The 72,089-nt window shown below is 38.7% G+C and overlaps 1 protein-coding gene and 1 non-coding gene across 5 annotated transcripts; both read right to left on the bottom strand.

The window, feature by feature from the left end:
* Positions 1-13,843: 13,843 nt before the first annotated feature.
* Positions 13,844-13,953, bottom strand: LOC122682294. Its single transcript, XR_006337311.1, has one exon. It is a non-coding gene; the product is annotated as a U6 spliceosomal RNA (small nuclear RNA).
* A 5,632-nt stretch (positions 13,954-19,585) lies between these two features.
* Positions 19,586-66,311, bottom strand: KIF5B (kinesin family member 5B). 4 transcript variants are annotated; one of them, XM_043883219.1, is made up of 26 exons: positions 65,638-66,311; positions 58,351-58,438; positions 50,955-51,028; positions 49,852-49,956; positions 49,324-49,372; positions 48,746-48,801; positions 48,577-48,664; positions 48,247-48,371; positions 46,818-46,922; positions 46,429-46,574; positions 45,640-45,788; positions 45,023-45,216; positions 44,108-44,176; positions 39,961-40,167; positions 37,647-37,790; positions 31,676-31,864; positions 30,440-30,557; positions 30,073-30,134; positions 29,867-29,976; positions 28,710-28,811; positions 27,911-27,971; positions 27,702-27,773; positions 27,247-27,351; positions 25,962-26,178; positions 25,370-25,438; positions 19,586-22,040 (listed from the first exon to the last, which is right to left on the bottom strand). In XM_043883219.1, the coding sequence occupies exons 1-26, from the start codon at positions 65,761-65,763 to the stop codon at positions 22,024-22,026; spliced, it is 2,847 nt and encodes a 948-aa protein (XP_043739154.1). In that variant the 5' UTR covers positions 65,764-66,311; the 3' UTR covers positions 19,586-22,023. The 4 variants fall into 4 exon arrangements, with proteins under 4 accessions (XP_043739154.1, XP_043739150.1, XP_043739153.1 ...); XM_043883215.1 differs by having other exon boundaries at positions 25,312-25,438; positions 65,638-66,307; XM_043883218.1 differs by having other exon boundaries at positions 25,274-25,438; positions 65,638-66,306.
* Positions 66,312-72,089: the final 5,778 nt, after the last annotated feature.

The following is a 72,089-nucleotide window of genomic DNA, read 5'->3' as shown; positions in this document are numbered from 1 at the left end:
CTTCTACCCTCCAGGTCTAGTCTTTAGATGAGAACCCAAACCTAGCTGACTGCTCACCTGCAGCTTCATGTAGCTCAGCTCAACTGTGCCTAGATTCCTGCTCCACGAAAACTGAAAGAAGCAGCATTTTTATTTATATAAATCACTATGGAGGCAATCTGTTAAACAGAAATAAGTAACTAATACACTGGGGTTGGTGCAGTGAAGTAATATTTATGTTCTCATGTACAAATGCCCCCAAATAGATAAATACATACAGGATCAGGCAAATAAATACATTTTAACAGATTTATTTGTGATTTCTGCCATATGTTTGAATATCTTCTGGGTTGAATGTGAAGAAACCGAACTTTTCTCCACTAGATGAAATGACTGGGTATTATTTTTTTATCTATAAATAGACAGACTGTGTAGTAGTTGTCTTGCATCTTTTTAAATGCAAATTAAGTCAAGATCCAGCAATTACAGCATCCTGTAGGTAGGTAAAGTCTAGACTATGTTATTTGGCTATGTTCTGGACTGTTTCTCTAATTTTTCCATGGTTCAAAAAAGGTTTTCAATTGTAATTTAAGGCGAAAAAGAATCATTTTGCCAAGTTTCCTTTGACTCGTTTAAAAGATCTGACACAAGTCTCCACAAAGTGAAGGTCCCTATAAGGTCAACATGACTTCGAGATCTGTTTATGTCTTGTGTTTGCAGGTTACCTAAGTACCTCTCCCTGATGAAAAGCCTATATAATCTCCAAGGAAAAGAGAAAGAGGAGAGTCCAATATCAAAAGAATGTTTTGTTGAAGCCAATTTTCTTTAGCAGCAGTTTTACAATAAAAATAGAAGATATTTTTAAGTGTATAAATCCACACTCCTGGGTATAAACACCAGACTGATATCGCTCCATTAAAATATCAAGCTGTAGCCTCTGTAAACTGTGTAGGTAATAGAGATGTGTTGATTAACTTCAATTCAAGTACACATACCTGCTACTATTTCCAGAAGTTAATTGCTACCCTTGGGCATTTTTAACTTCTGTATAGTGTTGAGTGGGAGTTTCCTGCGATGATTGCCCTAATATTTCACTGAATTCTAATTAGCAGCTGATTACCATTCCTCCTGTCACCATATAACCCCAACTGCTGCTGTAACTTTATTTTTTCAAATACAACAGAAAGTCTGTCCCTAAGTTGTGTCCAATTCTTTTGTGACCCCATGGACTGTCGCCCACCAGGCTCCTCTGTCCATGGGATTTCCCAGGCAAGCATACTGGAGTGGGTTGCCGTTTCCTTCTCCAGGGGATCTTCCCAATCCAGGGCTCGAACCTGGGTCTCCTGCTTGGCAGGTGGATTCTTTACTATCTGAGCCACCAAGGAAGCTCCACAACAGAGGGAGGTTCCAACAAGTTCTGCAGGGGACAAATTGCATTTGCTGTGATTTCTGTAAGATGTAGCTGTATCCAGACAATTAGCATGCTCAATCAAATGCTCAATCAAAACAAAGTTGATTTGGAATTCCTTAGGGGTCCAGTGGTTAAGAACCCGCCTGCCAATGGAGAGGCTACGAGTTCAATCCCTGGTCTGGGAAGATTCCACATGTCTCATGGTTACTAAGGCCGTGTGCCACAACTACTGAGCCCACACCCTAGAGCCCGTGCTCTGCAACAAGAGAAGCCGCTGCAACGAGAAGCCCACACTCCACAACTAGAGAGGAGCCCCTGCTTGCCACAACATAGAAAGCCCACGTGAAGCAACAAAGACCTAGCCAACCAAAATAAATAATTTTAAAAACCCCAAAAAACAAAGTTGATTTGCTTGTTTATTTTGGGAGACCAGTGGCTCAAAATAAGCCTCTAATATGCCTCCCAGCTTCTTATGGGATCCAGGTTTTCTTCCAAGAAATTAGAAGCAGGACCCTTTACTTGGAATTCATAGGAATTCAGTGAATACTTAGAATTTATTACAAGTTACTGGTAAGCTAATTTTATGATGCAAATCCCTTCATCCTAAACAATTCTCATTCACATGTATAGAAAATTCCATGTTTTAACATATATTTCATTTGGGTGAGTTGTGTTTCGTGTTTTTTTTTTTCCTTTTTCTTCCTTATCTAATTTTCTACTACTGTTGAGGACTGCTTTAAAGCTATTTAATTTTTTTTAATTTTTAAAAAGTATTCATCTATTTATTTGACTCTATCAGGTCTTAGTGTCGGCTCTTGAGATCTTTGTTGCTCTGCAACACATGGAATCTCAGTTCCCCAACCAGGGATTGAGCCTGTGTCCCCTGCATTGCAAGGCAGATTCTTAACTTCCCTGGACCACCAGGGAAGTCCTGAAGCGATTTAATTTTTGTTGTTGTTTTTCAGTCCTTAGAAATTTAATGAGAAAAATTCTCTGAATATACACATTCATACAAAGATACCTCCTTATTGCCTACAATGATGCCAGGATATATTCAAGGTTATTGACCCCAAGGAACTGAAGTAGTATTGAAACGGAGCAGAACCCTGTAGTCCTTGCCCTCCATGTCTCAGGCTGCCTTTTGTCTGTGGAAAAACTTTAGCCAAAGAATAAGTTTCATCAGAGAAGTGAGAAAACACAAAAACAAAGAAAAGCAGTTGAATAGGACAAAACAATAATACTTTGGCCAGTAAGCAAAGTCAAGGACCTTTATTTCCTCCTTAAAGGCTATAGATAATATTCTGAGCCATATCCTATGAGCTGTCTGATAGACACTGAAACCTCCAGGTGGAAGAAGTTAACTATACCATGACCAGACTGTAGCCACGACATAAGCTGCCACAGTTCTGAGAATTGGCCTCAAAGAAATGGGAACAATCCGACCCAGGAACTAAAGATGAGCTGTACTTAAAATGATCAAGAGGAAACTGGTCAGACCACTGATGACCAGTTTCAAGATGATCATCACCACTGACTGTGTCGTTTCTACATGTAGCCCCCTCCCTCCATCTGTCAGGTGGGGGGAGTCAGCCTTTGGGCCTAAGTCCCCCTGGCTCACCAGGTTGCCAGCATCCAAAATAAAGCAAACTTTCCTTTCCACCAACCTTGCCTCTTTATTGGCTTTTAAGCAGTGGGCAGCCAGGCCCCACTTTTTATTACAGTCTCTGCAGGGCTAGATGCTTTGTTGTCTGTAGGATCTGGAGAAGAAACAGAGGTGATAGTTCCATCTTCCCTCCCAGAGTCAAGAACCTTGACACCCCAGTCTAGGAGTGGTTTGTTTGCCCTGGAATCATGGCCAAGCTAAGTTGGTGCCCTTGTGCCACAATTATGGAGGGATTCTATGTACCACCTTGATTTTACATTGAAAAGCTAAGTTTTCTTTTTTTAAAATCCCAACTCCAGATAATTCCACAGAGAGATGATTATGGCTTTATGACTTTTTTTTTTTTTTTACCATGCAACTTGTAAGATCTTAGTTCCCTAACCAGGGATTGAACTGAGGACCTTGGCAATAAAATTTCAGAGTCTTAACCCCTGGCCTGCCAGAGAATTCCTAAGAGAAATGGTTATTATGTATGATTATTAGCCTACTTAAAGCGGAAGAGATTTCTATATATAATTCCAAAGGAAAAAAAAGCATAACAGGGAAGTTTGCTAGATTTTGCTATAAAAAAAGGAAAAACATTTTCAAGTTTAAAAAAATACCACAAATAAAGCAAACAGGCACCTGAAAATAATGGGAGGTATCTGCAATGTATATGGCAGAGGATTAAGGCTAATGTTCTTAATACATAGAGAGTTCTTTCTAATCTCTGTAAATAAAATTTTCTATTTCTTTTCCTCTTCTGGGGATAGAGGCAGTGAAAATGGTTACATTTGGCACACCATCGTAGGCTGACTTACGACACAGCCTCTAATCAAATCAGCCTGCCCTGACCCCTGGTATTAGAATTGTTTACTTTATACCAAGAAGAGTGGGGCGACACCAAAGTCCACATGTGGGCTGTGCCCAGGTCGAGTCCTAGGGGTTCGTGCTGTGAGACGGAGCATCCCGTTTAGACGCTGAAAACAAAAATCCACGTCATCTGGGCCCTTGGTGCCTTCACGGTTAAGTGTGTCCGTGACAGGATCAAGTGTCCTCTTCTTCCTGAGGAGCAGAAAAATCATTGGAAAAGTGTTGAGGGTACAAGCACAGACTCAGGAAGCTAAATTTAAAGGTCTTATTTTTCTTCTAGATTTTATTGGCGTATAGTTGATTTACAATGTTGGGTTAATTTCTTCTGCACAGCAAAGTGACTCAGATATATGTATTAATATATATGTATACATAGATGTTCTTTTTCATATTTTTTTCCAATATGGTTTGTCACCAAAAGCTAAATTTAAGAATGGAGCTATTTTTTTTTCTGTAAAGTTGTGTAAATTATTTTTTTTAATTTATTTTAAATTGGAGGATAATTGCTTTACAATGTTGCGTTGGTTTCGCTGTAGGACAAAGTGAATCAGCTCTACCTGTACACAGGGCCCCTCTCTCTTGAGCCTCCCTCCAGCCCTGGGGTCATCACAGACCACCAGGTTGAGCTCTCTGTGCTATGTAGCAGATTCTCACTAGCTATTTTACACACGGTAGTATATACATGTCAGGGCTACTCTCTCCATTTGTTCCGTCTTCTCCTTCCCCTGTTGTGTCCACAGGTCATTCTCTGAGTCTGCATCTCTTTTCCTGTCCTGCAGGTAGGTTCAGCAGTACCGAAACATGGACTTTTTTGAATAATTGTTTAAAAAAATCAAAAGGCTCATAAAAAAATTAAGTCACGGGAAAGTGAATGGGCACATTTTTCACCAAATCGGGGGAAATTTTAGGGGCAGTGTGATTTTAATTTTTTTTTTTATTCTTTTTTATTTTTTTGGCTGTGTGGCTTGTGGAATCTTAGTTCCCCAACCAGAGATTGAATCCTAGGTCTTGGCAGTGAAAGTGAGGAATCCTAATCACTGAACTGCCAGGGAACGCCCCAATGTGACTTTAAATATAGCCTAAGTGTTATACCAGGAATCCTTCCGGGGGGACTCTGGGAAGACCAAGGGAGGTGGGAAGTCCCCCTTATGGCAGCAGAACCTGAAGTTCAGAGTGAGGCTCTTGGGGTCCCTGCAGGGCACACCCGCCTGTGAGTATTTACAGCTGATAAACAGAGAGCCTCATCAGAACTGGACGAGATGAGCCAGGTGGGGGGCTGCCCTCAGGGCCTCTCACTCCGGCTTGTTCATTTGTTCATTCAGCAAGTCTTTATTGAGTGACTGCTGTATACCAGGCACTCTGCTGGGTGCTGAGGATACAGCAGTGAACAAAATGGACACCAACGGTGAACAAAACAGATAGCCTCTCCCCACTTACGTTCTACTGACACATAGGAAGAAACCGTAAGACATAGCTGGTGTTATAACAAAATACAAAAGATGCACAATTTAAAAACCAAAATAGGAACCCTCTCTACATTGCTGGTGGGAATGTAAATGGGTGCAGCCACTATGGAAAACAGTATGGCGGTTCCTCAAAAAACTAAAAAGAGAATTGTTAATACCATATGACCCAGCAATCCCATTCCTGGGTATACATCCAGAGAAAGTGAAAACATGAATTGGAAAAGACAAATGAACCCTAATGTTCATAGCAGCACTGTTCACAATAGCCAAGATATGACAGCAACCTAAATGTCCACTGACAGAAGAATGGATAAAGATGTGATCTATATACACTATGGAATACTATTCAGTCATAAAAAGAATGAAAATCTGCCATTTGCAGCAACATGGATGGACTTGGAGGGCATTATTCTAAGTGCAATAAATAAGACAGAGGAAAACAAATACTGTGTGATATCACTTATACATGGGACCTGAAAAATACAACCATACTTCTCTGGTGGTACAGTGGATAAGAGTCTGCCTGCCAATTCAGGGGACACGGGTTCCGTCCCTGGTCTGGGAAGATTCCACATGTCACAGAGCAACTAAGTGTTCGAGCCACAGCTACTAAAGCCCACACGCCTAGAGCCTGTTCTCCACGACAAGAGACGCCACCACAGTGAGAAGCCCACGCTTCTCAAGGAGGAGTAGCCCCTGCTCACTGCAACTAGAGAAAGCCAGCAAGTAGCAATAAAGATCCCGCACAACCAAAAATAAATCAATTAATTAAAAGTACAACAAACAATTGAGAAGATGCACAGATATAGAGAACAGAGTAGTAGTTACCAGTGGGTAGAGGGGAGGGGGAAGAGGCAATATAAGGGTAGGGGATTTAACTACTATGTATAAAATAAGCTAAAGGGATATATTGTACAACACAAGGAATATAGTAAGTATTTTAGAATAACTATAAATGGAGTATAACCTTTAAAAATTGTGAATGACTACATCGTACACCTATAACATATAATGTTATACAGCAACTATATGTCAATAAAAAACACAAAAACCAAGACATCTGTTGTTTTCACCAGCTAGATTGGCCAAAGTTCTCTGATAAACATGATACTCACCAGGTTTGGGCCAACCTGGCATGGAAAAATAGGCAGTTTAATCTAGTTCCAGGAGAGGGGGAGCGGCAATATGAGTTGGTACAAACTTTCAGGACAGCAACTGACTGTATGTATCAACAATCTTTACTCCCCCAGTGCCAAATCTTCTGATTTGTTTTTATTTATTTATTTATTTATTTTGGCCACACCACATGCAATATGTGGGATCTTAGTTCCCCGACCAGGGATTTAACTCTCGCCCTCTGCAGGGGAATTGAGAAGCCCTACCCACCAGGGAAGTCCCTTTTTTTTTTTTTTTTCTGATTTATTATCCTAAGGAAATATTCACAGATTACGCAAAGATTTCTATATAAGAAGGAAGGTAGGTGGTTGAAGCCTGAGCCTGGACTCGGACAAGCCGGGGCTGCCAGGCAGGTTCTGCACCTGCCATGTGTATGACCTCCAAGCTAAGTGGTGGCTGTCAGAGGCCGCGTGAACTTAGGCAAGTGACATAGCCTCCAGGAAGCATGTTCCTCATGGTAAAATGGTGATAATAGGATTCACCGCATGGGACGCTGTGAAGAGTAAATGAGAAAATGCACAGAAGCACTCAGCACAGTGCCTGGAACATGGGGAGGCTTCAATATACATAAACCAAAGATGGAAAAAAAGGAGTATATGTTCAGTCTAGTGTCATTTTTATGCTGGTAAAAAAAAAGAGAGAGAGAGAGAGAAATTGCCTAAGGGATTTAAAAGTAATATTAGAGAAGAAAGACCAACCCAACATTGAAAATCAAGTTGCAGATGAATAGTCAGTGGCATGGAAAATGATCACAGTGCATTGTTAGGGGAAAAACAGTTGGTTATAAATAGTACATTCAACAGAATTCCAATTTTAGGAAAAAAAAATAATAGAAAGACAATACTATGCATTTTCCACAATGAACATGAATTATTTTATAACTGAAATAAACCCTGCATATTATTTATAGCAGACATATGTAAGCTTTTGGATGTCCAGCATCACCCCCAATTCCTTATAACATCCCAGTATTCTTATGGGGAATAATCTTTGTCACTGTGAGAGGAGGAGGGCAGTTTGTGGTTCCCATATCTACTTTCACATATGGAAGTCAAGAGGGCTTTGGCCTCAGAGGTGGTGCTACACGAAGGGTGGGTCTTTGGGAAGATGGTTTTAGTGAGGTGACATACTGTGGGTAGGGAAGTGGGTGGGGCTGGGATTAGCTTCATCCCTGCCCTTTCTCAAGCCCAGGTTTCCTCCTCCTACTGTGTTCAGGAGCCCCTCTTAGCCTTCCAATAAATTCTTTTCTGCCTAAGTTAGTCAGAATTTATTTCTGTTGCTTGTTGTTGTTACTAAGAACTGTTATTAGTAAGTTATTTTTAATAACTGGAAAATGAATTAGGCAAGCTGCAGTTAATATAACTACAGCTGCAGGACCATACTTCGCAGGAATAGTCTCATGCACACAGGCAGGTGAGGCTGAGAAAGTAAGAAGGAAATGCTACATGTCCTGGCTGTGCCTACTGAATGCCAAACGTCTGGAATTTTGGAGATGAAAATTCATGGAAAAATTCAGATGCTCTCAAATATCCAGTTGTTTGAGGTGGTGTGGAGGCTGATGATATTCATCAATCTTCGTAATCTGGGTTGACTTAGAATTTAGAACAGTTAACTAAACTAAAATGAATGAAGACCTGAAGCATGATACGGATTAACCACATTTACTAGTAGTTAGGAAAGCTTCCCCTGTATACTGCATTATGAAACCATAGACCTGGAGCTAACATGCTTTCAAACTTCACCCCAGGAGGAAGATCGGAATGACAGCTTTGTGGTGATGTTTTAATAATAGCAAACACCTGCATGTATTCATCTGCACTTAATTCGGTAGCATGACACCATTTGTTTTTGAAAGATTTCAAAGCCATCTGCTATTAAGATGATTAGTGCCCTGAAATACAGTGAATTTACTAGATATTAGTCATACACCCTCATTGCTCATCTCTACATTTCAGGATGCTTGGCCCCTAAAATCTGTTGACTTGCCTCAATTATTTTGCCAATTTTTTCTCTCTTATGGCAACCCACTACCTGCCAACTGTAAGTCTGACCCAAGCTTTGGACAAGTTCTCACACCTAGAGAACACAGCAGGTTTCACAGAAAACCATTATCCAGCTTTCTGGGAAGAATTACTCTAAATAGCATTTTCACTCATTATGCAATTTTTCATAATTTGCAATCAGTGCTGTTGAGGGCAGCAGAAAAATTTGTTACACAATTAAAAAAATTTTTTTAACTTTTTATGTTATATTGGAGCATGGCCAATTAACAGTGTCATGATAGTTTCAGGTGGACAGCGAAGGGACCCAGCCATCCATATGCACGTATCCATTCTCCCCGAGTCGCCCCTCCCATCCAGGCTGCCCCACTGAGAAGGGTCCCCTGGGTCATGTCACACAATTTTACATAAACCAATACTTCTCACATTGAGATGTGCATATGGATCATTGAAGGATCTTTGTAAAAAAAACACCCCATTCAGTGGGTATTCTGCTTATCTGTTGCTGGGCAGCAGATCATCTCAAACACAGAGGCCTACAATAGCCACTAGATGAATAATCATTTATTTTGCTCACAAACCTGCCCTTTGGGTGGGGATAGCTTGCTCCCACGCTTACTTATATGGGAAAGTTGGACACTGCAGTGGGAGCCGAAATCACTTGAAGACTTACACTCAGTCTGGTGGTTGATGCTGGCTGTTGCCTGATATCCTAGCTCGGGCACTTGACCAGAAACCCACACATTTCCCTTCCATTTGGAGGCTTGGCCTCCTTACAGCATGGTGGCTGGCTTTTATTAATACCAAGTGTCCCAATGACACAAGGCAGAAGTGCATGGCTTGTTTATGACCTAACCTCGTAAGTTACAGAGCGTCACTTCTGCCAGACTCTATCGGTGGGGATCATCCTAATGATTTTCCCAGGTTTAAGGGCAAGAGACATTACCCACATCACTTGATGGGAGGTTAACAGGAGGTCAACTCTCAGCTCAGTCGGTAAAGAGTCTGACTGCAATGCAGGAGACCTGGGTTTGATCCCTGGGTCGGGAAGATACTCTGGAGAAGAAAATGGCAACCCACTCCAGTATTCTTGCCTGGAGAATCCCATGGTCAGAGGAGCCTGGCGGGCTATAGTCTATGGGTTGCAAGAGTCGGACACGGCTGGGCGACTAAGCACACGTGGGGTCAGGCCCTTCCCTCCTCTCCAATCTCTCCTCTCTGGCTCCTTACCCTCCAGCACAGAGCCTTTCTGTTTTTCAAACATGCCAAGGATTCTCCTCCCTCATGCCGTGAACATCTTCCTACAAAATACATTTTTGCACATGGGTGTATTCTTGCTTGGAAGATCCCATGGACAGAGGAGCCTGGTAGGCTGCAGTCCCTGAGGTCGCTAAGAGTCAGACACGACTGAACGACTTCACTTTCACTTTTCACTTTCATGCATTGGAGAAGGAAATGGCAACCCACTCCCGTGTTCTTGCCTGGAGAATCCCAGGGACAGGGGAGCCTGGTGGGCTGCCGTCTATGGGGTCACACAGAATCGGACACGACTGAGGTGACTTAGCAGCAGCAGCAATATTTTAGTAGAATCAGTTCTTAGAACTGGAAGTACTGGAGAATAGGACATATATATTTAACATTTTAGTAGATGTTGATTTTTTACTAAGTTGTCTTTGAAAAAGCTTATGCCAATAAATACTTACAGGGCTTCCCTGGTAGTCCAGTGGTTTAAGAATCTGCCTGCCAAAACAGGGGACACAGGTTCAATCCCTGATCCGGCAAGATCCCACATGTCTGGGGGCAGCTAAGTCCATGAGCCACAACTACTAAGCCCACACTTTGCAACAAGAGAAGCCCTCACACCACAACTACAGAGTCACACCTGTTTGCTACAGCTAGAGAAAGCCCACAGGCAGGAATGAAGACCCAGCACAACCAAAAATAAATAAAGAAAAACAACTTACAGCGATATCTGTATAACAAGCACTTATATAAAGTTTCCTGCATGCTAAATAGGCAAGTGTCCTAAGGTTTTTTCAAATATTAACTCACTAATATATGCGTCTATTTCTCTATACCTTTGCTAACTTGTTTTTCACTTCTGCTCAGCTGATAAGCAGAAAACCTTACTATTGCAAGTTGCATTGCTTTGCAATTTGCAAATAGTATGGCTGAACATTTAAAAGTGTTATTTTGGAATGGTGTGTTCATGTGCTCGGTCTATTTTCTTTCTGGGTTTTCATCTTTTTTCTTCTTGTTAATTTTAAAGAGCTCTGTGTGTATTAGGGATATTAGCACTTTAATGTCATGGGTGGCAAAATTCAATAATCATTTATTTACAACTCTACTATGTAAAAAATGTTAGGGGCTTCCCTGGAGGTCCAGTGGTTAAGACTCCACAGTTCCAGTGCAGGGCACCCGGGTTCAATCCCTGGTCAGGAACTAGATCCCACATGCTGCAACTAAAATCAAACAAATAAAAATATTAAAAACGTTCTAAAAGTTTTTTTTTTTTTTGGTAAGTTTGGTGCAGCTCTCTTGATAACAGAATGTTTCTGTTTTTCAAACATGCCAAGGATTCTGCTCCCTCATGATGTGAACATCTTTTTGCAAAATACATTCTTGCACATGGGTGTATTTTAGTAGAATCAGTTCTTAGAACTGGAAGTGCTGGAGACACTCAATTGACATAAGAGTTTTTTCAGCCTTTGCATATTCCACTGAAAGTGAATACTGGTACATTTTGCTGAAGAGAAAAACCATGTTTGATCACAAGGTACCGGCACAGACCTCACTGGTGCTGTTTCTTGAATACTGCGTATTATCTTAATTCTGAAAAACTCAAAATTCCCTAAAACATTGATCCCCGACGACTTCAAGTAAGCTATTGTGGACTTTAATCACGTCTGGGGTTTTTCTAGTTCACTTTTGGACGTGTTGAATTGCAGTTGCCTATGAGGTCTTCAAGTGTAAATGGCCGGCAAGCAGTTGGATATATGAGTTAGAAATTTATGGGAGAGGTGGGGTTGAAAAAGCAGATTTGGGGTTTATCAATAGTTACATTAAAATCATGAGGGTACGTATCAGAAGGCATGTTTTGCTGGGAGAACAATGCGAACAACCAAGTTCAAGGGATGGATGCAAGAGTCCCTGAGGGGAAAGGGGCAGAGTGAAGAGTGGAGAGGAAAGCATGAACTGGACAGGGCGGAGGTGCCATCGCTCTGGGCTGGGGCCATGAAGACACGGGGCTGGGCTGCCGTCTGCAGCGTTCTCAATGGAGTGATTGTTGGATACCAGAGTGGAGTTAGAATGTGTGTGTGTTGTGGGGGGATGGAGTAGGAAGGCTCTTTGATGGTTGCCTCTGTGTCCAGGCTCAGGAATCAAGACCCCAACATTCCTAAATAACCAAGCAACTTTCCATCAGGCCTCCTAAGCAGGAGTCTCTAGCACTCCTTCCTCTCTGAAAGTTCACTTAAAGGGTCTGCAGCAGCAACACGGATGGACCTAGAGATGATCATACTAAGTGAAGTAAATCAGAAAGACAAATATCGTGTGATGTCACTTATATGTGGAATCTAAAAATGACATAAATGAACTTATTTATGAAACAGAAACAGACTCACAGACATAGAGAACAAACTTGTATTTGCCAAGGGTGAGTGGGGAGGGATTGAGTGGGAGTTTAGAACTGACGTATGCAAACTATTCAAACTATTATATACAAGATGGATAAACAAGGTCCCTCTGTGTAGAACAGGGAATTACATTCAATATACTGTGATAAACCATAATGGAAAAGAATATGAAAAGGACTATATAGTATGTATAACTGAGTCACTTTGCTGTACAACAGAAAATAACACAACATTGTAAGTCAACTGTAAATACATTTTTAAAAAAAATAAAGGATCCAGGACTTCCCTGGCAATCCAGCAGTTAAGACTGTGCTTCCAGCACAGGGGGTGCGAGTTCAAACCCTGGTCAGGGAACTAAGATTCCACATGCCTCTCAGTGAGGCCAAAAAAATTTTTTTAAATAATAAAATGAAGGATCTGCAGGGCCTTTCTTGGTGGTCTGGTGGCTAGGACTCCGAGATTCCAGTGCAGTGGGCCCAGGATCGATTCCTGGCTAGGGAACTGGATCCTACATGCCGAAACTAAAAGATGCAGTGCAGCCAGAATAAATACATAAATGTTAAAAAAAAAAATCTGTGTGGGGAGGAGCTGGCCCTCACCACCCACACGGGGCCCCGGGGCCGGAGGAACCAGAGACGGCTTGGCTTCTTCCTGTTTACTCCTGCAGGAGGGCCATGTCAGGACCTTTTAAAAAGGCATTTAGAAAGTCCTTGCCAGTGGACAATCACTTGCAAAAGGGGACTCCTGAGGCCTCAGGTCTGCCCCCAACTGGCCCACTGCAAAACATGGCTGGTATCCTAACAGAAGAAAAATCCACTTTTCATTGAATGCTCTCAGCCTTAAAATGTGCACCTTTTGTTCATTCTCATTCGCCTAATTTGCATAAAACAAAAGTTCATTTTCAGAGCAGTGTGGAGGAGGCCAGTGCACAATTCCAGTTATTGTATACAAAAGTTGGGTGCCTAACTTTTTATCCAGAGAGAAAAGAATATATCCAAGATGGTAACGTGGATGCTTCCTGGCGCTTACACTGGTGATGTCTTGTCTGTCTCTCAAGAAACAATGGACAATTATTTGGGATTTCTCAGATTTAGTTGCAGTACTTTGAGTTTTCATTTCCAATGGTTTTTGGCTGCTGAGTGGGTGAAAAAAATGAGTTAACTTCTTGACTATTTTAAATAGTTGTCATCGGTTCTGATTTTACCTCCAGTGGAAATATTTGAAAGTGTATAATGTTACTAACATCATTCTGTCAAGCTAATATGAACTGAAGAACAATAAATATTTGATGTAGATCATGACACAAATATTTCCAGGTCTGAGCTAATTTCTGGGCACACACACACACACAAATATAAAAAAACCGACTTTTCTTCTAACATTATTGAACTGTACACTTAAAAACACTTAAGATGATACATTTTATGTTTATTTTACCACAATTAAAACAAAACCTACTTCTCTTCCAAATCTTTGATATTTGGAAGCATGCATTTCATGAAGAAAGAAGTACTTTTAAGAACTGCTGATTTCAGTTTGAGAGCCTGTGGATTTCTTTTCACAAAAAGTCAGTGATTATGAAGGCTTAATTAAAAGTAAGCCCTTCAGATGTAATCTATCTCTCTATATATATTTTTTGAACTCAGAGAAACATGTTACTCAAAAACATGTAACGCTTCATGAATTGGTGCGTGACCCTTGTGCAGGAGCCATGTTAGTTAATCTTCTCGGTTTTGTTCTAATTTTTAGCATATGTCCTGCTGAAGTAAACACCAGATGTTATAACTCTAGACAAGATTACTTGGCATCACAGAAATACAGAGCAAGGGGCCTAACAATCACCTCGAGGCTTTCAAGCGTTTTTCTACAAATGAACAAGTTGAACTCTAGGTTGGGTCAAGAATCTGGGACTAGCTTCTGAAGCCATCCTCGGAGGAGAACCACCTGATGACGGAATACAAGTAGAACCCTGAAAAGTCAAACGTGCCTAAAAAACTTTATACAAAAACAGTGATTCCCCACACCCCGAAGAAAATCTAACAGGGGTCCCATGCCCCACCTCACCTCTTTCTCACTCTCCAGACACAGCCACTTTTTTCTTAATTGACAAAATTAGAATTTAATATTTTAATGAAACATAATTTTTTCTAAATTACCTCCACTTTTTTCATTTTATTTTTTAAAATTTAATTTTAATTGGAGGCTAGTTACAATATTGTAGTGGTTTTTGCCATACATTGACATGAATCAGCCATGGGTGCACATGTGTCCCCCATCCTGAACCCCTCTCCCACCTCCCTCCCCCTCCCATCCCTCTGGGCTGTCCCAGTGCACCGGCTTTGAGTGCTCTGTCTCATGCATCGAACCTGGACTGGTGACCTATGTCACATGTGGTAATATACATGTTTCAATGCTATTCTCTCAAATCATCCCACCCTCACCTTCTCCCACAGAGTCCAAAAGGCTGTTCTTTATATCTGTATCTTGCATCTTGCATATAGGGTCATCATTACCATCTTTCTAAATTCCACATATATGCATTAATATACTGTATTGGTGTTTTTCTGACTTCTCTGTATAATAGGCTCCAGTTTCATCCACCTCATTAGAACTGATTCAAATGTGCCCTTTTTAATAGCTGAGTAATTTTCAATTGTGTATATATACCATAACTTTCTTATCCATTCATCTGCCAATGGACATCTAGGTTGCGTCCATGCCCTTCAGTTCAGTTCAGTTCAGTCGCTTCCATGACCTAGCTATTGTGAATAGTGCTGTAAATGAACATTGGGGTACATGTGTCTCTTTCAATTCTGGTTTCCTTGTTGTGTATCCTCAGCAGTGGGATTGCTGGGTCATATGGCAGTTCTATTTCCAGTTTTTTAAGGCATCTCCACACTGTTCTCCATAGCGGCTGTACTAGTTTACATTCCCACCAACAGTGTAAGAGGGTTCCCTTTTCTCCGCATCCCCTCCAGTATTTACTGTTTGTAGACTTTTTGATAGCAGCCATTCTGACCAGTATGACATGGTTCCTCATTGTGGTTTTGATTTGCATTTCTCTGATAATGAGTGATGTTGAGCATCTTTTCATGTGTTTGTTAGCCATCTGTATGTCTTCTTTGGAGAAATGTCTGTTTAGTTCTTTGGCCCATTTTTTGATTGGGTCGTTGATTTTTCTGGTATTGAGCTGCATGAGCTGCTTGTAATTTTTTGAGATTCTTTGTCAGTTGCTTCATTTGCTGTTATTTTTCTCCCATTCTAAAGGCTGTCTTTTCACCTTGCTTATAGTTTCCTTCATTGTGCAAAACCTTTTTAGTTTAATTAGGCCCCATTTGTTTATTTCTGATTTTATTTCCATTACTCTGGGAGGTGGGTCATAGAGGATCCTGCTGTGATTTATGTCAGAGAGTGTTTTGTCTATATTTTCCTCTAGGAGTTTTATAGTTTCTGGTCTTACATTTAGATTTTTAATCCATTTTGAGTTTATTTTTGTGTATGGTGTTAGAAAGTGTTCTAGTTTCATTCTTTTACAGGTGATGGACCAGTTTTCCCAGCACCACTTGTTAAAGAGATTGTCTTTTCTCCACTGTATACGCTTGCCTCCTTTGTCAAAAATAAGGCAGACACAGCCACTTTTCATTTTGTTTCATCTCCAAATTCCTGCTTATTGATTACTCATGATTGAGTGATACCAGTTGTCTTATCCAGTGGAAGATGAAGCTTGAACGCTCTTTCACCATGATCAACACATATACACACATATACCCCTCTTCTCAATAAGGTCGTGTTGTATGTTCAGCTATCAATCCATGCTTCCATTACTATGATGATGCAATGTGCCAATTACAGCTGAGTTATGTAATACACTATGGTGACTTTTCCTTTCTTGCTTATCAGGATTCTTTATTTTTTTGACACTTATTTAAAAACAAATTTAATAAAAATTTTTAAAGTTAGTTTCCATGTACAAGATATTGACTCTATTTCTCGTGTTGCACAACTCATCCTTGAGCTGATCTTATACCCAATAGTTTGTGCCTCCCATACACCCCTACTGGTAATCACGTGTGTGTTCTCTATACCTGTGAGTCTACTTTTTTTTTTTGCGGGGGGGTGGTTATACTTAAGATTCTTCTTTGAATCAGTAATTCTTTTTCCCTTAGTATTCTATGTGCCAATCACTTTACCCTAAACTCGTCTTCAGCTATAAACTTTTTTTTTCTCAAAATCTTCGAACACATCCATCAATCTGTTTGTCTTGGAAACATAACTCTGGCAGTCTTCTGACTGGGGTGCTATCATCTGGACTGGTTGTTCTTGATGCTCTCACCTTGATAATCCCTTCTTTCGTATGTCCCACATCTTCCTCTTTCCTCACTTGGTTGAGGAATAGCTCCCCAATAAAGTTTTTTTGGCTGCGTTGGGTCTTCATTGCTGCACTTGGGCTTCCTGTAGTTGTGGTTGGTGGATTCTATTGAGTGCAGGCTTAGTTTCTCTGCGGTATGTGGAATCTTCTTGAATCAGGGATCAAACCTGTGTCTCTGGCATTGGCAGGCAGATTGTTAACCACTGGACCACCAGAGAAGCCCTTAGAGTTAGTTTTTTAAAATGTCTTCTTCCCCTTTCCTAGTCCCACTTCCCTCCATATTATTTTCCTTGTTTGATTCTCTCATCCTAAAGACTTTCTTCACATGCCTTGTGATCCTCGGCTGTCTGTGCATATGTAGGGTGGGGACATGATGAAGCTGACCTGAAGCAACTGGTTCATGTGTTGACTGTGGCAATTCTGAAACAATTCTTTGGTTACTCCCTCTATGCTGTCAAATTTTTCACAGAATCTTCTAATCTGCTGGTAATCTAATTTCAGGTAACCAAGCAAGGCGAAAAGGTTGAGGTTCTAAATATTCTTATCACAAACGTTCATATCACCCTCCATATCAGTCCAGGTCTGCAGGGATTAACTATAAATGGGTACAGAGAATTTTCAAGGCTAAAGGAGAGTACCTAGGGAAGAAACAGCCTTGAAAGGGGCCCCCTCCCAGTGTTTGCGGTTCAGATCTCATTGCAGAGGTGTGGTTGCTGCCCACGGGATGGGGAAGAGACTTGCTAGGTTTCCCAGGCTACTGCTGGTCCAGTCACTAGGCAAGCGGGATGCAGGTAGGCCAAGTCAAGATGCTGGCTGGGACTGGGCAGAAGGAAACACCTCCGCTGGGATCTAAGTGGTCCAAGGCCACCTACCTCCCACCCCTGACCATTGATCAGGTGGACAGGATATGCCTGTGTTTGCTGAAGGGCAAACACACAGAAGACCCAGCCTGCTGCCAGAAAGGTGGTCACATGACCAGTGCCACAAGCTAAGGGACTGTGCACCCTGGGTGCCCCCACACTGACACCCCCTTCGCGTCACTGACGACAGGATGGTATTAAACAAGAGGCAAACCCCAGACTTCCCTGGTGGTTCAGTGGTTAAGAACCCACCTTCCAATGCAGGCAGGGGACACAAGTTCAATCCCTGGTGGGGGAGCTAAGATCCCATGTGCCTTGGGGCAACTAAGCCCATGCCACAATTAGAAGCCCGTATGCCACAACTAAGACCCAATGCAGGTATGATTAACAAATATTAAACAAAACAAAACCAAACCCAAGAGGAAACCAAAGCATGCCAAAGCTGAGAACAGAGAAAAGAAATGCTGAGGGCCCAGTTCACTGCCGGTGTTGGCCACCGTATCAGTCTACTGGGGCTGTTGAAACCAAGCACCACAGACAAGGTAAGGTAATTAGAGATGGATGGCTTCAGTTTTGGAGGCCGCAAGCTGCAATCCAGGGTGTGGGCAGGGTTGACTCTTTGTGAGGGCTCTCTCAGCCTCTCCTTGGCTTGCAGATGGCCATCTTCTCCCTTTTCCTCCCCTCTGTGCATGTCAAACGTCTTTTAATAAAGGTAGATTTGGAGAGGAGAGGCAACATGTATCACTAACTGGCACACTCGTTTCCAGTATGTCACCCTACCCTCGACTATTCCTGGCTCTTCATCCCGACACCCTCTCCTTTACCCTCTCTAAATAGTAAACAAACAGGATCACACTGGCACGTTGGAGAGCTGGTTGCCAAGCTGTGCACAATGAAGTCAGCACCCAGGGGCCAAACTGCTTTCTGGTTTAGACAACTTTCAAGTAGACCCACTTCAGGCTACTTTTATCCCTACTTCCAGACCTACCGAAGGTCATGTTCATGACCACTGAGGGGTCTTTTGGAGGCGGGGGGAATACTAAGTTGCTTCTTGGCATTCCCCACTGCTTGTCAAGTCAGGTGTCTGGGGTCTGCTGAGGTTGCTTTCCTGCTCCAAATGTTACTGCTTGCTGTCTCCTGGTCTGTGAGGCTTTATGCTTTATAAATTAGTAAATACACCTTTTAATGTACTCCAGTATCCTTGTCTGGAAAATCTCATGGACAGTGGAGCCTGATGGGCTGCAGTCCATGGGGTCACAAAGAGTCGGCCACGACTAAACGACTAACACTAACTTAAAGCAAAGTAGCAAAGGTAATACAGAGAATCCCCCCAAACTCTTCCTCCTAACAGTGCTATCTCCCATCACCACTGTACTTTGATCACAACTAAGAAATCACCCAGCACATCACTGCTAACAGACTTCACCATTTTTTCCACTGATGTCTTTTTTCTTTTTTAATTTCGGCTGTGCAGGGTCTTCACTGCTGTGCAGGCTTTTCTCTAGTTGCGGAAAATGGGGGGTTACTCTCTAGTTTTGGGGCACAGGCTTCTCACTGTGGTGGCTTCTCTTCATGTGGAGCACAGGATCAACAGATGTGGTGCTCAGGCTTAGCTGCTTTCCCGGATCAGGAATTGAACCCCTCCCCTGCATTGGCAGGTGGATTTTTTTTTACCACAGAGCCAAAAGGGAAGCCCCAAGCGATGTCTTTTTACTGTTCCAGGGCTCAACCCAGACCACCACACCGCACCACTGCACCTAGCTGTCAAGTCTCCAGAGTCTCCTCAGATATGCCTCTCCTGGTTTTCCATGATCTTGACCCTTTGGAAGAAAGAGTCCTGGCCAGGTATTTGTTAAAATGTCCCTCTATTTGGATTGTGTGGTATTTTTCTCATGATCAGACAGGGGTTATGGTTTCGGGGGAAGAATAAGAGTGACATGTCCTTATCACGTATCAGGCTACAGTACAGCAAAATAACTGAGACTGAGGATTCACCTCTAGCTCTTAATTCTTTAGCCTATTTAATACTTGATATTCAAAGCACATGCAATTCATTAGGAAACAAAATATACTGAATATAATGACACACTAGTGACTATTCTGTCAAGAAAAAAGGCCACGTGGTCATGTAAAATCAACCTGATATATCACTGAATCACATTTTAAGGAAGTCATTGCATTTCAAAGACTTTTTTCCTCTTTATTTAAACATAAAAGACATTTACAGCATGCAGGTTAACTTAAAATTATATGGCGTCTTCCCAAACCAATTATCTCTGCATGTATCTTCAAGCACTGAAAAGAAACCAACGTATTCCACAGGCAGACTCAGACTCTTCTATCATCTCCTGCCAAATTGAGAGTTACACACAGTAGTTTTCTTAAATTAGGCAAATAATTTAACTGATCACCATGAATAAATATTACTTTCATTTCACTGAGTTTCTTTTCTGAACCATTTATCAATGCCATTCAGAGGAACATTAATTTATTCAGCCAAAAAAAAAAAAAAAAAAAAAGACTGTAAATTGAAATAAGTATCAATGTTCCAGATGATCAGAAATTTTCATTTATAAGAGTAAATGCTGTGTTTAATGACCTACCATAGCAAAAGCAGTTCAATTAAAACAAATTTATGAAATTCTCTGTACATTTTGTCAAAGTCTGAAATTATAAATAGAAAAACCACTGAGATATTTTAAAAACCCTAACATTGTGTATTCTGAATCACACACTAGTTACAATTCATTGTTTGTTACACAGCACCGATACCTGTGATACATCTTACAAGAAACTCCCATATTCAGACAAAAGAGAGAAAAAAATTTCTGCTTCATTTAAGAATATTGCCAAAAAAAGCAAGCTTTCATTTGAAAACAAAATACAAATGTCTGTGTGAATGCAGCCAAACATTTCTTTATTTAGAAAACTATCGTCACCAACAGGCGGTAGCACTGTTCTTGGTTAACTGCATTGCTTCAACCTTGCCGCTCTACAAGTTTTCCTCTCAATTTTTGGAGTGTTTCTTTTGATCAAGCCTAAAAACAATACAATCATTTTAAAGGTTGCTGCAGATCAGAACAGCAAGGATTTCTGACTGTTAAAAAAATAAATAAATTTATCTTTTAAATCAAAATTATTATAAAAGTGGAAATTACAATAGTTAAGGAAATAGAAAAATAAGCCAATTATGATCTGAGTCTTCTGACTATGGCTCCAAATTTAATACAAATATCTGTATATAAAACTTTTTCAAAAAGTTAATTCTGCCACCCAGATCCTAACAGAACTTTCCAGCTTTCTCCTCTGAGTAACTTTACACCCCCAGTCTTTGCAAATTTCTGCTAACACAGTTGCAGTTACCCACTCCCAATTGGTGAAGCAAATATTGAAATCTCTTTCCCTATTACTTTTATAGTTTCTAAAATAAACTCTTGACTTAGTTTAATCATTGGAGGAAGAAGTGGCAAAAACAGATACATGTAATTACAAAATTACCAGCTACTGCCAACAAAATAATTTGAGGATTATTAGTGACTTGCAAATAATTTACTACTCCTAGACTAAATAAGAAGTACGTTATAGTCTATGATTTAGTGTAACAGGTTAAAGATACCTCAGGGATTTTTAGACCAAAATTTACCTATATATTTATAAATTCACCATATATTTGTCCTGTCCTTCCATGTTTTCTCAATTTCCAAAAGCTATAAATTTAGATCAACCAATACAGTACTAACAATATAAAATTATGTTTAATCCTATAATAGCCATATCTTAGTTCATTTCATTATATTGACAGATTATTATCCGTCCAATTCTCATATTAACCAACAGGTTCACAAAGCAAGGTGTTTTCATTCCATCAAGCTATGTGTATTATAGCATTGGGAAGAAGAGGAGTTTCTTTTCCAAACTGTTTTTCTTAAACAAAAGCAAAAGATTTGCTTTTGATAGTGTGAAATATTTCTATTCAAGATAATTCAGCAATAGGCATTTCACAAGATAATTAAGTAGCCTTGCCCAGTCTCAAGTGTCTAGTTAGGCAGTTTTAAAGGTTTCAGTGCACAAAGAGTAGTTTTCAGAAGCAAACTTCAGAGATGATGCACATAATTTTAACTCTGAAGTCATTTCAAGGGATTTTTAAGTACAGTACTGACCTGATGTAATTTGTGGGCATGTAGTGTTATAAGTGGTAAAATTTAAGACATTTAATCTAAAAGTTCCATTTCCCCTAAAATAAGGTATTATAAGAAAAGAAAAACAAGCAGTAGCAGCTAGGTAACTTAAACTGAGATTAAAAAATAAACATGAACAAGTACAAAAAGCACAGTCCTATATGATACAGTTAGCTTGGCACAGTGAAGACTAAATTTAAGACATGAAAGACAAACTGTGTAATAAATAGGGCCACAGTTGTAAACTGTCGTTTTTCCCTCCTAAGACACCAAAATTGCACTCTAGTTGTGTTGGGAAGCAGCAGAGTTTACAAGAAAAGTGGGTAGGAAACAGCTGTACAGGCCAGGTACAATTTATACACTAAAAAATGTTTTAATTCTAGAGTTCCCAAGGGATACAGGCTACAGTCATTGAATTATGTCCTCTTCATACTTCAATTACTTTTAACACCTGAAGATGGAAGAAAACAGAGAAAATATTTTTTATACAAAACCTATGTTTGAAAAGAATGAAATAAAATATACCAATTAGTTTAAAAACAGTTAGCCAACAGCTTTGACCACTTCCCCCAAAACTGAAAAGACTGCAACAATGAATGATTTGATTTCTTTTCCTTTTAGTTGTCTCCTAAGCAGAGCTGTCTAGGGACAGTACAATACTGAAAGGAAGTCAACCCTGCATTTGCTTTTACTTACCCCAAGACCTATGAGTAAGCTGATATATAAATTACAGAGTTGTTTTTTTTTTTTTTTTTTAAAGAAAAAGATGGTCAATAAAATGCCGGCCAGTAGACAGTCGTCAGTGACATTAAGTCAAGGACCACTAATTAACTATCAATGTTACATACACGGTAGCTGTGAAAAACAAAAAGGGGTGGGGTGTACCAATAAGCACGAAGAACATGTGCTACGGAAAGCAACAGTGAAATAAACAATCCCAGAGACTTCCCCTGTGGTCCAGTGTCAGGACCCGGCACTTTTACTGCTATGGCCCAGAGTTCAATCCCTGGTCAGGGAACTAAAATCCCAAAAGCCTTGAGGTGTGGCCAAAAGAAAAAAAAAAAGTAAAATAAAACAAAAGTAAACAATCCCAGTAGGAGTTACCTGGAGGCATCCTTGTAATCCACTGCCTATTCACCTCTGTGTTTATTAGAAAACTTCAACCTGTCCAAAGCATCACGCAACTAGAAGAACCAACCAGCCACGTAAAACTGGGTACTATGAGTATCACTATCATTCATACATTGCCATCTCTCCCCAAAATAAATCCAGTGTTTTGAAATGCTTTTCTTAATAATTCATAATAACCATTATCCTTTGGACCAGCAATGAAACAAACCTGTATGTAATCATAGTTATAGTAATTTATAGTTACTTCCAAGTCTTGAAAACCTGTGTTAGGTAGGTTAGTCAACTCCCTCAAGTACTTATGTGCTGTCATTACACTGGATCAGCAATCTGCTGCTAAAACCTATCTTTACTTAACAAAGGTCATGGACTATGCTCTCTGCAAATGAGACAGGAGTTCAAAGTTCACATGTGAATTTTAATGTGAGGACAATATCCAAAACAGATAAACTTTTACCTGTATTTATTTATATTTATCCTTTGAAAATTCTTTTGCCCACCTCCGATTTCAGAAAAGGCAGCTTGCCATCTCCTCAGCATCTGCTCTGTACTAGGTAGTGATGCCTTAACTTGTATAATTCTCAAGAATGACTTTCATTTTATTAATAAAGAGGCTCAACAAGTTATTAATCCAAAGGGGGAAAAACAGAGGCAGGAAAACCACTGTAATGTCTGCTGATGTGACACAATATTAAACACATACCACCTACAATGCAATCCTGTAAAAATGTGTGCAAGAATTCAATAAATGCTTTTAATAACAGGGAGCAGAGGAACACAGCAGCTACATCTAGAAACAACCAAACACACCAGAGGTGTCATACTCGCCAGAAAATTGGCCTTTTCTATTTAGTAAGTCAACGTCATTTAAAAAAAAAAAAAAAGAGGGTGGGGTGTTATTCTAGATTAACAGAGACTTAAGGCAAATAACCTAATGTAAGCATTGGTTCTGGACTACTCCCTGGTTTAGACAAACCAGCTGTAAAAAGACTTAAAAATCAGTAAGTAATCAGAAGATTCCAAATATAGATTTATACAACATTAAAAATATTTTGTCAGTTGTGATAATGTTGAGGCATATAGAAAAATGTTTTATTTCAGAGATACATTAAGTGGGTCATAAACTTCATAATTTACTTTTATGCTTAAGAATTTTTAAAAAGGAGTGAAAACAAAAAAGAAATCAACTGTTAAAAAAGTAACTTGCTCAAGTTCATAAAAGTAAAAAAATCAGCATTCAAACTTAGGTGGGACTCCAATATCCATTAACTCTTTCACTGTATCACTCTCTTTTGAAACCTCTACTATGTAGACAAAAAATTATATTAAATTTATGGAAATGTGAATTCTCCAGAATGCTGCTTAATATTCTACTCAAATTGCAAGCCAATATTGTGCAAAAATGACAAAGTAAAAACAAGATTAAAATAAAACAACTTCAGTGTTTGTCAGAAACAAAACCAGCTAACTATCTCATAATTATATTTTATTTTTTAGTTTCCTTAGTTTCCAAACCACCTACACACTTGGGACTTGCTAAGAATTAAATCTGATAAAATATTAGGCAGCTATACTTAGCCATGTTGTATTAAGAAAATGTTCACAATATATTGCCAAGTTAAAAAAGCAGGCTATCAGCATATTCAGAATAGCATAGTATACTGGTAGTATGTTATAGTTATTTACATTTTAACCTTCCTAATTTAAAGAAAGTTCCAGAAAGATATAAATATTGGGTGGTATTTCCAGATGATATTTATCTTCTTGCTTTGTGATAATTGTCTATCCTTTGATAGGGTGCAGCTATTACTTGTATTTAAAAAGAAACAAGAAAGAACTCATAAATCAGTCATAAAAACCACTCACAATAGTAAAACGGCAAAGGACACAGAAAAAAAAAAGTATATATATGGGCCAATAAATATATGAAAAATTCAAATTCATTCATAAATCAATGAGATGCTTATTCCAGCCTACTAAACTGGACATTTAAAAACTATTAATATTGGCAAAGATGCAACAAAATAGACAGTGTCCTTGGCTACAATACAATTTAGCATATTCATTCGGAACAGCAGTGTGTTAGGATGTGTCAAGAATCTTACAAATGTTCACTTTCTTGTGATTCCACTTATGGGAATCTTCTGGAAATAATCTGAAAGTAAGGAGGTATAAAAACATGTTTCATTACTTCAAATTTCATAAATGAAAATTTCAATACTGGAAAATTCCAAGTATGAAAAAATTAACATAATTAAATATCCAGTAAAATAGCCATGAAACCATGGTATTTACACTAGATAATAGTGAGAGCTTTAAAAAAATGACCCAATATTAGGTTAAAAACTGTAAGAACACAAATTTGAATATGCAGATATTATGATCTGAATTATGAAAAAACTCTAAAGGAAACCATGGTTAAATTACTTTCAGAATCCCATATATAAAATGAAATCATGCTACTAATTGTTAGAATCCAAAAAAGTATTTAACCACCAGTGGCTGAACACCTCCCATGGACAGTTGTGATTCAAAAGCCAGACAGAGATCACAAACCAGAGATCACAAACCCGTGCGTGTCGTGGGGAGCTTACACCGGCTTGCCTCCTCCACCTCGCACAGCCACCGGCTGGCTGTTCTGAACAAACGCACCTCCTCCACGAATCGCACTTGGATGAGTTGGAGAAGCTGCTGGATGTTGCCCGGGACGAATAGGTTTAGCTAGTATGAAAAGCAAACGCTTACTTTAGAATAAATATCACACAACCACAATGACTTACTAAGTCTCTTCTCTTTATTTACAACAAATTCCCAAATGTTTTTTCTTTGGCTTTTTGTTTCTCAGCAAATCCTTCCATCTCTCTTTTTCTTTTCAATTACATCCTTTTGTCGAGGACCTGTACAATCCTTAGAAATCTTATTGAAAGGTTAAATTCACTAACCTATTAAAAACCTTATTCCTGTATCACTGCTTTACAATTAAAGCACGAGATACTGGATGACATTTTCTTGCAAGTCTCTTCTTAGTTTCTCTAAACCTGACCAGTCTTGCTCATTTAGTTCTGACTTAGCTCCTTCCCCTGCTAAGATGCTATGCCTCAACGCTCTTCACTCCCAACAGTGCCACCCTCTGGTAAACTAGAAAATGTAACAAATACCATAGGACAAATCAGATTTCATTCTCAAGTAAATACAAATACTCAAACCAAAGCAAAGTTTCACAGTTTTATTGTGTCCTACTAACCAATCTGTGCAGAATGTCCTCTTCTGGCCATGTTCTTTGATCTGACTGCTTCCTTTATACGATCTACTTCCTGCTGATAGCGTTTGCGATCGCGAGATGCATTTTCTTTCGCTTCTTTCAGCGCAGACTCCAAAGCTTTCACCCTCTCAGCTGTAGCTCTGAGTCGCTTTTCCAGCTTAGGGAGCTCACAGCGAAGATCTGCATTATCACGTACCAGCTAAAGGTAGACACAGAAAACAAGAATTCTGGCTTTACTGATGATTTGAAAAAATATAAACATTTCATAACTTCTCTTGGGGGAAAAAAACAAAAAAACACTACATTTTATGTTAAGGTTTTCCCACAGCTAGTTTAATTTAGGCAGCAATATGTAGATAATACATATATCTCTAAATACACTCACATGTCTCCCCCCAAATATAATTTCATTCAATACTGAGGGGCTGGTGAGACTGTTCTTTCCCCCATGACAATACATTATAACATAGCATTATGTCTCTTCATTAAGAGACTCATCTGGTGGACATGAAAATGCTTTTAGATACAGTAAGACCCACAAGTAAACGTAACCTTAACAAGTCCTTAATAAGAGCTGAAAGGCTGACATTTCCTGAATCTCACTCTAGTGCAAACACCAGGTCTACAGGAACAAAGGCATACAACAATTAAGTATGCCAGGAGCTTAAAAAATAAGTAACTGAATCACGTTATCAAGCCTTAATAAAAGAAAAAAGTAAACAAAACAAACAAACCCCACAGTAAGTATTCCTCTTTTTTGAGGGGCCACACTGTATAGCTTGCGGGATCTTAAGTTCCCTGACCAGGGATCAAATCTGGAACCCCCAATAGTAGAAATGTAGAGTCCTAACCATTGGACTGCCAGGGAAGTCCCTACTTTATAAAAAAAAAAAATTAGCTGCCTTGTTATATTACATATTTCACACTCTGAGGTATTAAATGTATGAAGACCAAAAAAAACCAACACCAACCTTATTTTAACTTAAAGACTTATCTCCCAGAGATTTAAAAATGAGCATGAATAAATTAAGGAAACTGACAGACCTGAAGCCCTACCAGGAAAATAACGACCTGTCTTTCACTGGCCTCTTGATAAAAGGCTGTTAAAAACAGTAACTAACGTAAAAATTGCTAGTGGTTTATTTATATAATTGCATGACAGAGTAACAGAATGGCTCAGGATATGAAAATCCTTAGGACTCTTAAGATTCAAATGCTTGTCACTCCTCAGTTTTTATTGCAGCGACAGTGGAAGACTCTTTATTACCTGTTTGTGGACTTTGGTGAGTTGTTCCAGATTATTTTCAAGAAAGGAGATTTTCTGCTTCTGAGCAGCACTGCCTCCAGTGTCATCTGAATCAATCTCGGCACTCTAGAAAAAGATCAATCAATGCTATGAAAAAATATTACTGGATCAAATAAAAGGTCTAAGTTTAACTACTACCAAAACTGTTAGGACAATGTAAAGTTATTTCACTTGTGAATACAATTAGACACAGAAAGCACTGCTGTAAGGCAAAAGGGCGGCAGAGGATGTGATGGTTAAATAGCATCACTGGCTCAATCGACATGAATTTGAGCCACCTCTGGGAGACAGGAGGTCAGAGGAGCGAGGTATGCTGCAGTCCATGGTGTTGCAAAGAGTCAGATATGACTTAGCGATGAACAACAAAAACAGTAAGCAGCATTACATAAATATTCACCCTGGTATTATTTTATCACCTTTTTAACCCTGGTGGCCAGGTCCTGAACAAAGAGCTTCCGCAGGTTGTGTAGAGTCTGAAGTTCCTTTGCCTTGAATTAAGAAATAAGTATTTTTAGAAGCTGGTCTTCAAATTTACTAAAACCAGGGGAAGAATCCATTAATATTCCCCAATCCAAAAAAAAAAAAAAATATTCCCCAATCCTATTTATTTCCAAGTTTTTCTTACCACTGTCTCTTCCAAACCTTTCAGGTCTTGTCTTGCTTGTTCTCGTCTATCTTGCATAACCCTGAAGAGTAGAATAATATACAAATACAATAAATATGGGCTCAACTTTGAGTCCATAAATTCTAGTTTTATTTAGCACAAGTATTCAATCAAATATTTTTATATGACAGGATCAATGCTTAAATTCATATATGAAAAAGATCTTATTTTGAGAAAATTTACCAATGTTTAGTCTTTCAAAGAAATTTTTATATGCCTTATAATCTATAAACCTAAAATCTATAGGTTATCAGGAAAGAACTGTCATAATATAGCAATGGGAGAGATGAAAGACTATGTGGCAGAATTTAAGGAATAAGGAATGGCTCTGAGTTTTAGAATATGCACTATCATATAGTCAGAAACAACTCTGACCAATGGAAAATTACAGATTATAAATTACTGAAGACAAAAAAGAATGTGTTTTTATGCAAGATCAAATCTGACAAAAATTCAGTTTTTGTGGCAGATCCTGAAATCTAAACTTCTAAATGTCACGCTTTAGGTTTATTTTTATGATGGACCTTGAAGTAATCTGAATCTTGATTATCAGTGAAATATAAGACTTTGCTTTCACTAAAGTATAAGAATGAACTACATGTTTTTAGGTATAAATCAAACCAACTCAGAGGGTTTAAGAAAAACACCCCTTAGCCTACACAAAGTGAAACATTTATCCACTGAATATAACTGAGAGCAATGCCTGTAATTCTCTAATTTAGTTTTTTACTTTTACACCTGAATCAAAATGTCTACTCACGTAAGTTCATGTAGTTTTCTGCTCTTTTCCTGATCTGTAGCTTTCAACTTTTCATGTTCTACTCTCAGGCGTTCTTGCTCTAACATCATTTTCTGGTTTTGGCTGACAAAATAAAAAACACCTCACAAGATCAACATCATCATTTTCTGAATGCTGTAATTAAAAATTTTCAAAATCTTAAATTCTGTAGTCTCACCATTCACATACACCAGGCCTCCTCTTTTAGGCTGCCATCCAGAGAGGCAGAAATATCATATGGCTACATTCAGCCATATGATATTTTTCAGTTTGGTTTGAGACCATATCTTGATTTTGTATGTTTCATTCTCCTGAATTCTTTCCCTAAATTCATTAACGAAAAGTTCCATGTCCCAAGCTTTGTCATCAATTTTTGTTACTCTCCTTTGCCTCCTACTCAAATCATGATTTGGTCAAAGACCTCAAATTTTTCTATCAATTCCATGCTATATGTGAATGGCTGTGGAAGTAAGGAAAATATGTTCTAGAAAAACTAAGACAACCACTTCTATTAAAAGAAACATTTCTAAAACTCACAATTTTCATAAAGTTTTTCTCAGGAATTCCCTGGTGGTCCAGTGGTTAAGAATCCACCTTGCAAATGCAGGAACTTGGGTTCAAATCCTTGGTCAGGGAACTAAGATCCCACATGCCGTGGGGCAACTGAGCTCTCATGCCTCAACTAGAGAGCCCGAGTGCTACAGACTACAGAGGCCAGACTCCCTGCAGCCATGCACCACAATTAGAGAGGCCTGTATGCCCCAAACAAGAGCCAATGCAGCCTAAAATAAATAATTTTTTAAAAAAGCGTATTTTTAAAAAACGTTAAGGAAAGGATCTGGAAAAGACAGTGATGTGTATCTGAAATAATGGTTAAAGTTGGGCAGTATTTTTCTTTTTACTGAATATCTATATCAAAAGACCTAAGAAAAATTTTCAAAAACTTCCACTGGGACTAGAAGTTCTACTCACAAATGAAGATTCTTTATTTTCAAGTCAAAAATTGTTTCAAAGAAAAATGCAGGTTAGAAACATTAGAAATAAGGATATATTACCCACCAGGGACCTTTTATGTCCTCCTGTCTCAAGAGTTAAGTCTTAAGTTTCTATTACCTCAGAAGAAAGGAAAGTACACTTACTCTTGAAGATCAGTAATAAGTTTTTCTTTTGCCTCGACTTCATCTCTCAAACTACTAATTTGTTTTTGATGAGTTTCTCTGTGGCTTTGGATCTGCTGTTCAACAGCTTGCTAAAATAATTGGAGGAAAAGGATTTTAAGTCAGATTAATCATGATTAATAATGATGAATTAAAACCATTAGAGTCCAATGCTACACCAAACTTACCTTAACTTCATTTGCCGTCTGAACCTTATTCAAGTGCTCCTTTTCCATCTCATGCACTTTCTCTGTTTGGGTGGGAAGAGAAAATATAAGAGAGTTCTTCAAGTCCCTTGTGTCAGGACACGTGCACACAACACATGCATGCACGCGCGCACACACACACAACTTAGAAATTGGACACTTCCATATTCAAAAACAATTTCAAAAATATGTTTCAAAGCCACACTAAAATGTAATATTTACTATTCCAATTGGTCTGTATTCTTACTAGTGTATTCTCCATCAGTGTGAATATGTTTACTACAATCATACTGAAGTCAGTAACAGTTTATAACATATATGTAACTCATGAATAACTGGAAGAGGGTACCTTGTGCTCGAAGCTGGACTAGTTCCTCACTGAGGGAATCAACAGACTCCTCCAGCTGTCTTTTTTTTTGCTCCACATTTTGAAGATACTCAGTCAATGATTTGATTTTGGCTTCATGCTTTTGAGGAAAATAAACTGTTATGAAGTGGAATAAAACCTCTCATACACACTCAGTTGTTCAGAGTATTTGAAAGTAGGCAAGATTTATCAATATATTAAACATAAAATAAACTTATAGAACAAAATACTTAAGACCAAAATGTTCAGGGGCAAGTTTTTTAAAATGACAAAAGAATTTGATCAATGAAATGGTCATCTGTGCAATTTCTAACACTTACAAAATAAGGCACTTTAAAGGCTGATTACTTTGTTAACAAAGGTCCATCTAGCCAAGGCTATGGTTTTTCCAGTGGTCATGTATGGATGTGAGAGTTGGACCACTTCAGCTGAGTGCTGAAGAACTGACGCTTTTAAACTGTGGTGTTGGAGAAGACTCTTGAGAGTCCCTTGGACTGCAAGGAGATCCAACCAGTCCATCCTAAAGGGAATCAGTCCTGAATATTCATTGGAAGGACTGATGCTGAAGCTCAAACTCCAATACTTCACTGATGTGAAGAGCTGACTCATTTGAAAAGACCCTGATGCTGGGAAAGATTGAGGGCAGGAGGAGAAGTGGACGACAGAGGATGAGATGGTTTGATGGCATCACTGACTCAATGGATAGTGGTTTGGGTGGACTCCGGGAGTTGGTGATGGACAGGGAGGCCTGGTGTGCTGCAGTTCATGGGGTCGCAAAGAGTCAGACACGACTGAGCGACTGAACTGAAGGCTGATTTCTGAGGTAATATTCTGTTATCTCCAACTAACATTAACCTCTACCTTTCTCCTCCAATTCCTATCCTGCTGAATGATCTCATCCATTTAGCTGCCAAAGCCATCTAACTGGCCCTGCAGTTTTGCTTATGCTAGAATTATTCCAGATTCTTCAGTAGTCATCAGTCACAGCTTTCTAGTAAATTCCTATACTTAACATATACATGTCACCAAATATAACCCAGTTCAATCATTCATGTTATCACACTGCAGATAGAATAGGAAAAAGTAGCTGAATTAACTGCTTAATGTTGTTACTCAAAATAACCTACAAAAGGTCATTTTTCTTAGAACTTTAACAATAAATAAAATTTATATGTGGCTGTTCAAAAAATTGAGGAAGGTTTGTTTTGTAACACATACTTGAGAGATACGAAGCTGGCATGCTGCTAACTCCTTTTCATTTTCTTCCATTTTTTTGTTGCTCTCAGTTTGTGTGCTTTCTAACTGTTTGCAGCGTTTTACCATGGTTTTTACTTCTGACTTCATTTTGCTAATGTAGAGCCTTGCGACAGTGAATTCTTCATCTATCATGCCAGTTCCCTCCGGCTGCTGTGAGAAAAGGAGAAACAGAAATGAAAGATAAAAAAAGTCTTTCTTGGTGTGTGTTTACCCAATTAGGTTCTAAAATCTTAAACAAAATTAAATACTTTTAATATTACTCAATATTTGTAGGAAGTTTGGAATTTTTTAAATTAAATATTGTTTTTACTAAAGGGTAAGTAAAGGAGAGCTTAATTTTTGCCTTATCTTCTAAACTTAATTTTTAACACACGTCTACAGGGAAGAAAAATGTAACATATAAACAAACAAAACTAATGAACTCTATCTCTTTCAATTTGTGGATTTCTTCCTCAAAGGTGCTCAGTAAATTTACTGTTTATATGTAAGTCCAGTTCAAAACTTAACAAATAATGACGTTTAGGTGGCTAGAAAAGAATGACTTCCTCACTAAGGAGGAACTGTGGTCAGGGCACATTTCTTAGTAACTTTCATGAGTTTCATTACAAAATTCCAGTACAATATTCAGTGTCAAAAAATAAGAAGCTCAACCAGTGGTTGAGTGGTTAGGACTCACTTTCACTGCTGGAGCCCAGGTTCAATCCCTGGTTGGGGAACTAAGATCCTACAAGCCACACGGTATGACCAAAAAAATTCCCCAAACCCAAAAACATAAAAATAAAAAACAAACAAAAATAGAGCTTGACCCTCCCACTATCATCTGGGACAAGACAAGGATGCTTACCCTCACCAGTTCTATTCAACATAGTACTGGAAGTTCTAACCCGCATCAATCAGACAAGAAATAAAAGATACCCAAATTGAAAGGAAATAGGTAAAACTATCATATGTAGATAATATACTATATATAGAAAACCCTAAAGAATTCACACAAAACCTAGAATTGATAAAATGAATTCAGCAAGGTAGCAGGATACAAATTAACATATAGAAACTGGTTGCATTTCTTTACATTAACAATAAAGTATCAGAAAGGCAATGTTAAAAAACCCCAGTATCCTTTAAAATCATATCAATAAACCTATAAAACAGGAATAAACCTGAACCATGTAGGCTGAAGACTTACATGCTGAAAACTACAAAACATTAATAAAGGAAACTGATGTTTATTTAAAGAAATGGAAAGATATTCCATGTTCTTGAGCTGAAAGAATGCTGTTAAAATGGCCATATTACCCAGAGCAAACTATAGATTTAATGGGATTACTATCAAATTACCCATGATATTCATCACAGAACTAAATAATCCTAAAATTTATATGGAACCATAAGATCTAGAATTGCCAAAGCAATCCTAAGGAAAAAGCAGGAGGTATAACCCTCCCAGACTTCAGACAATACTACAAAGCTACAGTCAGCAAAAAAAGCACGATACTGGCTCAGAGAACCCAGAAATAAACCCACACCTATGGACAATTAACCTTTCACAAAGAAGGCAAGAACATACAATAGGAAAAAGTCTTTTAGCAAATGGTGTTGAGAAAGGTGGACAGCCAGATGAATCAATGGAGTTAAGACACTCCTTCATACCATGCACAAAAATAAACTCAAAAGGGCTTAAAGACTTAAACTTTAGACATGACACCATAAAACTAGAAGAGATTATAGGCAAAATATTCTCTGATAAATCATAGCAATATTTTCTTAAGTTCAGTATCCCAAGGCAGCAGAAATAAAAGCAAAAGCAAACAAATGGGACCTAATCAAACTTACAAGCTTTTGCAAAGAAAAGGAAACCATAATCAAAACAAAAAGACAACCTACAGAATGGCAGAAAATATTTGCAAATGATGAGACCATGAAGGGCTTAATTTCCAAAATATACAAACAGCTCATACAACTCAACAACAAAACAAACACCCCCAGCCCCCATAAGCAGCAGAAGACTTAAACAGACATCTCTCCAAAGAGGAAATACAGATGGCCAAAAGGCACATGAAAAGATGCTTAAGACCACTAATTATTAGAGAAATGCAAATCAAAAATACAATGAGGTATCATCTAACATTGGTCAGAACGGCCTACATTAAAAAAGTCTACAACTAACAAATGCTGGAGAGGGTGTAGAGAAAAGGGAACCCTCCTATACTGCTGGTGAGAATGTAAACTTGTGCAGCCACTATGAAGAACACTATGGAGGTTTCTCAAAATAAAAATAGAATTACCGTATAATCCAGCAGTCAGTCCCACTTCTGGGCATTAACTAGTATATGCCAACGAGCGGGGGGTGGGGCAGAGTGGGAGGGTGGGATTAGCAGACGCAAAACAGTATATATAGAATGGATAAACAACAAGGTCCTACTGTATAGCAGGAATATACCTTCAATATTCTGTGCTAAATCATAATGGAAAAAGAGTATGAAAAAGAATGTGTATCTATGTATAAATGAATCACCCGGGTTTACAGGAGAAATTAACACAATATTGTAAATCAACTATATTTGAACTTAAAAATAAGGAGCTTGAAAAGAAAGAAGTAAACCTGTCTTTGTGTGCAGATGACATGATTGTTTAAAGAAAAACTCCTGGAACTAATAAGCCATTATAGCAACATTATAGGATACAAGATTAACTTACACAAAAGTCAATCACTTTCTAATATACTAGCAAAACAAAGAAACAAGGGAATCTGAAACTAAAAACCTCTTTCTGATGTCATTCATATTATCACTTAAAAGAAACAGCCAACATAATATAGAAGAACAACAAAGTTGGAGGACTGACACCACCCAACTTCAAGACTTACTAAAGCTACAGTTATCAAGATGACATGCTACTGACAAAAGAACAAATAGGTTATTAGAAAAGAATCGAAAGCCTAGGAATAGCATACACAAATATAGTCAATTAATCTCTGACAGAGGACAAAGGGAATTATGGAAAATGGACAGTCTTTTCAGTAAACTGCTGGAAAAACTAATCACCCACATGTAAATACCTCATAGAAAAAAATGAACTCCCAATGGATCAATAAATGTAAATTCAAAACCAAAAAACTTCTAGAAGATAACAAATGAGAAAATCTAGGTGACCGTGGGTTTGGAGATGAGGTTTTAAAGTGTAATACCAAAACCACAATCCATGAAGAAAACGAATGGCAAGCTAGACTTCATTAAAAAGATAAGCCCCCCCCCCCCCCAAAAAAAGATAAGCCAGACTGGGAGAAATATCAGCAAAGCACATACCTAACGAAGGACTATTATTCAAAACACACAAACAGAACTCTTAAAATTCAAGGTAAGAAAATCAAGAGTCCAAAATGCAAATTCAAACAGTGTGCTGCGGCTGATTCATGTTGATGGACAGCAGACATCAACACAATGTTGTAAACCAATTATCCTTCAATTAAAAACAAAAACACCAAAACTGTGTGATAATGTCACATATCTGTTAAAAAGGCTCAAACCAAAAAAATGATGACATCAAATACCTAGTGAGGATGTGAATTAACAGAACTTTCATTTTATTGCTGGTGGGAGCAAAAAATGCTATAAGCCAATTTTGAACACAGTTTGGGAGTTTCTTACTAAGCTAATGTAGTCTTAACCTATGATCTAGCAATCACACTCTTAGTTATTTTAACCCATTGAATCAAAAACTTATGCACTCAAAAAACCTGCACATGAATGTCTGTTTATAGCAGCTTTAAAGTGGAGGTAACCAAAGTGGCCTTCAACAGGTACTTACCTACATACAAAAGGGCTTCCCTGGTGGCTCAAATGGTAAAGAATCTGCCTGCAATGCAGACACTGGGTTCGATCCCTGGGTCTGGAAGATCCCCGGGAGAAGGGAATGACAACCCACTCCAGTATTCTTGCCTGGAGAATTCCGTGGACAGAGCCTGGCAGGCAGTCCATGGGGTCAGAAAGAGTCAGACACGACTGAGCAACTAACACTTTCACTTTCTTCTACATACAAAAATGAAATGAGCTATCAAGCTAAAAGACATAGAAAAACATTAAATGCACACTGCTAAGTAAAAGAAGCCAGTCTGAAACAGCTAATACTGTATGATTCCACTTAGGTGACGTTCTGGAAATCGCACAACTAGAGACAGTTAAAAAGATCAGTGTTTGCTAGTGATTCAGGGGAGAGGGATGAGCAGGTAAAGAACAAGCAACTTGTTAGGACAGTGAAATGATTTTGATACTGCAATGGTGGATCTATATTATGCATTCATCAAAATCCAGAAACTTGTACAACACGAAGAATGAAACATAATGCAAAACATGCAAAACAAGGAGAACTCAAGCAGCGCTTACTGATGATGTTTAACAGGAAAAGAATTACATGCAAAACACAAGAATACTGAGGATCCATTTTTTCTTTTAAAAGAACCTATTTAAAATAAAATAAAATAAAAGAACCTATTTGCAAGTCTGACTTGTTTTCAAAATACTACAATGGTTTAGTGACAAAAGTGGTTTAGATGTCTGGTTATCAGTGGCTGTGCCACAAGACATAAGCCAGCCTCACTCTTTATTTTCTCTACCTTTACCACTTCTTCACTTTTAAATTATTTGAACATGAAATGGATGAAAAAAGTGAAAAGTGTTGCTGACTCTTTGTTGTGTCCAAAACAACAAAGAGTTGTGTCTGACTTTTTGTGACGCCAAGGACTGTAGCCTGCCAGGCTCCTCTGTCCATGGACTTCTCCAGGCAAGAATACTGAAGTGGGTTGTCATTTTCTTCTCCAATGAAATGGATGAATTTTTCTAAAAACAAGCCACAAACTTACAAAGAAAAATTTGAACATGTTTGCAGTGTTCAGAATACGAAGGAAATCTACTTTTTTATCCCGGAAGATTCCAACAGAACGTGATCAATCTCACACACTTCACCACACACAAGACAGGGCAGGATGTTCAGACTGACAGTGAAGAAAGAGCAAGTCACATCATTCAATGTTTAATGCTCTTCTGTTCTGATAAGGTGAGCCAGCATTAAGAAATGACACAATTATGAGAATGAATCCTTGCCTCCATCAACAAACGACAGCTCAGAATAACAACAGAAGGAAAGTGTGCTCCACAGTGAAAGCTTTTATTTCCTTTCCAACTCTTGTTAAACAGGGCTGCTTACCTGGCTTTCACTATAAACTCAAGTATAAATTTGCTCTCCTTATCACTATAATTAGACTTTAATTTTAAAAAAAGGAAGTCCATACAAATATCTAACTGCAACATACAAACCTTTCATGTTATGTGCATGTTTTTCAGTTAAGAGTCTAGTCTGTATTTTTTATCTAAGTTTTAAAATCTACCAGGTTGCAATTTTTTTTAACTACACACTAGTGCTAATATAACGAGTATCCGCACCCTGAAAAAGATTATTAGAAAAGAAAAAATGTAGCAAAATTTTGATGACTGATTAACTCTAAGGTTCACAATATTGTCCTGTTTACTACTGTATGTCTGAAAAATTTCAAAATATAAAGAATTAATTAGCAGTGCTCACCTTTTATCTTTTTAAACAGAGCAACCAGAAGCTAACTTACAGTTTACTCCTGGAGCTATTGTTTCAATTACACACTTTCTGTGTAGTAATTTATTAACAATAATTTCTAAGTGCAAAAATCTTTACATAGAGAAGAAAACCAAACATGTGGTCCAGATAAACGCTATTGACTGAGCATGTCTCCTTGAGCACCCTTTATCTTCTCCCTCTTCCTCATCTATTTAAAATGAAGCTAATACCCTCTACTACAGATGGGTCTTGGAGGAGGAGATGATGGGTATGAAAAGAACTTTGTGAAAAATGAAAGCATGAGCTCTATACAGATAATCGTGCTTACTCTCAGGTAGTTAGTTACCTTTACGTCGTTGTTTCCCACAGCAATTCCTATTTCTGCCAGGTCCTTTAGTAAAGATGCCATCATCTCTGCTGCTCTTTTTTTCTGGTGGTTGGTCATTTCCTTAAGTTTCTGAAGCTCAGCATCTATACTTGCTAAACTTGCCTAATAGAACAAAACACAAAAGTGAAATCTATTAAATGAAAGAGCAACTCAAATATTGACAGGTATTTTCATTTAGTACTCACAAAACCATTATTTTCTGCTTTCATTTTCTTGAATTCTCTACTGAGTTCTGGGCTAGCTCTCAGCTCAAATTTAAAATGTATTTTAGGCCTAAGAGGACCATGTAAAGTAGCCATATTGTAGCTCCATCAAAAGCAGACAGTTTGTATTACTTCACAAATTTTTGAGATTGGATGTTTTGAGATTGGATGTACTTAGAAATGGAAAACTTTCAAATTAACTAGATTTGATTTTCATTTATTACCTTTGGAAACAGTCTGAGAAAATATGTTAGTATGGAACTGATAAGTCTTCTAGATGGCTGATAAGTTTTATCTGCTTTTTATATAGTATTTAGTTTCTGAAAAGAATTCACCTGGTAATTACTACTACTTTTGTACTATGATACATGCAATTATCCAGGAGACAGTGAAGTAGCATTACTATATGAGTTTAATTACTATAATTATAAATTTAAAATAATAGCTGGCTTACCAGCAACAAAGTCACCACAATTCTGAAAATTCAACTGAATCTGGCTGCTTTAAAACTGTTTGTTGTGTCACAGATCATATACTTCATTTTTAATGCAAGTTACTGACTTTTCATCAGTATTTTTTAGTAAAGATACCATTGTTTCAGCTGCTCATTTCTTCTGATCATCTCCTTAAGTGTCTGAAAACTAGCAGATTGTGAGTTCACTCAGTTTGATCTACAATATACTACCAAATCCAAATTACCAGATAATATCTCTAGCAACTGAACAGCAATATTCTTAAGTATATAAAAAGATGCAGACCACTTTAGGGGTTTCTAACTCCTTACCAATACAGTGCTCATATATAAACTGGAACACAAACAGAACAGTCATACAGGCTGAAATCAATGGCTAAGGACCAACTTACAGTTTACAGAGTTTTAGGAAACTCCTAACATTTGTCCATATAGAAATCAGGTTTGCTAATGATGCAACTCAGTTAAGAGTTATAAAGGTACTTTGATTTCCATGGTATTAATTATAACTTCAAGCTAAATGTAACTTGGGAGATCAAAAAGGGAAAAGGAACTTCTCCAGGAGCAGAAAGGCTATTAAAAATGTCATTTCATAGCACTGATTGCTTTCCTTTAAACACTTGATATGACAGGGAAACAACTAGTGAGCACTAATCCTGTGTCCAACTTTAAATATGATTTCTAAACAAGAAGCCAGCATTAACAACAAAACTTTAAGAAGAAGAGAGCTCATTCATGGTGATGCTCCAAATATCGCAGAAGCAGTCACAGTTGTATACGATTTCTGGCATCACTGCCGGAGGGCAGTGATTCTTGCCTTACAGTGATGAAAACAAAAATCCTCATTCCCTGGGGAACCATGATGAAGCTATTACACTGTCCTAGAAGACACTGGTCCAGGTATTGGAAATTTAACAGTGAACAAAACATAAATTACGTGAAATCATATATCCTGCTAGTTTCCTTATGTGCACATTTTTAAAATCATAGTTTGAACAGTTGGCTAATAACTTTACTAGGCAACTAGTCAATTTTTTTTCTTTTAACAATAGAACATTATCTGGAGTAGCCAATATGTGGGAGAAGGCAATGGCACCCCACTCCAGTACTCTTGCCTGGAAAATCCCATGGACGGAGGAGCCTGGTAGGCTGCAGTATATGGGGTCACTAAGAGTCAGACACAATTGAGCGTCTTCACTTTCACTTTTCACTTTCATGCATTGGAGAAGGAAATGGCAACCCACTCCAGTGTTCTTGCCTGGAGAATCCCAGGGACGGGAGAGCCTGGTGAGCTGCCATCTATGTGGTTGCACACAGTCGGACATGACTGAAGTGACTTAGCAGCAGCAGCAGTCAACATGTAGCCAATTAAAATACCACTTTAATTACATATTAATAGATCTTTAGAAACTAAAAAACTAACCCTCTTCCTCTACCTTAAAGCTTCATATATGGGAGGAAATAAATAAAGTTGACACTTGAGTTCTTGGAAAAATCTATGCTATCAGTCTTGAGCTTTTACAGAAATAATTTACTTAGGTAACTTTTCAATTAAGAATACTTTACTAAAGTATTAAGAAAGAGAACTGTACCCTACCGATTTCTGATTCAGCTCGTCACTAAGTAATTCATATTCCTTAGTTTTGTCTTCAACTTCCTGAGACTTCTGATCATAGTTGACAGCAAGTTCTTCCAAGGCTTGTAAAACTTCCTTTACTTCTTCCTTAGAGGCATCATTTTCTGCCTGAAGGCGATTCAGCTCAGTCTGCATATTATCTTGATCTCTTCGGGTAGATGCCAGAAGCTGTAGGAAGGAATAAAAATATCTATTTTATCCAAAGTACACTGAGTAACTGGTTTTTAAAACATAAACAAGTTTAAAAAAAAAAAACAACAACACCTTTTATCACTTGCTAGCCAAAAACGGAATGAAATGTAGATATTACTACATATGGTAACATCTATTCATTCAACAGGTTTACTGAATACCTACTGTGTGCACATTCTGTGCTTAACACTGTGGGAGATGGAAAAAATCTAGTGGAAGACAGATACACAAACGAATGCAATACATAATGAAATGGAGCCATAATGGAGACAGGACATGACAAAGATATTTCTGGACGGATATTCAAGGAGAAGGAGGCTAGAATAGGAAAATTATTGTCAGGTGCACACTAACAGAAAGAAAAAGACACACAAGGCTCCTAACAGTGCGCACAGAAAAAGAAAGAAATCAGAAGATGCTTTAAAAGTTTACGTTTTCTTTTGGCAACAGAGGGTGGCATCTGAGCTATGTCTGAGGAAAACATGGTATCAGCAAATAAAATCTAAACTGCAAGAAGCCAATAAACTCTTAGGAGGATACTGCCATCATGTAGGTCAGTTGCTTTGAAGTAGGGGCATCTGGAATTTGTAGGAGTTTTCTAATGGGGTAGAGTGTTAATGCCACTTAGAAGTAGGAGCCAGGGACGCCAACTGTCCTGTAAAGTGGACAGAACAATATAAATGGAGAATTATGCAAATGATACCAGTGCCCCTTTGATAAACAATGATACTAGAGTTGAAACAAATAATATGATTCAACCAGGATTAATCTGACTGGTGGCAGACATTTCCTGGGCTTTCCTTGTAGCTCAGCTGGTAAAGAATCCACCTGCAGTGCAGGAGACTTGGGCTCAATCCCTGGGTTGGGAAGATCCCCTGGAGAAGGGAAAGGCTACCCACCTCAGTATTCAGGCCTTAAGAATTCCACGGACTGTATAGTTCATGGGGTTGCAAAGTCGGACACAACTGACTGACTCACACTTTCACTTTTCAGATACCACTTACTGAAGTTATACAGTCTTTGCTCCAATCCCCGGAACGAACCTCAAAGGACCACTTTTCAATTATCCCCTTTTTGAAGGGGATTGAAGAAAGTAGGGAAAACCACTAGACCATTCAGGTATGACCTAAATCAAATCCCTTATGACTATACAGTGGAAGTGAGAAATAGAGTTAAGGGACTAGATCTGACAGACAAAGTGCCTGATGAACTATGGACGGAGGTCGTGACACTGTACAGGAGACAGGAGTCAAGACCATCCCCAAGAAAAAGAAATGCAAAAAAGCAAAATGGCTGTCTAAGGAGGCCTTACAAATAGCTGTGAAAAGAAGCGAAGCGAAAAGCAAAGGAGAAAAGGAAAGATATACCCATTTGAATGCAGAGTTCCAAAGAATAGCAAGGAGAGATAAGAAAGCCTTCCTCAGTGATCAACGCAAAGAAATAGAGGAAAACAATAGAATAGGAAAGACTAGAGATCTCTTCAAGAAAATCAGAGATACCAAAGGAACATTTCATGCAAAGATGGGCTCAATAATGGAAAGAAATGGTATGGATCTAACAGAGGCAGAAGATATTAAGAAGAGGTGGCAAGAATACACATAAGAACTGTACAAAAAAGATCTTCACGACCCAGATAACCCCAATGGTGTGATCACTCACACTCATCTAGAGCCAGACATCCTGGAATGTGAAGTCAAGTGGGCCTTAGGAAGCATCACTATGAACAAAGCTAGTGGAGATGGTGGAATTCCAGTTGAGCTATTTCAAATCCTAAAAGATGATGCTGTGAAAGTGCTGCACTCAGTATGTCAGCAAATTTGGAAAACTCAGCAATGGCCACAGGACTGGAAAAGGTCAGTTTTCATTCCAATCCCAAAGAAAGGCATTCCCAAAGAATGCTCAACTACCGCACAATTACACTCATCTCACACGCTAGCAAAGTAATGCTCAAAATTCTCCAAGCCAGGCTTCAGAATATGTGAACCGTGAACTTCCAGATGTTCAAAATGGTTTTAGAAAAGGCAGAGGAACCAGAGATCAAGTTGCCAACATCCGCTGGATCATCAAAAAAGCAAAAGAGTTCCAGAAAAACATCTACTTCTGCTTTACTGACTATGCCAAAACCTTTGACCGTGTTGATCACAATAAACTGTGGAAAATTCTGAAGGAGATGGGAATACCAGACCACCTGACTTGCCTCTTGAGAAACCTGTATGCAGGTCAGGAAGCAAGAGTTAGAACTGGACATGGAACAACCGACTGGTTCCAAATTGGGAAAGGAGTATGTCAAGGCTGTATATTGTCACCCTGTTATTTAACTTATATGCAGAGTACATCATGAGAAACGCTGGCCTGGAGAAAGCACAAGCTGGAAATAAGACTGCTGGGAGAAATATCAATAACCTCAGATATGCAGATGACACCACCCTTATGGCAGAAAGTGAAGAGGAACTAAAAAGCCTCTTGATGAAAGTGAAAGAGGAGAGTGAAAAAGTTGGCTTAAAGCTCAACATTCAGAAAATTAAGATCATGGCATCTGGTCCCATCACTTCATGGGAAATAGATGGGGAAACAGTGCAAACAGTGGCTACTTTATTTTTGGGGGCTCCAAGATCATAGCAGATGGCAACTGCAGCCATGAAATTAAAAGACGCTTACTCCTTGGAAGGAAAGTTATGACCAACCTAGACAGCATGTTAAAAAGCAGAAACATTACTTTGTCAACAAAAGTCCGTCTAGTCAAGGCTATGGTTTTTACAGTAGTCATGTAGGGATGCGAGAGTTGGACCAAAAAGAAAGCTGAGCGCCAAAGAATTGATGCTTTTGAAATGTGGTGTTGGAGAAGACTCTTGAGAGTCCCTTGGACTGCAAGGAGATCCAACCAGTCCATCCTAAAGGAGATCAGTCCTGGATGTTCACTGGAAGGACTGATGTTGAAGCTGAAACTCCAATACTTTGGCCACCTGATGCGAAGAGCTGACTCAATGGAAAAGACCCTGATGCTGGGAAAGATTGAGGACAGGAGGAGAAGGGGATGACAGAGAATGAGATGATTGGATGGCATCACTGACTCAATGGACATGGGTTTGGGTAGACTCCAGGAGTTGGTGATGGACAGGGAGGCCTGGTGTGCTACGATTCATGGGGTCACAGAGTCAGACACAACTGACTGAGCTACTGAACTGAACTGACCACCAAGTAAGGTAAAATGAGGGTCCAAAGTGACAAACTAGAGAGGAGGAACTTGAAAGAAACAAGATGAAAGTGAAGATCACAGAAATGAAAAACAGGTCACAGGAGGGTAGAACTGGTGGAGTAAAAAAGAACCTTATTCACTGATATTCTCATTTCCATGATAAAAGTCATACACTTAAGTATGAATTACTAAAAACAAAGCCAATGTGATTCAGAAATCAGTATTTTCTTTAATAATCCCTTTAGACATATATCGGTGTTTAAGTGTTTTTTATACTCCTTCCCTCATCATTTCCATGTGGAAATACTTTTCATAAAGGGAGGGGGAACCTAAGGTTACTCCAATCCAAGGATCAGTAAGAAATGTTTGGGGGAGAATAAGACAAAGCACTGTACAAGGAAAGCAAAAGACAGAGTTGAAATGCCCAGGAGATGTATATTAAAGAATAAATGCAAAAAAAGAAAATCATCCTCTCCTCCAGTTAGACTTAACTCAAACTTAAAAACACCAAAAAAACCCAACCCCAAAAAGCGTGAAGTCGTCAATCTTTGCTTCTGTCTGTATGATGTACTACTCCCATAGGATATCCACAGTGAAGCATGGACATATTCAAAAATTTTGTTAATGTACTGGAGTATGTACTGAGCGCTGTAGGCGCCTTCATCTTTTAAGGGACAATGACAAACTATACAGCTTTTCTGGAAGGAGTATTCAATTTACCTCTTCCTGATCCAGCATTTGTGTCTTCAGTTTTTCTACCAATTGGCTCTGTTGATTAATTTCTTCATCCTAGAATTTTCAGTTACAAGTTAATAGAATAGCTCACAAGCTGGTTCTGTTTCCTAACACAAACTGTAAGATTACTACCCATTCCCCAGTATTTCAAAGTTGTTTTCTCCAAATTTGACATAGCTTATTCTAATTGCTTGTCTTAGAAAGATGTTGAAACAAATGGAGCTTCTTTCAATTATCAATAACTGTAACATCCTTATCATGCAATAAAAAAAAGCTTATGTTATGAAAGTTATTCACAAAATACTTTAAATGCTAAAAATAATAAACATGTTTAAAGCTATTACTGAAAATAATGCCATGTAGCCACTTCAAACCTACCTACCATCCCTGTTTGAAATACATTAAAAACATCACTTACTAAGAAAAAAACAAAGACAACACCAGAACAATTTTTTCTAGTCTTTTTACTGTTGTTTTTCCCATTCTTTTATTTGGTTCATAATTGTGCTATTTTTCATACTACTGATATCATCAAAGTAGAAGACAGTATTTCCACTTGATTCTGTTCCCTCAGTCTAATCTCTTGCATCATTTTTATCATTAGCGCCACAGAGAGCTGATTCTAAAAGGTCATTTCATTAAGGCTCTCCAAAAATCCACATCAAATTTGAAAGTTCTCTCAGCTTAAAGAGAAAGGGAAGAAAGGTATGCCTCATACACAGTTTCTGCATAGAAACAGAAATTGTCATTTTATATTTTTTGTTAATACAATGATCTTCAAAAAGTTACAGAAACCAAGCAGTATGTACATAGGTCATGAGGACCCATTAATACTGAAATTAGAAAATACAAATATGTCAATAATGTTCTAAGACAAAAGAGAACACAAATAATACTTACCTTGTCATCAAGTTGTTTGTACAGTTTAGCAATTTCTTCTTCACACTTTCTTCTTTCAGCATCAGTAAAGTTTCCAGTAACTCCAATTGTGGCTGCTGGCTTATCATTGGTAATAGTAATATCCTTATCCACTGCAAAAGCTTCCAAGTTGGCTTTCTCTTTGTCAAACTGTTCATCAATAGGCACTGTCTCTCCTAAAATAAAGACAACAGAATGGTGAACAAAACCCACCTGTCTAAAATTAATTTTAATTTTATTCAATTTCAGCAGCTCTTATCAACTTTATCTGCTCAGTCCCTGAGATCTGAAAAGTTGGAATTATCTTTGATGCTCCCCTTTATCTTCTAAAGCCAGTCATCAAATCTTGTATTTTTAATTGATTTCATTCTAAGCTAAACATCTTGCCATCTTGAGACTTCAATAGCCAGCTAGCTGGCTTTTATGCCTCTATTTATTATTCCAGGTAAAATCAGAATTTAAAGTAAAACATTTTATTCATTTTTATTTGATGATCCCTAATATGTTGTTATTTTCATTTATATCAGAGTCTCAAATTTATAAAATAGCTCTGAATCTCTATTCCACAAACCCTAAACAACAAATTTGTAAGTTATTACCATTACGCCATCGGTTGAGTTCATTTTCAAGCCACTGAATGGTGTTCCGGAGGGTCTTATTTTTTTCTTTTTCTCTTTCATACTTCTTTTTCCACTGTTCTGCAGTTAACTCTACATTAACACAAACTGTGTTCTTAATTGTTTTGGCCCTAAGACAAGTAGTTGGGGGAAGAGGGGAAGAATGTGACTTAATTATTTTCAATTGATATCTATATCTCTGTAATATAAGCATATGTGGCTAGGTAATTTAACTATTCTTGTCTAGTTATCTCTGACTAAATTCTAGGAGCTGTATTTAGTATAGTGTTTATTCACAACCCATTATATTTGGGTCAGTTACATCACCTCTGAATAGATTAAAAAAAAAAAAAAACCAGCAACCTGATAAGAAAAAAAAAAATGGGCCCATTATTTTTCTAATTCATTTGTAAGGCAGAATTAAGAAAAGCAATTATCAATGACAGTCCAAGTCATCATTATTGATTTTCCTCAGCTAACCACCTCATATGCAGTTATCCCATTATTTAAACAGGTCACATATGTCAATAGGCTTAACATATGATCATATCCCTCAGGTTTTTGCTTTATTATCTGATTCAAATGTTTTGTTTAATGCTGAACTGAAGCTTCTCACATAAACCTGACTCAAGTTAACACTTAACTTTAATGTTTTCTAACACACTAATAATACACACTGATTTGAATATATCTATCCTGAAACTTTCCTAGATTTAATAAGTGAAATGCCTATCTACATTTAGACTTTATATTTTCTTAACAAAAACAAACCTCTGACCAAACAGGAGTGTAGATTTTGTTTCAGATTCATTGTACGATGAAGGAGAGCAGCAAATTACAATAGTGGTTCTACAGTTCCCACCTAAGGAATCTTGAAGGATTCTCGTCATTTTACTATCGCGATATGGAACATATGTCTACATACAAAAACAAACAAAAAACCAAAGAAGACAAATGGGTTTCTCAGTAATAAAATATGTAGTAGTATTAAAATGGGAATTAGGATACACACACTAATATTATAAAATAAATCCTTAAAAGACAACTTATTCACACCTATTCATTCAGTGAATCCCTCTCACTCACATCTACACATATGTATGTTATCTGTGTTTAACTCCCCATTAGATAACAGGGAAATAGAAAACAAGTGTACTCACACTACCCTCAGCCAAAGCAGAAATGACATTTCCAAGAGCAGAAAGGGACTTGTTGATGTTCTTAGCTTCATCCAGCACAGCACCTTCAGCACCAGTTTTACTAACCTATACATAAGATTGCAAAAGAATGAAACAAAATTATGTTTCAGTGATTCTAACTTTCTAAAATGTTCAGAGGTCATCAATAACTAGTAAAAAGAAAAGGGAAAGCTTCAAGACTTTGTTTGTCAAGTATTTACTCTAGTAGTAGTAGTGAAAGTGACTCAGCCATGTTCGACTCTTTGCAACCCCATGGGCTATACAGGCCATGGAATTCTCCAGGCCATAATACTGGAGTGGGTAGCCTTTTCCTTCTCCAGGGGATCTTCCCCACCCAGGGACTGAACCCACGTCTCCCACATTGCAGGCAGATTCTTTACCAGCTGAGCCACAAGGGAAGCCCCAGTATTTACTTTAAGCTATCAGTATTTATCAAGTATGAGTTTTCTGAGACCTTGGTCTTTTTTACATGATAAAAATGGGATTAAGGAGATACCAAATTTTATTTTTAGGTGTGCTCATGAAATCAACCAATTTACATGTAGATTTGTATTGACAGCTTAACTAATTTGTTAACCCCCTTTGATGCAGTGGGAAAACGAAACTAAAAAGTTTACTAAAGCACAATGTTGATGTTGTGATGGTTAGAGAGAGACTGAATTTACATGTATCAATTTTATATAAGCAAACTTGCTTCTATTAAAAAAATGTAAAATACATAAAGATAACAAATATGTCAGCAATGATTCCTAAAGAAGCAGCTTCTCAGTATTTGCAAAATTAGAGAGAGACTTTGAAGGATGTGTGTTAAGATTTTTGTGTAGAAGGGAGCAGGTATGTTATTTCAATCAGAAAAAAAAATCAGCAGAACAAACAACAAAAAAAGGTCACATAGGTCAGTATTAAGACATCTGAACTTATTTTGATTTTGACAAAAATCAGAATCAGACTGTATAGGACTACAATAATTAAACATGACTGACGTGACTTAGCAGCAGCAGCAGCAATCCTCCAAAAGGAGTACAGCGAAATCCAAAGGAGTAACTAATGGACAGTTTTTAGAGGGAGGCCATTGCCAGCGTGAATACAACAGACACCAAAAATTAGGAAAAGGATAGATACCTAGTAAAATTCTTAATGACATAAATTCAACACATTATCCATAAAGCATACATATACGTCAAGGATAACACTTATCGACAGAATTGGATTATGGCCTAAATGACAGTCATTTGCAATGACGAAACACTGGCATAAATGCTTATATCTCTCAAAAATACTACCAAACCCAGTTTGATACACTTTTTCAAGATTTAACAATGAAAATACATAAGCCCAAATCTGAGCTACGTTCATTAAAAATGCTTCCATCGGAATATAAAGATTTTACCTTTTCACTACCAGCTAAATCCACCAGATAAAGTTTTCCACTCAGCTTTTGTTCCGTTTGCGTGTTCTCTTGTTTTACATTAATAAGAAATATACTGTGACTCCTAGAGCTATGTTCATTCATATCTACAAAGAAATCACACAACCAAATATCAACAAACAAGGCTTTCCCTTACTAATAATTTCTAAAGCATTATTTCATCTAAGAAAAACCCCTACAATATTGTAAAGTAATTAGCCTCCAACTAATAAAAATAAATGGAAAAAAAAAGAAAAATCAACTTTAAAAGCAGTTTATACCTTAACTAGTATTACTAAATATGCCACTTACTTGTAACTGCTACGTGTCTGTTAGATTTTCCTTCATCTATGGTGTCCATAACTTCATCTGGACTACATACAAAACGCTCTGTACATCCCTGTAAAATAAATTTTAAAGAATGTCACCACCCTTTAAAAAATATTATAGGGCTTTTCTAAACATTCTGAATTATACCTACCTTTACATAAGGAACTCGATTTTTATCTTCATGAACTGAAAGATTGGTCTTTGAAACTGAGAAAGAAAAATAAATAGCATTAACATTTTCCTAACTGCTAATACTGACTGTGAAATAGTTAATTCAATTGTTTCTTGTTTCTCTTCCCATGCAGCCTAAGAACAATGAACTTAAAAAAACATGAAAATATCACTGCAAAAGCAAAAGCCTATAGAAGTAGACTTATATAGAGACATGGAATTTTAGGTCCAGGCCAGCCTCTGCAGCTCATATTTTGAAAAGAAGAGCACTAAGTCAGACTGGTTCTGTGGTCTGCCAAGGACGATGTGTCTGGCAGCTGAGAGAAGACAAGAGCGCAGGACTCAGGCTCTGGACCTCCCGTCCAATCGTCTAGTTACTACCTATGAAGTGCCCACAAATACATGCTTTAAATAAGTCAACAGGGGTTCAATTAAACTTTGAAAGAAACATTTTTCAATGTTTCCTATAATTCAAGTCAGTTTCATATAGGTTATTAAGAAATGGTATCACATTTACAACTAAAAACAGTAACATCAAAGAGCAAGAATTTAACTTACCATCTAACAGGTCCCTTATCTTATCCAAATAAATTTCAAAATATGAAACCTAAAGGGCAGAAGAAATAAAGGGGGGAATAAAACCAACCACTTAAAATCACAAAGTAATTTATTTACTTATTCATCAAATATTTATTCCAGCCTGAGTGCCAGGTACCAGTGCCAGTGCCAAGTCAGCTACAGCTCATATTCTAATGGGAAGCCTTAAAATCACTCAACTCTTTATGTAACTAAAGTGCATTTTCCACTAAGTATCTTCATCTAAAATTAGACTCATTAGGTCTAATTAGTCAGAACTTTTGAGCTTTGTAGCAAAACAAACTCCTTTATCTTAAAGAGGAGGCATCTAAGGCAAGAAAGACTTGGCTTACTCCTTTACTATGTCAGAGGAAGGGTCTGAGTTTACTAATTCTAACAATCTTTCAACTACACCTGCCCGTAATTTTTAAAATACTTTTTAAAGGAAAAATATTGAACAAAATTATTCTAGGTATAAAATAAAATATCACCTTTCCCCAGTGATTTTACCTTAATATGAAATTCCAAATTTTCATCCATGGAGTAAATATAATTAAAAATATCTTGCACTATTCTTGGAATAATTCCCATGCCTTCTGGATCATGAAGTTTACCCTAAACAGAAAACAAAACTAGAGTTCCTAAATAAACTGTAACAAACAAATTAAAAATCAAAACTTTTAATTTACAATTCACAGTCAAGAGAGGATAGGAATTCTAATTGTTGCTATTTTTTTTGGTGAAAAAATGTGGCTGTACAAATACCTAAAAAACCCCAATCAACTGTTACATATTTTGGTAAGTTACACATAAATAATGTACACTAATCATACAGTTACCAACTGATCATAGCCTTTTCTTTAATCATTAGATTCAGATGATGCAATTTGTGAATGAACACATTCCAGGAAAATGTTTGTGAGTTGCTCACCATTTAAATCTGCATCATTCTATCTACTTCAAGTCAAATTCATCCAAGTGCTAAGAATGTCTTTGTTACCTGACTTTAACATGATGAAAATAACATGAGTGACTTCAAAATAAGCAGTCATTTACTTTACATATGTAGAATGCTCAGATAAATGATAAAAGCAGACACTCTGTAGCAGAGGCAGCTTATAGGCTGTTTTCTAGAAGCAAAGCTTGAGCAGGTTTACATTCATTATTAGTAGCAGCTCTGATAATTTTGGAGCTTTCTTATCAGAGAAGAGGGCTAGGTATCTGGCTAGGGGTTGGGAAATGAGACATATGCACAGACATGACCAAAGAGAGAAGGAAAAAATCTAAGTGCTCCAAATAGAACTGAAAACACACAAACATTAAAAATTTCAAAATTCCCCATTATAAGGTGACAGAGAATTCTTAATTCTAAGACATTCACAATTTTGCTGTTATGTGGATAAAACAAAGCTCAATATGATTTCATATATAAAATTTCTATTCAAAGTCAGGAACTGATTAGATTCTAACCATGTTTTTCGTATATAATTTGTACGAGACAAAGCAGTAAAGAGTAAATAAAGCTGTTTAAACATGATAAAATGTCACAAATAATGAATGAATACACTGTATGTGCTGCCAACTACATCCAAATACTGTTTAAAAAACATTACCTCCATTGTGTGTGTCTTCCCAGAGGATGTTTGTCCATATGCAAATATGGTTCCATTGTAGCCTTCAAGTACATCTATGAGAAAATAAAAGATTTAATACACCAGGGGGCTTTTTTTCCTTAAGCAAGACCATTAAAGGAAATTAGTAAGAATATATAATAGTAATTTTCTCACTGAGGATTCACCTAGGGAATTCCTTTCTCTTTAGCCCAAGTTACTGTCTGTTGTCAGTAAGAAACAAATTTTAAATTCCATTGCTTATAATCATCTCTCCTGTCAATCAATGTACATCTTAGATGTCAATGCAACAGTATTCTACAGCTTTACATGACCTAAAAGGAAAAAAAATGCTCTTCCAGTTTATGTACAGATATGAACTAGCTTTTAGAAGGAAGACTGATTGGTGGCCTACTGGTGGTTAAGCAGAAATCCACAATATTCCTCCTTATACAAAGTATAACAAACTCAGTCCCATCTCAAAATCAACTATCAGAGTTTCCATGGAATTAAAAAAAAAAAAAAACACCACACAAATTTTTTTTCTAGCCCTTTGTGTACCCCAAGACCTACCATTAACATTTAAGTAGCTTCTTTTACTAGGCTAAGGGGTGGTGGTGGAATGTGAGTGAGCAAGGTGACTTTTGGTTTCCAGTTTTGGGGATTCAGTTTGTTGGGGACTTTTAAAGTTGTTTTTCCTTGTTTTCGTAAAAAGAAAGGTACTATAAAATCATGTACTATTTTAGAGGAAGCCAAAGTACAAACTGAGGGCTCTGCTGGAAACAGCAGATGGTAACAGTGGAAAATAAATTTGTAATAAGCAAGCAAATTCTTGTCTTTTTTTAAGTTGACTATTTATAAAAAGAAAAAAGAAAAGGAAAAAAGTGCCAACATTGGTCACGACTAACTAGATTAATAGATTTGCTATAGAGCTATTTATTTATAAGAAAAAGAAGGTATTAGTACTTACTTCTCTGGGAAGATTTTAAGAGATCTCAAACATTTGAAACTTTCATTCAGTTTCATGAAGAGAAGCAAAATAGTTTCAGGAATTACATTTAAAACAGATTAAGACTGCAGTATTTCTGTTAGTAATTCTGAAGATGAAATCATCTGGGGTAAAAAAGAAGCACTAGACCCTTTCCAATCTACTTCTTTTATATATAACTGATGTCCATATATCAATATCACACCCTCTGCAAAAGATTTTTTAATCAATCATACAAAATCTAAAGATAAACTCCAAAATTTTATTAGATCTATACATGAAGGTTCATCCATGCTATGATCCAATTACCTAGCAACTGCCACAATAACTACTTAATAAATACTGGTAGATGAATGAATAAATGATTTCCCTAAGATCATATAAACAGCGTATGTCTATATGACATTAAAAGTAAATGTGTTGGGTGAAACACCTTACATGAAGGCTTGGAGGATAATAAATTTATGCAATATGTTTGTATTTGGGACTTTAAGCAAAGCTTAAAATTTTTATATGATAACAGAGACTATGGAATAGTCAATCTTCAAATATTTACTGCAAACTATAATCTAGGCTCTGTCCTGGGAGCAAGGGATAGAACCAGGATTAGCTGATTTATAGAGGCACCAGGCTATCATTAAAGTAATAACAGTGTTATCAATTAGAAAAATAATCCCTTCTTGCCTACCTCCATTCCTGACTTTTGCTTTCTAGAGTGATTTGTCAATGTTTTTTATAAAAAAAGTGTAAACATACAGAAAAACAATGAATTTTACAGTGAACAACCCTCTAATCAGTACTAAGATTCTATCAGTAACATTTTATCATTTTACTGTTTGTCTTAATCATGTATCTATCCACCCATTTATTAAATGCATTTCAGAGACTTCAGTACATTTCCATCTAAATACTCCAGCACATGTACACCACTGGCTAGAACTCAATGTTTCGCAGTTTTGTTCTTCAGAGGTAAAATTTACATACAATGAATATTTTAAAAGTACAGACCTTGAACAAACAAACATAAATAATACTCTTCTCTTTGAAAACCCCAGAGAGTATGCATCTATAAGCAATAAAATTAGGCACCTTTGGAACTGGCTCTTGTTTGCCTTTTCAGCTCTATCTCCCATTATCCTTCCCCTCACACTGTTTTTATTGGTAAAAATGGCTGAATTTGATAAATTTCAGATGGTTCAACATCATAGTCATACCACAACACAGGCGATGTCTTCCCTCAACACAGGCGATCCTTTCCACATGTGGACAGCCTTAGCCTACAGGCATCTCTGTCTGGAGGGCACAACTCACTCTCCTTCCTATTCCTGTGCACCCTTGAGACTAGCTTAGGCTTTACTTCTTCCTCCAATGCAATTCCACAAGCCACCTCCAAACGAATATGGGTAAGAGTCCCACCCTATGTGTTCTCGTAGCACCTGCATTTTATCATAATACTGACCACTGTCTTCCTCATGAGCCTGTAAAATCCTTGAGGCCAGGGCTGTGTTTAACTCCTAGCACAGTGCCTGGCACTTAGGATGAACTCAAATACTTGTTGAATGATTATTATTAACACTAAAACACAGAATCTCTCTCATCTTTCTAAAGAGTCCCGCCCCTCTATACTTTTGCCTTTCTTATGAGGAATAGATGGAGGTGGAACTATGGACAAATAATACTTTCATACTTTGTAAACAAGAGAAACATACTTAGAAAGTCAGGCAATAGCTTACCACCTCGTCAAAGTCACTTAATTTCTCTGAACTTCAGCTTTCTCATCAGCAAAAATGTCTGCTCAGGGTAAGGCTATGAGAATTAGAAGTCATCATATAAAATTATTACTGCTAACATTTGAAAGCATTATGTGTCAGGCTCTATGCTGTTCAGTCATTAAATCATGCCTAACTCTTTGCCACCCATGGACTGTAGTCCACTATGCTTCTGTTCGTGGGATTTCCCAGCCGAGAATATTGGAGTGGGTTGCCATTTCCTTCTTCCAGGGCATCTTCCCGCCCCAAGGACAGAATTTGCAACTCCTGCATTGGCAGGTGGATTCTTTACCACTGAGCCACTAGGGAAGCCCTGAGGCTCTAATAATCTTTCATTTATTAATGTATTTAATCCTCACAAAACTCTATGCAAGGCACTATTTTATTCCCATTTTACAGATGAGAAAACTGAGAAACTGTAGCCTATAGTTCCACAGCTAATAAGGTAGCACTGGGAGGCATCCCAGACAGTCTTGGCTCCAAAGACATGCTCTCTTAGCTACCACACTGCATTCTCAAGGAACAGAAGAACCAAAATAAACACATGGCAGGCTACATCTGGAAAAATTAAGATGGATACAGTGGCGGACAGTCCAGGGCAGGAAGCTATGGTGGGAAACTAGGGAATCTGAGGAGGCCTGGTAAGATGCCTGGCAAACAGCAAATGCTGAATAAATGACTACTTTACACCAGGGAAACCAATTAGTAGACATCACTCAGGTTCAGAATTCAAGAGAATACAAGTGAATAAACCATGTTCAAAAGAAAAAAAAATTATCTAATGAATCTACAAAAAGGAAAAGGTTATAGCCCTATACATAAGCTAAATACCGGTACAGAAATTTATGAAACAACGCAACACTGGTGGACGCTCAGGGACCCAGAGAACACTAGCTGCCCTTACCTCACACCTGGCAGCTTGCTCCTCGAGTCCACATCTTAGGACAAACACCAGCTCACCCATCATTGTGTCGATCCCTGTCTACCAGTTTCTAACCATGGCCGTCTACTTGATCTGTGTGCCAATGAGTGTCCCAAGTCCAAGCTGCCATGATTTAATTGATTTTCTGTCCTCACACCTCATCCTTCTCCCCTACCTTGTCACTCTTCTTAAATCTATGTATTTGTTAGAAATTCCACCTCACTTGTATCTTGTCCAGGACAAGTCCTACCAGCTACTACAACCAGGCTCCTCCAAAGTGGTAGAATTTCTGGGTGAAGATAAAAGGAAAATGTCACAGCCCCATGATATCTTTCTATAAATTACAAAGCTGGCACAGGGAGAGAGAGACGGAAACCTTCTATTTTAACAGTTGCTTGAAATCTGATTTTATAGAGTGAAAGTATCTATATAGGTTATGAATTATCCTAAGTTCAGTTGTGGCTGAGTGAACTAAGAAAGTAATTTCCTTTCTTAGAGGATAAAGGAAATGAACAGCAGTTGCTATCTGTTATATTATTTACTTCATACCAGGTCCTGAGTGAAGACCTTTAGCTTCTTAAATCCTTACACTACACTTATTATGGAGGAAACGAAGACTTGGAAAGCTTGGGTGACTTGCCACAAGTCAAAAAGCTAAAAAGTGGCAAAGCCCAGACTTCAATCTCAGTTTGTCTGATTTCAAAGCCTGTGCTCTTAATCACATTGCTAAGAAGGGAACTGCCACTCAGAACTCGGTCAGTTTCAAACAGTAAAGCAGAAATCTTCTGTAAAAGGTAAAAAGTAAAAGGGATCAGAATGTTGAGGAAAAGGACAGAGATTCAAAAAAAAAAAAAAAAGAATGAAGTCATCTTAGAGTTGTAAACAGTAATGAAATAGAGTAAAAAGTAGTAGAAACAAGTACCCTAGATGTCAGGACAACAGACCAGAGTTCTGAGAAAGTAGGTATGGGCCTCTTGTTAAGAGACTATACAACTGAGAATGTACAAAAGAGATAAAATCACGAGAACAATATGAGAAAGGTAAAGCCCAGAATAAGCGACTTTTAAACAAACAAAAACTAAGGCCCTAAAGAGAGCTTTTAAATGTTCAGAAGAATAATGAATGAGTAGACCTGCAGTGCCTAAAAGAGATAATTATGTCATAAATGACGTATTACCACTTTCTACATCATCTGCAAAATGAACAGAAAAAACACTGCTAAGAGGGAGTTTGGGATGGAGGTGGGTAGGATGGTCAAAGAATGGTTTTAAATGAGCTCAAGTTTCTAAGAGAATTACATCCCAAGGACAAACATTTCACAAAAGTCAGAGAATGGAGGTAAAAGAAGATAACTCATTTTCAAAAAGTGAAAAACGATGGATTCTGGGAACCGCAGACAAATATACCAAAATTTCACTAAGGAAAAACTATGGCTGAACTGATCTCACTTACTGTTTGGTCACTCAGCTAGTACATGAGGAAAAACCAGTCATGCACCATGATTTCACAAAAGGATGCAAGATTTCCATCATATTCTTGAGGATATGTTGCCAAGCTAAGAACTAGACAAATGTACAGGTAAGAGAATCTTAAGTTGGTTAAATACCCAGTGTGATTAAATAACCGCCAACAGCCATATTCCATTTTTAGAAGATCAGGCTAAGGACCATGGTCCATTAAGCACTTTTAAATGATTCACAGTAATACTTTCCAAACTCCAGTGTGTTTAATGACCTTAAAAAAAAAAAAATGCCTTCAATACCCTTGACACTGTAACAGACTTATCAAAATAGGCTGATAGCCAATTTAGATCCCTAGTAAGATAACTGTAAAAACAAAACTCAAAATAGGATTATGAGCTAAAATGACAGAATAGAATCTGCACTTTAAAGGCTTGCACGCAGATTTTAAAATCTACAATACTCAAGTGGGTCTAATGCTGGCTGGAGCAGATATGAAAACGATTCATACATTTAAACTGCCCGTGAATTCATGAATCAATAATTTTATATTATTAAAAAAACTAAAGTAATCTTACGCTGTACTGATGACAAAACTACACCAAAATCAAAGAACGTAGCATAACTGCGTCCCTGACAGATCCATCTGGAAAACTATTTGATGCTTACAACAAAAGATGATGCTGCCCTTTCCTCTTTCTTCCAATTGTTTACAGAATCACCAGTTAATTCTCCCTCCTGTCTATCATCTCACACAGATCCCATTCCTGCTGTAACCCTTGGTGGTTTCATGTACAAGTAGTGAGTGATCCCATTACTAGATGTCCGTGTACTAGATGACAGCCTGGCCTCTCAGATCCTTACCCTACTTTTCTCCATGATCTTATCCTTTTCTCCTTTAGATACCAAGTCCATGGTCACACTCCTTTCATTACTAATTGCACTGCCTTCCAAGCATCAACTATTCACTTCCTTTTACTCTTTCTATTACCCTGATTTCAACAAACCTTTGACTCCTCTGAGACTATAACAGAGTAATCTCACCACCTTTTTTCACTGTCCCATAATAAATCACCTCCTTCCCTAGCAACCTGCATCCTTCTCCCACTCAGCCAGCTTAGATTCCACAGTTCACCATGAGCATCACCCTCCTGACTACATCTCCTGCCCTCCTCTCCTTCTTGAGTATTTCCTGGCAAAACACAACGGGGTAAACTCAACTCTCTGGCAGCTAACCTCAAGTGCGCTCTGAATGCTGCCTGGCAATCTTGCCACAGCTCCCTAATCCATTCACTTCCACACTGCTAGATGACTTCATACCTTTTCTTCACACTTCCTCCCCCATCCCCCTTTCTGTTAACAATTCTGTTCACTGTATTAGAGACAAAATGGAATTAATATGAAATGAACATTTTTCTTCCATGACAGGTATGGACTTACTTCTACCCATCAACTGTTTCCTCCTGTTACTAGATGAAATGTCTGTGTTCCTACTTAATCCTAACCTAACCACTTGATACTGAATTCCAACCCCACTAGCTCAGTGAACAATACAAGACAGATGCTGCCTCACTCTGAGAAGTATTTTTCAACAATTAGAGCTGTCAAAGCGTGAAAGAAATCACTTCACAAAGCAACAGTTATTTAATCATCAGATTCTTTTGATATCTTTCTGCACTAACTGGAAGTATTAATAAATCCAGATAATCACAACACCCTCTCAGCTCTAAGATTCTGTTTTTAGAAAATATCTTAGCATAGGTTAATGGTATTAATGGGAATGTACACATTTTTCTCATCTTTGGTACCTCTGGTGAACTCCTCAAGGGTCTCTCATTTGACTACAGGGCAAGTCCCCAGGGAAGGAATAACACTGGAACGGGAGAATGACAGGCTGCCATTTCCTATTACTTTACAGAAACTTGTCTAGTAATTTTGTCTTCATTTTCATGCTGCTGTATTTCTATAACAGCTACCTTAGAAACTCTCTTGGGAATATTTAATAGAACTGCATATTTCAAGGATATGTGTACAACATTGTAATTCTCATAACACCCTTCAATAAGCATTGCACATAAATTTCATGAAATTTGAGCAATAGAGTTTAACTATATTTGACCTTTTTATTATTTGAATTTTTGCAACTAACTGAAAAGAAAGGGAAGGTAAAATGAAAAAAAAGAAAGCTGAGCAAATGGGAGAGATCACGAACAAAACTGGACTTACTGCTGGGATGACTTAGAAGGTATAACATATTTACCTTTAACGATCTTCTTTGCACAGTCATTATACACTTGCTCTTGAGATGTATTTGACTGGAACACCCGGTCAAATGCATAAGGCTTGGACTAAAAAACAGAAACAAAAGTTTCAACTACACAAATTAAATGTGAACAGACATTTCTAAGCTCCTTTAAAGACATCACCATATATTTAACCTTCAAAATAGGATACCTACTACGCATCACTTAGAACCTTTCTGGAAAAGTCCTTACTTAGGGCCCAGGAACAAACCCACTACAATAAACTCCACAAAACCAAGTATGTCTGTTTTAGTCTTGTTGTATTTCCAAGGCCCAGCACTGAAATTAAGTGTTACTATGGTGGGCACTCATACTGTTGAGTGATTTTTACTTAATGAGTATCTTTTCTGGCAGATACAGACTCTATTTTCAACACTAACTCATCCTGTAGACAAGGAATTAGAATTGTGAAAGGTCCAAAAGTTGTAAACGACAAAATTAAAATTCAATCTCAAGTCTCCTTTCAGTTCAGGTTTCCTTCCATTATTCCATTCAGCTTTTCGGTGTAGTGCAACAGCATTTCAACCATATTTATTTAAGTATTTATGGAATGCCAGTTATGCTGGACATCACACTAGAAGGATGACCATGACAGATTCACTCTCTGCTTTAGTGGAAATAAGAGTGGGGCAGATATCAGACAAATAATTAAGTGACTGGAATTCCACCCTGCACAACAGGGTGCTTCAGAAGGGCTATGACGGCACTTAGGGGAGAACCTGAGACTCGGGAAGGCAGGAGAACAGCAGAGAATCACTCTGGAGAAGAGATGTTAACGAACCGAAGAATAAAGAGCACACCAACTGTCAGTCTCATCAATTTACTCATGAGGGAGAGTGAGTGTGGGGAAGTACTCCAGGCATTGGGAACAAGATGCTTAAGGATCCTGAGGTTGAAAGGAACTTGGAGTATCAAGAAACCAAAGGATGTTGTTCAATCTCAAGTGCAAGGATGCACAAATCAAATGTCAACATGGTTAAAAAGGCAACTAACAGTTTAACATTATTTTTAATAGTTTTGATTTTGTGGGTCCCTTAAAGGACCTGGAGGACACAATTTGAGCACAGGTGACACAGCTTGGGAAGGAGCCAGAGGCATGAAATGAAAATCAAAGAGTATACTATCCATGCAAGTCAAAGAAGTATTTTCAAGGAGGAGGTGACTGTCTCATACGTAGTGGAGAGGTCAGGCAAAATTGAAAAGACTCCAGTGACAAAGATCAGATTGGAAAGAGGTGAAAAAAGAACAGGAGGTAACTGAACAGAAATCTAGCTGTGGCTCAAAGAAAGCTATGCTTTATGATGGGCAAGATCTGAGCAAGTTTAAAAGCTGGCAGGAACAATTAGTAATCTGAGAGAGAAAGTAAGCATCTAAAGACGAGAGAGGGAACATGAGGGTTCTCAGCACTGAAAGTAAGTGTGTGCCAGCTCTCTAGTCTCTTCTAAAGTATAGGAAGGGAGCTGGGCCCCAAAATAAACAATCATGACCCAGAAAAAAGCCTTAACCTTGTAGAATACTGCCTAGGGTCTTAGCTAAAAAAGATCATAGTTTTTAGAAACTATACCCCACATTTCCCCTCCCCAAAGCTTGGAATAACACTAACAATGACACAAGCAGCCCCTAAAGGCCAAAGCCATTCCCAATTCCCCTCTGGCCTCCTGCCAGACAGGCTGGAAGCTAACTACTTGCTACCCAAGTCTCCTTGTAACTACTGGCCACATGACCCAGCTCTAGACACTATGAAGTGACAGTCTGCTGGGAGGTATCCGAGAATCACCTCAGCCAAAGCTGCCCTTTCTTCTTTCTGGGATGAATGTCTGGAACTGGAGCATCCATCTTGCAAACAAGACACATATGAGGATGAAAAGTCAGTAACTAAGGATGACAGAGGGTAACAGAGTCAGCAAGAAGTAAAGGCCCATATCCAGACTTCCTATGTGAGAAAAATAACCTCTTATTTATTTAAACCACCATTAGTTTGTTTTCTCTCTGCAGCTGAAAGCATTCCTGAAGGATATACTCAGATGACCTCACTTTGGCATCAATTAAATGTAGGCTTCTCAATGTCTGATTATTCTTTGGCTACAACACACATAAAGTGTCCTTCTGCTAAGATTCCAAGACACTGACATTCAAATCTAAAGGTGTGGCTAATAAAAGACAATCTACTATTTCACTGATGGCACAAGATGTATTCATGATAATTCTGAAAACACAAGTATAAAATAACAGAAATAAACTATATTTATATTTTGTTCTATCAAAAAAAAAAGTATTTTTCTCTCTTCATTTACTCAGCAAACATTTATTTAGTATCTATAAGGTATGAGAACTGATGCTGAAGCTCCAATACTCTGGCCACCTGGTACAAAGAGCAACTCATTGGAAAAGACCCTGATGTTGGGAAAGATTGAAGGCAGGAGCAGAAGAAAACAGAGGATGAGACAGTTGGATGGCATCACTGATTCAATGGACAAGAGTCTGAGCAAATTCCAGCAGATAGTGAAGGACAGGGAATCCTGGCATGCTGCAGTCCATGGGGCTGCAAAGAGTCAGACATGACTTAGTGACCAAACAATGCCATGGTATGAGCTATTATATATGGGTAACACAATTTTAGAAATGACATTTAATTAGTGTGAGAGTAGGCTACAAAGAATAACAGAGGATAAGGCTGGATAAATTCTTGAACACTAAGCTAAGCACTTATATACGAGGACTGAAGATAAGTGATCAGTAATGTTAACTGAATTGAAACAGAAACAGCCTCCACCATTAGCGAATTCACGAATAATTCTAATTTTGCTTGAAGAAACAAGTTAATCAGTAGAAGTTAGGTAACAGTATGACAACTGCATCCCTCCAAAATAAGGCAAATGATATTTTATTAACATAAACATTTAAACAATAAAAAGAACAAACACCACTGTAGTCCTATCTTCATTTTTACATAAACTAAAAAAAATTGCTTATAAACATTTAGAAAGAGATATGCCAAAAATAACAGGTAATATAAAGTCTGCCTCAAAAGCTGATACTTTATGCAGCTGTTTACTCAGGCATCACCTAACACCAAATATGCAAACTACCACTGTATTAGATTAAGAATATGAGCATGCAAACATAAAAATAATAAAGCTGAGTGACTTTTTAAAGTTGGTAGTGGTGGTTTAGTGGCTAAGTTGTGTCTGAAGTTATACGTTAAATAAAAAACTAACTGAAGTGCTTAGTATTTTTTATTTTAATTATTTATTTTATTTTTGGCTGTGCTGGGTCTTGGCTGCTGCGTGGGCTTTTCTCTAGCTGTGGTGCCCAGGCCTCTCAGCGCGGTGGCTTCTCCTACTTCAGAGCCCAGGCTCTGGAGTGCCGGCCGCAGCGCGTGGGCTCAGCAGTCGCGGTCCCCCAGCTCTAGAGCAGAGTTGCGGCGCACAGGCTTAGTGGCTCTGCAGCATGTGGGATCTTCCCAGACCAGGGAACGAACCTGTGTCTCCTGCATTGGCAGGCAGATTCTTTGCCACTGAGCCACCAGGGAACGAACCTGTGTCTCCTGCATTGGCAGGCAGATTCTTTGCCACTGAGCCACCAGGGAAGCCCTGAAGTGCTTAGTATTAAGTTGACAAAATAGCCTTACTTTAATTTCAAAACTGAATTATAATTTTCTTAAATAAAGCAAATGTGATCCTGGCTTCCTGGATGAAAAATGAGACTTGTGAAACATAAAAACTATTTCTAATGGCCTATAACAAAGGTACATCCCATAACTAATAATCTTTCAAATAAATTAAACACTCATGATCTGGATATCCATATCTTAAAAAATTTGGCCCTTGGTCTTGAAATATACATCATGCAGCCTTTAAAAATGTGTATCTTCAAAGATACTCCAACTCACAAGATGTATTTACATCTAACTTAGGCTTCAAGGGGACAAAACCAAACAGGAATGTTTATTTACCTTAGATTTCTTAAGTTGAGTGGTTCCTATCTGAATCTGCACAGACCAGGCTGAACACCAAATTTGGTTACAAAGGACACACTTCTGGCAGGAATATGTCTTTCTCTGGAATTCTGAATAGTGATTTTCAGATCACATGGGATTACATCATATTACATTTTCCTTAGTTAAGACACTGATTGTGGGCTAACATTCTGCAACTGTAAAGGTATATTATGATGGCTCCTTTTTTCAATTTTCATATATAAGGTAATCAGGATTGAAGACCAAATCATCATTCATTTGAAAGGGGAAACTGTACTGTGCTGGAGGTTAGAAGTAGGTCTAATTTCAATGAACCACAACAGTCCGTTTTGGGTTCTGGCAGCCTCTACAGTATACTATATAAGAAATGACAGTTAGTAAAGATACTTGATGCAAGTATGCATGTTCCACTTTTATGATGTGTAAACAGATCAAATAATAACTTTTCTTATTTATTTCTTTTATTTGGTGTTTTCAGCTGGCTCCTTTGAACTACAGAAGGCGTTTCCTTAGTGCCCCAGTTTTTGTGGATCACAAGTTTGCTTATCTAAAGCAAATAGTTTTACCATATCACTGTCAAAGATCTTCAAAAAATAATGCATTTCTATTTCATTCAATATGTGATATGTATAGCACTTCACTGAGCATTTAATTACCAAAAAAAGAAAAAACTGTACAAAGGCTGCAAAGCACAGAAAAACACTGCAAGATTACATGGCCATGGGGTCACACCACATTAAAATCACTGACTACGTGAGTAACAGGAAAAAAGTTTGGACAATATATTGGAAACTGAACTTAGATGAAAATCAGAATCCTAAAAAATTATCTTCTTTGTGAGCACTGATTATAGTTACAATTTGGTAACACTCTAAACTAAAACACTTATTTTTTAAATTTTGATTTAACCAGAAGGCTGTGTAGAAAATGTTTTCAAATTATTTTAGACAATTTAATTTTAAATGCTGCACTGCAGCGATTCCTTCTTAATCTATTTACTTTGAATCAGGGTCAGTATCCAGTAAAATGAAGAAAAAAAAAAGAGATGACTTTACCTAGAGGTTTTCTATTTCCACTTCTAGCTGCCGTTAAATTCTCAGACAACTTTAAAAAAAAATTAAAGAATGCACTTAAAAAAATTTTTTAAAGAAATCTCAGAGTAATTAATGACTTCTATATGCAGAAGATTGGTTTCTGAAAATAATGAACTAAACATGTTGCTTTACATTTTCTAAAGCTGTCACTCAGTTGTAATATCCTTCTGCTTGTACTTAAACAAACAAAAAACCCAAAACGACTAAAATGCTTACCAGTTTATCTAAAGGCCAACTAACTTACATTACTGATTTATGACTCAATTACTTGTCCATGATGTTTAATATCACCACTTAAATTAATTACTAAGGAAACCTAAGTATAACTTAAAATAACTTTATCCAAAGGAAACAACCTAAAATAAATGTGTACTTCCTGTGGTAATTGTTTATTTTCTTTTAACTCTTTCCTCCTATCTTATGTTGTATTTGGCCTGCAACAGAAGGCTGTCTTCTAACCTAACCGTAAAACATTTTGTGAATCCTAAATCTTACCATTACAACAAATAAATCTTGACAATACTATAGGTTTGGGTAAATATCCACACACAAAAAAAATATCTGAAGAAATAAGACAGCCTTAAAACAAATCTGAAAGGAAAATAGCTTGGTTATGTCAACCACTGCAGAGGCTGAGTAATCACAACAATTCTATGAGAAACTAACAGCCTACTAGTGTTGGCCAACTAACAAACCAGGCCTTCTGAGCATCTTCTGAAATCATGTAAAATAGATCATCCTGGAGGAAAAGGATGATTAGTTTCGTGCATAACTTTCTGGCCTCTCCATGATGTCATTTATAGCACAGGTTTTTCTGTGGACTTGTTAACAAAGAACCAGCCTGACAGTCTTCACACAGTAAGAGCTGGCAGTTATTAAGAACCTAATGACTTGTTTGCCAAAACCGTCCCAAGCAATGTGGAGCTATGACATTGATCTTCTAGAGCTGAACTTGGAAACTTTCACATAAAAATTCTAAGGAACTTGAGTTCTGTCTTACATGTCAATGCTTCTAACCTTCAGTGTTCCATCTCCTGTGATATTTGTCCCATTTCTATATTAAGATATTCAAACTTATGCTAAATGGAAAGACGAAAAAGTTAACACTAAAATTGGGGAGCGTGATAGCAATGTAGAAAGATGGCAGCAAGAAAGATGAATTTAATTTTTTGTCAGAGTTCACTGTTCTGTAGGCAGTTATCTTACTCTCCATTTTAATCTCCTTGAATTGGGAATTATTTTCAAGACCTTTCACGTTATGTTTCACATTACAAAAGACATTATCTCACCATCCTTGTGATTATCAGTCATTTTTCAAGGCAGATTCTAATTCTAGAAGTAGGAATCTGATACTAACAAGAAATCTAGTTTACTGATCAAATTTTATATATTTTTTAAAAGTCTGCTTTTATAATACTTTGATATACACACGAAAAGTTAACACTCTTCCGGAGTGCTACCCATTAAAACCCAGTGAGTCTCTCTGGGCACTTATTTAACCCAACGTTCATCGGCGAGATCCGCTGGTGGATGAGACAAAATCGAGCGCTCCCATTTCAAAAGAAAACTACTTTTTACAGCCCTGGATTCGCCATTTCTAACTGTAAACTCAAAAGCGGGTTGGGTGAACACTGAAGGTACACGCAGTCGAGCATAACTGCGACTGTTACGGTTTTCCTTCTCCCACGGAGGAAACAAGACAGTCTAACGCACAGTTAAAGACTTCTTTTAAGACTAAATATCATTACTATTTAAGGTTCGGTAAGGCAGAGCCCAACGTTCTCAGCCGAACTCTGATCTGACATATTTTATGAATGATAAATCTGAGGGGGAGGGGGCCCGACACACCGACTGCATCTACATCAGAACCTGCAGGCGCACAGAAAGCCGGCGAACGGGCACTCAACTGGTTCCCCAACGGCTCCACCCGCGCCCCAGGTAGGGGAGTGCCCGGGACCCAGGGCGGGTGCCTCCCGTCCCCAGCGCTGCAGACCGGGGTGGGGCAACCCCGGAGCACCCAACGAGACGCCGAGTCCCTCCCCTGGGTCGTCGGACCCCAGTGGGGAGGTGGGGCGCCTCAAAGGCCGCTCTAGGCTTACTCCCCACTTCTCTCAACTCCCGGGGCGGCCGGGCCCGAAGGAGGGAGCCTGGGTGGGGACAGGGGCACTCACCGCGATCATGACCGTGTCTTCTCCCTGAAACTTGGCGATGTACTTATCGCCGCGGTTCACTTCGGACTCGTTGAGCGGTCTGAAGCGACACATCACTTTGATGTTGCACTCAGCCGGGTCCGCCATCTTCCCGGCTGCCGGGGCCCGAGGCTGGGACCCACTCCCCGCCGCTCAGTCTTGGAGGAAGTAGACCGAGCCGAGGGGGCTAGCGTGCCGAAGGCCGAGGGCCCGCGGTCCGCGGGGTCGCGTTTCCCCAGCGGGGCGGCCGGGACCTGGGCGGCAGCGCCCGGGCCGGCACGGTCACCCACAGGCTCACTTCCGACCCATCATGGCAGCCATGGCGGCGGCACAGCGGCGGCTCCTCAGCTTCTCCCTTGACTGGCGGGGCAGGTTGCTGGGCTGAGGGATCCCGGAGACCGAGAACGCAAGCGCCCTCTTCTTCCTAGAAGACAGCAGGCCGAGCCCACCTTCGGCCTGCCCGGCTGTCGGCTCGCCGGCTGCAGCCAGACCACTTCTAAGGCCGCGGACGGGCAGCGGGATGGGCGGCACGGATGGTGAACTGCGCACGCGCGGAGGACCCGGCGCCCCGGCGACCAATCCGCGGCGGCGCCGCCGCTCCACGCCGGGGTTGCAGGGCCAAGCTACCGGACGCGCAAGCGCAGAGTGAGCTATCGACCCTGCCGAGGATTCCACGGAGTTGCCCGGTTCCCTAACGTTCTTTTCTCTAGAGACAAGGGACCTTGTTGAAAGTGCTTCACGTTGTAGTTTAAGTAAAAAACTACATTCCTGTTAGGACGTGTTTCCTTTCTGTTTAGTCTGGAGATACATTGATTTCTAGCCCACCTTTTTAGAGCGCTTTGCCAGAAAAAGGAAGATTTGAATGAAGGGCGGGAGGTGGCTTAGGGTTCAAACGGTTGCTCATTCCTAAGAGAGGGGGTTGGGGGACAGGAATAAGAAAAAGGAAGTTTCGTCTGCGGACTAGAAGGTGCTGAAGAAATGTGGAACAGTAGGGTGAGGTGGGAGAAGACTTCCGGGGAACTGACGGTCCCAATGACTCCGTAATAATCCTATGGAACTCATCAGTCTCCACGTCTGGAGTGTGAAGACCGAAAAACTGCAAAGACAACTAGGACCGCTAAACCTAGTCCCCGATTTTTGTTTGTAAAATAGAAGAGTGTAGGATTTACCTAGTGGTCCGGTAGTTAAGAATCCGCCTTGCAATGCAGGGGGGCAGGGGTTCCATCCCACGTAGAGAAACTAAGATCCCACCCAACATGCTGCTGCAGTGTGGCCAAAAATAAAAAATTAAAAAAAAAAAAAAAAAAGAGGCGTGTACTATTGTTGTTCAGTCGCTAAGTCGTGTGGGACGCTTTGCAACCCCACAGACTGAAGCACACCAGCCTTCCCTGTCCTTCACTATCTCCTGAAGTTTGCTTAAATTGATGTGCAGTGAATCAGTAATTCTGTCCAACCATCTCATCCTCTGTCGCTACCTTCTCCTTCTGCCCTCAATCTCTCCCAGCATCAGGGTCTTTTCCAATGAGTCAGCTCTTCACATCAAGTGGTCAAAATATTAGAGCTTCAGCTTTAGTCCTTCCAATGAATTTTAAGGGTTGATTTCCTTTAGGATTGACTGGAGAAGACTCTTGAGAGTCTGCTGGACAGCAAGGAGATCAAACTAATCAATCCTAAAGGAGTGTACTATGAGAGTCTCCAGTTGTTCTCTGTCCTCCCCTGATCATCATCATGCCTGCAGAAATGAATCCGGAGTCTACAGATTCAGGTTTATTGATCCACAGCAAAGGGGGAAGAGTTCAAACCTCAGGCATCTTGGAACATCTCACCAAACACAGAAAAGGATGGAGTTGTTACAGAGCTGTGGGGGAAGTGTGGAATTTAGGTAAATTTAAATGAATCTGTATTTTGATTGGTTCCAACAAAGCAGTGCTGTGTGATATCAGATCTGGACTACAAGTGGACACAAAAAGGCTTGTTTCCTTGGAACTACAAAGTTAAGATAGATGTGGAGTATTGTCTCCAGAAACCCCCCTTTCCACAGCTCTGCACCTGACTTGAGAATCAGTCGAGGCTACCTCTCTGTGTCTTAGACTCTTAGGTAAGAGTGAGATGTTCTCTTCTTACTGATGTAACTTTGGGTGGCAGTTTCTGACAGTCTATGATATTAGAGAACAACGTTTTCAGTAAGAAAGCGATAGTCAAAGAAGGAGGTTGTTGTAGCCAGTGGGTCACCAGTTTTCAGCCCTTGTAGCAGGATCTCATTAAGGTTCTGTCCTCAGTCTTCTGCTCTTTGCTGTTGGAGCTCACTTCTTTAACAACTGCTGGTGTCTCTTCTCTACAGCCCTGAGCTTTTCACCTGAGTGATGTTCCCATCTCTCCAGCTGTGTGCAGGCCACCTTGTTTAGGATGCTTTCCCTTAGCCCCAGATTTATTAGTATTCCAAAGACGAAATTACTCCCTGCCAATACTGAGTGCAACTACTCAGCCCTCCGTTTTTGATGATCAGCATCAACATTCTTCCATACCTCCAGGCTTAAACAGTTCTAGTCACCTATAACTCCACTGTTTTCTTCATCTCAGAGGTGGGAGGGGGGTTCAGGATGGGGTACATATGTACACCATGGCTGATTCATGTCAATGTATGGCAAAAACCACTACAATGTTGTAATTAGCCTCCAATTTAGTTCAGTTCAGTTCAGTTCAGTCGCTCAGTAGTCTCCAACTCTTTGCGACCCCATGAACCGCAGCACGCCAGGCCTCCCTGTCCATCACCAACTCCTGGAGTCTACCCAAACCCATGTCCATCAAGTCGGTGATGCCTTCCATCCATCTCATCCTCTGTCCCCTTCTCCTCCTGCCCTCAATCTTTCCCAGCATCAGAATCTCTTCCAATGAGTCAGCTCTTCGCATGAGGTGACCAAAGCATTGGAGTTTCAGCCTCAACATTAGTCCTTCCAATGAAGACCCAGGACTGATCTCCTTTAGAATGGACTTGCTGGATCTCCTTGTAGTCCAAGGGACTCTCAAGAGTCTTCTCCAACACCACAGTTCAAAAGCATCAATTCTGTGCTCCAATTAAAGTAAATAAGTTAATTTAAAAAAATCTACAGAAGAGAAACATGGGAGTCTGTGTACCTGAAGTTCCTCAACTTCCATTCCACCATTCCCAGTTGTTCCCCAACTCAGAAGATCTGAGCAATGATTGTTCTAGAACTGTGATTTTCAGACTGCTCCATGGAGTAAAGGATACAAAGAAGTGACTCCGGAGGTTTCATAGGTCTGGGGAGAGAAAGGAGGTGGGTGGAAGGGCTAAGCTGGGAAGCTCTGGGAAGCTCTGCTGTTCAGCATCCTTTAGCTGCCTTTCAACTCTCACCTCTTTCCTCTTGCTGCATGACAGATTCTGGAAGCTCAAGCTTTATGAAAACAAAATCCAGAAAGGGAAGTATCTGTGAGAGCTTTCTGCTTTCGAATCTGACGCACACACTTCTTCTAGGCGAGTGAGCACAAAGAGCCTAACTCCGTACAGAACCAGGAAGGAGAAAAAGGCTATGTGAAAAACAAAGTGTTTCTTTTTCTTTTTTCTTGTTTTATGGCCACCCCAAGTGGCTTGCAGGGTATTATTAATAGTTCCTCGAGGGGACTAAACCTGGGTCTTGGCAGTAAACGCACCGTTTTAATCCCTGGACCACCAGGGAATTCCCAAAAACAAAATATTTCAAAAAATTGTTCTGTCACACAAGTGAGGAATATCAAACAATAGGGTTTAAGTAATATTTTCATAGGGAAACAAAAGATTGATTTTTAAAAAATGATTCATCTGTTTTTCTTCCAAATATATGAAAGATCAACATTATTCAATGTGAGCAGTGAGACAGTAGGTTTCCTTGAGAGTACAGTTTGAGACTCAATAATTTTTTTCCTTATGAAAATGTGACTGGTATTTCACCTATACAGATCTAGAGCATTAAATCCCCATTGTGGAAGGCAGCCTCCAAAGATGGTGCTCTAGTGAACCATGCCTACTTGTATCTCATTGTGCAGCCATTTTCCTTGAATCTTTTTTTATCTATTTACTTATTCATTTGGCTGTGCATGTGTGCTAAGTTGTTCCGTCATGTCTGACTCTGTGCAATCCTATAGACTGTAGCCCACCAGGCTCCTCTGTCCATGGGATTCTTCCGGCAAGAACACTGGAGTGGGTTGCCATGCCCTCCTCCATGGGACCTCAGGTCTACAGGCAGCACTCAGGATCTTCGTTGCATCATGGGGATCTTTCGTTGTGGTGAACAGACTCTCTAGTTGCGGCATGTGGGCTTAGTTGCCCTGCAGCATGCAGGATCTTAGTTCCTGGACCAGGGATTGAACCCAAGTCTCCTGCATTACAAGGCAGATTCTTAACCACTGGACCACCAGGGAAGTCCCGACTCTCTTCGTGAATCTTGGTAGGTCTTTTTACTCACTTGGAACTAGTACAAGATGGTAGAAGTATGATACTGCATGCTCTCTGAAACTAGGTGAGAAGAAGTCTTATAGTTTCCACTTAGGTCTCTTGAAACACTTTTGAGGAATTTTAACATGCCATGTGAGAAGACCACTTACGGTGAGAGTACCATGTCAAACTCAATAGACCCAACTGATCCCAACCTTCCAGCCATCCCCTCCCAGGCATCAGACAAGGGAAGAACCTTGAACTGTCCAGACCAGCACACTCAACAGTTGAGCACCAGTGAGTAATCCCAGTTGGCACCCTTGGAGCAGAAGAATCACTCAACTGAGGCCTGCCCAAATTCCTGATCCATGAAATCATGAGATGTAATAAAATGGTTATTGTTTAAGCTACTCAACTTCTTTTTAAAAAAGTATTTATTTTTGGCTGTACTGGATCTTCATTGCATCATGTGGGATGTTTCTTTGAGGCCCTCAGACTCAGTAGTTGCGGTACATGGGCTCAGTTGCCCCACTGTATGTGAGATCTTGGCTCCGTAACCAGGGATCAAACCCATGTCTCTCGCACTGGAAGGCAGATTCTTAACCACTGGCTACCAGGGAAGTCCCTAAGCTACTCAGTTTCAAAGACTTGTTATATAGCAATAGATAACTGGAGTAATTACCTACAGCTTGGAACCTAAAATTTATCTCCTGGAAATAGTCCTATAAAATATGACTTATGTATAATAGATGCATTTAGGTTGGATTAGATTGTAGATTAATTTTAAATAGTTGGGGGGGTGGGTCTGAGAATATAACCACTGTTTATGACATGCTGGAGAAGACTCTTGAGAGTTCCTTGAACAGCAAGGAGATCAAATCAGTCAATCCTAAAGAAAATCAGTCCTGAATATTCATTGAAAGGACTGATGCTGAAGCTGGAGCTCCAATACTTTGGCCACCAGATGCAAAGAACTGTTTCATTGGAAAAGACCCTGATGCTGGGAAAGACTGAGGGCAGGAGGAGAAGGGGACGACAGAGGATGAGATGGTTGGATGGCATCACTGACTCAATGGACATGAGTTTGAGCAAGCTCCGGGAGATAGTGAAGGACAGGGAAGGCTGGTGTGCTATAGTCCATGGGGTGTCAAAGAGTCAGACATGATGTAGTGACTGAACAACAATTGGAAAACTTGTTTCATATTTAATGAAACAAATACATACCTATTCCTGGGACTTCCCTGGTGGTCCAGTGGCTAAGACTCCATGCTCCCAATGCAGGGGCCTGGGTTCAATCCCTGCTCAGGGAACTAGATTCTTTCCCCTTATACAGTATTGCTAAATATTGAGTATTTTGTACTCAGTAATACCCTGTGTTTACAGTAGATGCTTGTTGGTTATTGGTTATCTATTTTATATATAGTAGTGTGTATATGTTAATTCCAAACTCCTAATTTAACCTTCCTCCCTCCCTTTCCCCTTTGGTAAATTTAAGTTTGTTTTCTATATCTGTGAGTCTCTTCCTGTTTTGTAAGTAAGTTCATTCATATCTTTGTTTTAAGACTCCACATATAAGCGATTATCATACAATATTTGTCTTTGGCTTACTTTGTATGATAATTCCTTCATATTTCTAAATAACATTCTTTTACTGTTGTTTATCAGTTTATTATTTTTCATTATTAAATTAAGTTCTAACTCCTTTACACTGCCCTTCATCGAATCAACACACACATTTTCTTCCTTTTCATCTTTCCAATGTACTTGTCACCATTTTAAAATTAGTAGGCCACGTTTACATTCTAAGTAATCATTATGCACAGCTTAGCCATGTAGTATACCATTAATACATTTCCTGTCTTGTACAACTTTTTGTTGTTCCTGGAGTTAATAATTGCCTTACTTTTCCCCAGTTTTTTGCTGATGATGCATTCCAAATCTTCATTGGAAGAATAAAGCTACTCTTGATAGTTTGAAGGCATTTGTCCACTGTCTTCTAGCTCTT

Source organism: Cervus elaphus, chromosome 23, assembly GCF_910594005.1.
Source record: "Cervus elaphus chromosome 23, mCerEla1.1, whole genome shotgun sequence".
NCBI classification, from domain to species: Eukaryota; Metazoa; Chordata; class Mammalia; order Artiodactyla; family Cervidae; genus Cervus; species Cervus elaphus.
The sequence above is the reverse complement of the archived record's forward strand: the minus strand, read 5'-3'. Positions and strand labels throughout refer to the sequence as shown.

What these genes read in the sequence shown, in the direction of transcription:
- KIF5B (XM_043883215.1), bottom strand. Translation starts at nt 65,763, where the DNA reads ATGGCGGACCCGGCTGAGTGCAACATCAAAGTGATGTGTCGCTTCAGA. An exon ending in GGAAGACACACACAATGGAG is followed by an intron (nt 49,957 to 50,954) that starts GTAATGTTTTTT and finishes TTTTCTGTTTAG; the next exon opens with GGTAAACTTCATGATCCAGA. An exon ending in CTGCTTTGGCTGAGGGTAGT is followed by an intron (nt 46,575 to 46,817) that starts GTGAGTACACTT and finishes TTTTGTATGTAG; the next exon opens with ACATATGTTCCATATCGCGA.